The 72,089-nt window shown below is 39.8% G+C and overlaps 1 protein-coding gene across 6 annotated transcripts; it reads left to right on the top strand.

The window, feature by feature from the left end:
• Positions 1–25,422: 25,422 nt before the first annotated feature.
• Positions 25,423–56,008, top strand: GPAM (glycerol-3-phosphate acyltransferase, mitochondrial). Of its 6 annotated transcripts, none has more exons than XM_088059672.1 (22): positions 25,423–25,593; positions 26,299–26,456; positions 27,855–27,985; positions 29,925–30,047; positions 32,955–33,028; positions 35,895–36,008; positions 37,239–37,388; positions 38,115–38,211; positions 39,241–39,377; positions 40,664–40,763; positions 41,491–41,703; positions 42,078–42,191; positions 44,131–44,216; positions 45,169–45,284; positions 45,983–46,053; positions 47,184–47,448; positions 47,952–48,094; positions 49,415–49,492; positions 50,262–50,402; positions 51,137–51,326; positions 51,433–51,491; positions 52,737–56,008. In XM_088059672.1, exons 3-22 carry the CDS (start codon positions 27,884–27,886, stop codon positions 52,851–52,853), a joined length of 2,490 nt encoding a protein of 829 aa, XP_087915798.1. In that variant the 5' UTR covers positions 25,423–25,593; positions 26,299–26,456; positions 27,855–27,883; the 3' UTR covers positions 52,854–56,008. The 6 variants fall into 6 exon arrangements, with proteins under 6 accessions (XP_087915798.1, XP_087915799.1, XP_087915802.1 ...); XM_088059673.1 differs by having other exon boundaries at positions 26,296–26,397; XM_088059676.1 differs by having other exon boundaries at positions 26,296–26,456; positions 50,265–50,402.
• Positions 56,009–72,089: the final 16,081 nt, after the last annotated feature.

Here is a 72,089-nt window from a genome sequence, read left to right as displayed (position 1 = left end):
ATCCTTGGAGACAGTCTCTTTTTCAGTGAAAGGGATCTGTTGTAGAGAGTTATGTGGCTCTGAGAGCTACATGTATCAAACTTAGCTGCATTAATTAGCTGGTGCTGTGCTTGTAAACTGATCATAATAATGCTTATCACAATCTTAGTACCATTATCTCTGCTTTGCAGATAATGGAACTGAGCCACAGAATGGCAAAGCCCAGTGTAGAGCTCTTGAGCTGCCCATCCTGCTCTTACTTCTCCTTTGCCACGGAAAGAGTAAGGAGCTTGGAGCAGGAAGTGTCCAAGCAAACTCTGGATGGGTTTGTCTGTGAATGAGAAAACCTTTCTGGGAAGCTGTGGAATGATTCTTGGGGTGCCAGGCTATGTCTTCTGGAATAGAGGACTCACATCTCAGAGGCTCTTTAGCTACCTAGGGTAGTAAACTCCCCCTTGCTTGTCAGTTTAACATTCCCACTGGCCTTCATGGCTTTTTGACAATGATTTGGTGACTCACAATTGTTACCATTGAGTGCCTCAGTGGATTTGCCTCTTCTGATGCCATAAACAAAGCTTCTCTTCTCACTTTGTCATTCTTTAGCATTCAGCCTCCAAAAAGGTCACTTTCTGAGACTTCCCACAGATAACAGACCAATTTTGAGATCAGTTAAAGCATCTTGTTTTCTTAAAATTGCACCAACACACTACTGATGACATGCACTGAGATGGTTCTTTCCATTCACCATGTTTCATAGTAGCAGAGATGTAGCAGCTTCATGCCATGGAATGGAGCAGAGCAATTGATCTAAAGGTTTCCCACAATCGGTTGAGTTTTCATTTCCTTGTTGCATTATGACTCAACCAATACCAAATAAAATCCAGATCTTATTTTTTTAATTGTCTGGAGATAGTATTTCCTGTGGAATTCACTTAAACACCAAATGCAAGAGGTGGCTGTGGTACTGCCCATGTACAGCTCTTCAGGTATTTTCATGAGCTCCCTCTGATAGTCAGGTTTGAGAAAGCTGACACCTTCATGTTTTCTTTTGCTGAGCTGTAGCTGGTGTTGCATTGATCACTCAAAATCAATTCAGCCATCCTGGGCAAAAGTGCTATTTGCTAGTGTTCAAAATGACAGTTTCTTCTGATGTAGCTTACAGTAAGCAAACCATCTCTTTGATTTAAGCTGGCTGAACAGAGCATTGTAGTCAGCTGAAAAATGTTTGCAATTATGATATACCAATGGCATTCATGTAGTGTTTCCTACAAGCTATTCCAAAAAGCATGATGTGGCAGTTCCCTTTTATGAAAATCCTTCAGGAATACAATAATCTGATTACCTTCCAAGGGATTCATGGAGTTGTTCTCCTCAGTAACCCACTACAGCTCCAAGCACTCAATCCTCCAGGACAGACTGTGCTCAAGACTCCAGATTGATTATGCTGTTAATGATGCAGCAGGCTCTGCTGTTGTTTGTTTATTCTGAGATTAGCTAAAATTAGAAGTTGACCTTATGTTCCTGAATTAATTTAAAGGCAAAAATTCAAGTTACTGATTCTGATGATTTCTTTTCTAGAAATGATCTTGAAAGCCAAAGCTCCTTGAGCTTGAGTCACTTCTTAAGAGATCTTGAAATGAAAAGTGTCTGGCCTAATTGATATATAGGAGCAATAAATCCTGAGCAATCCCCAAGGTAATGCCTTTACATGCTATACTGGACATCTACAGATATGTCAGATTTTGAAAGATCAAGAAGATATCAAATCCCTCTTTTAAATGCTTGGAAACAGATGGATAAATTCAGTAAATAGACAGACTGTTGATCTGTTGACTGCTTGGATATACCAAAAGCACATGAAGTTGGAGAACGACTCTTTGCATCTCTGGATGGTCATGATATCTTAAAAAATAAAAAGAAGAGGGAATACTGAATCTTTTACAGCAATAGGTTGGGAAGATACATTATTGATGTTTCAGAAAGTGTGCAAGAATTAAATTGCTGAGCTTGAAACACTGGGAAAAGGTCTATTTTCACAGGCTTTTTCTTAATATCAGTTTTGGCTTTTCTCAGTGGGCATCAAAACAAAGTGTACCCAAATCAATAGTTCTGAATATGTAAGCTGATTTGAGAGTATTCTGATACATCTTCCTGGAAATCCTTTGGAAAAAAATATGTAGTTGGAATGCCCCCACTCTAATTCTAGGGATGGGTATGGTATTATTTTGGCATAGGTGAAATCAGATATGAATGTAGAGAAGATATGGCAACACTGGTATTTTCTGTGTTTGCAATACCATTCATTTCAGGCTCTCTGAGACCTTTATAAAGATTTTAGTCCAGACACCAAATGGCCAGGAGATGGTGTTAGTGGTGTGCTATAAACAGACACACGTGGCAGAGAACGACAAAGTGACTCATGAAATCTGGTGAAGACATCTCACTCTCCTCTGAATGGTGCCCCATCTTTTGGACCCTTCCTTGGCCTGTTCTGATTATTTTCATTATCTATAACTATTATTATTTAGTGTGTTTGTTTCAATATGGCAAGCAAGCAAGCAGCAATATGAGGGCAAACATACTTTTCTTGTATCTTTGTCAGTACATTAATTAACTAATAATGTAGATAGTTTTTTAACAGATAAGTAAAAATAGAATAGATCAAAGCCTACATCACTCAGGAATAGCAGATATGAGTGAAATAAATTCAATCATCCAGACCTTTTTTACTTGTCTTCCAAGCCTTAATCCTGTGGCTAGTAAAAAGTAGTTTGGAAAGATGTTCCTCTCTAGGACAACAAATGCCATATGTTCCCCTCCTTCTACACCTCCTGTCAGGAGCCAGCTCAGCTGAGATCCCCAGCTGCAGGGTGACCTCAAGCCTTTCAGTCAGCTTTGTGAATTCCTATACCAGCTCACTTCTCCACTTCCCTGTCTTCATTTTCCTCATGTAATTGCACCCCTTATGATCTGTCCAGTATGCCAATGGACATGCCTAAACCCACAATGTCTGAAGGTGTTACTATGTAATGTCACCTGCTGGTATTCTCACCTTCACACCTCCTTCCATGTTTCCTGTCCCACCACCTCTCTGTGCAGTTACCCCTTCCACTGAGCTCAGCAAACACTGCTGCTCTATCAATCTCCTCCATTTCATGGCTTTGCCCATGCTACTTAAAAATGCTTGTGTGTGAAATTTCAGTTGTAAATCTTTCCTTCCAACAGTCCTTCTCTTTGTGCAGGGTTTTCCTGGTGGTTTCCTGCTGGCTTTTTCACCTCTGCTTCTGTCACCAGCAGTATGACATCGGCCAGAAATGGCTCTGCAGGCAGGAGTTGGTGTTGGGCAGACAGTGGTGGTCAGCAAACATGATTCCTTGGCAGCAGGCTGTTGCTGTGATCACGGGTTATACATGCATGGATTTGCACTTATTAAAGCTATTTTAATCATGACTATCCAAAGAGAATAAAATAAAAGCTCTTGTCCTTCGTGCATTACTGGGCAGTCACAGCCAGCCTGGACCCTTTAGTCTCAGTCTAACCACGATCTCTTGAAGTGAGGAGGCCAGGTACAGCCTGGCCCCAGGAGCTCAAAGCACAAAGAAGGAAACTGTACCTTGATATTTCATTTCTCTGCCTTTCTTGGGGAGGTTTCTGAAGCTCACTGTGCAAAGGGAACCTGTCCCTGCCTTCCCTGAGGTGTGGACTGCCCTTGCCTCATTTTGCATACAGGAGGGGCAGTTCCTCTCATTCTCTTATCTCTTATTTGCCTGTCCATGCCAAAGTTGGGGGCATCCTGACTAGTGGGCAGCGTAGCTCAGATGCAGGGATAAGCCTAGTATTTGTATCTAAATTCTGCATATAGCCATGTTATCTACAATGGTTATTATCTTTTAGATGTAACATACTGGACAGAGTGTCCTGGATGGCTTGGGAAAAGAGCCATTGGGATTAAAGGTCACTGAGATCAATCATGCTGATGATTTACTTAAGTGGTTGGCTATTGTGAATTTTCTGCTTGGCCAGTATGCTTCTTTTTTATTTCTTTATTTTTCTTTTTTCTTTTTTTTTTTTCTTATGTGATATTCTTTGCAAAACTCCCTGTTTATGCACAAATATCTTAAACCTAGGAGTCTTGGCATCTAGATATCTTTAAAACACTGGTCTAAGGGATTTAAATGCCTAATTCTTATTTTTTAAAAGAAGTTAGTTAGGAATCTAAATCTAGTTATTTTCAGGATCACAAAACTCATAGACTTTTCCCCACTATTATTAGCACTGAAAAAGTTTATTCCTCTACATTTGCCAAATATATCTACTGAATTTTGAGTTTCACTCACAAAAGCCTTTTAAAAATTAACTCCTATCTTTCACCAAGTACCTTTCCCAATGAAGCTACTTTGTCTGTAGTGACACTACAACAAGGCTGTTGAGCCAACCATGTGTTCTTCAAATTGGTCTTTATCCTGCAAGTACAGGAGCCTCCAGAACTACTGAGGGCAGCTTAGAGTTATTGCCCTGAGAATATTGTCAGAAAGGGCCATTTGGAAAAGCAGTGTTCACTCTGAAAAGGGTCTGTTGCCCTTAAGTTATTTAAAAATGAGAACTTCATTCATTATAAATGAGAACATTCATAAGGAGATAATGTTCCATCCCATCAGGAAAGTATATCTTTAGGATATATCCATATTTCCATAGAGTTCATTATTTCAAATTTTCAACCAAATTCTACATAGAATGAATGTGGAAATACTGTAGTGCTCCTCAGGATTGAAAGTCTGGTATTTGATCAGCTGTGCTTATGAATCTGAAAGCACTTCATGTTTGGGAAAGTTTTCTCTGTCACAGAATTCTCTGAAGCAGAAGCCTTTTCTCCCAAGAGTAATATAGACTGAAATTTTTACTTAGGAAAAACATACTTATTTAGTGTGTTTCTTTTTAAAGGTTGCTCTAAAGGAAATTAAAAATGCCTGAGTGTGTATAAAATTGTGTTTGAATACAAAGGACTGGTTAATACAAAGTGAATACAAAACTGGAAATTTGTGTGTGAGAATGTAAAGAAGCAGAAAGTAGGCAAATGTGGTCAGGGTTCACATATATATGGAATCCTAAGGAAAACAGCAGTAGAATTCAGGAAATATTTGGTCAGTGGTTTGACCATACCTTTGGCTCAAGCTCGGTAAATATGTGACTCCTCAAGGTAAGGATGCCAAAACAAGAACATTTTCAACAGGTCACTGACTCGTAGCTTCATGGCTCTCTTAGATAGAAGGTTAAGAAATTCCTTGTGTGGAATGGAATCCTGTTCTGTTGAAATATTTTATTATTTTTGCCAGGCTGAGAAATCTTTTGATTGCAATTTAATTTAATATAATTTAATTGCTACTAGTAGAATACCCTTCAGGAGCTTACTGAACTTGTTGGAATCACTCTTGCTGAAATTTTTATTGCTATAGTGATAATGTTTTCCAAATATTGTTTTGGAAAAAGAAATCTAGAGTTATCATTAATATATAATTATGATAATGAATTACAATAGCTTCAGTTTGCCTTCCTGTAACACTATGTGCATAGCTACTATAAGACTCTTTAGGTAGCATTTACATTAATTATATTAATTAGAGAGTTGTTAGGGTAGTATTACTACTTTATAGCCTTTGACTATTTTGATAATCCATGTGCAAGGACATTGCTTCCTCTAATTTTGGTGAATAAGGACTATGACAGTTAACTGGGAAGAGGACTGTGAGTGCACCTGTGGCTGTGCAGCAGAGGATCCCATGTCCTGTCATCCAAAATGAGCAGTTTCAGGGCATGGCAGCCTTTGTTTCCTTCTGCAGACATGATGAATGTGAAATATATTTCTGAGAAACTGGAAGAAATTCAAGAAATAAAAAATAATTTTCATTAGACATGAAACTGCATAAAACCCCAAGGAAAGACTTTGCTTGTGCTTTGCAATTGTAACTTTTCTCATTTTGATCTTTTACAGTTTATCTTTTAGTGCTCATACTTATTGGACTTGAGAATGTTAACTGCATCCATTTAGACAGACATTAAAGTCAAGAGTCCTCTTGTTTTTCTATCATATTGATAAGTTCTTTTTGTCACCGTGATGGAGGGTACATATCTCAATGCAGAATACATTATAATTTTGGAAGATGGAATTAGTCCATTTTTCATTCATTTTCTTCTTATTGATAGTGTTACAAAGACTGCAGGATTTACACCAAATGTCCTTGGTGACACTTCAATCGCAGTTAAACAAGATTCTGTTGCATGAAAGGCCAAGGAAGGGAAATTACAGAGCCTGGTTTAGTGAAGGATTTAAGAGTGATACATGGATGCATGAAGAACAAGTGTGCCAGAGCAAGCTGGAGAATTCTGGAGTGGTCTGGCAAGGTTCAAGACAGAACTGAATTCAACAGTTGTGTGCAGATCCTGATAGCTAAAAAAATACCATTTTTAAAATTATACAAAAGAAGTGTGGTTTCCTTTAATCATTGTAGAAGGCTCAGAGAGGCACAGGTAAAGGAGAAAGGGGCAGGCTGATCAGTCCAGGCACTAATTAGGGCTAAGGTCTCTTTTGGAAGTTAATGAGTGTCTAAATAGCTAACGAGCAGCTGATAGGGATCGGAAGAATACTCAGCCTCTGCATCCTGCCTAAAATGAGAGGTATCTTTAGGATACACCGACAGTGTTTTGTGGTCAAAAGTCTTCTATAGAAATATCTGTTTCTCAGATGAAAATCCTTTTCTTACACAATGCAAGGAAAAATTTAAATACATTTTTAGTCTCCTGAGATTTGGAATGATTTACATGAGTATTTCTTGAGCCTTACTGCATTGCTCAGGATAGGACCTGAGTGATTTTAACTGTTCTGGTCTCTCTGACCCTGCCTTTGGCTGGGCTTCCCAAAGTGCCTGACATAACTGCTCTTATTTGCACTGCTCCCTCATCCTTTTATGCCAGATAGCTTTTGTCATCTTCCTGACCCTGCCGAGCAGCCATTGCACTAACACAGCTTTTGCATAGCGTTCATTTGACTTTGAAAAACATCACAAGGCAAATGAAATGCAACCAGACAAGTGAATGAGAAAAAAGTAATAAGATGAGAGGCCAAGTGAGCACAAAGCAGGGGGGGAATCTGCTCTTGGGTCAGACCAGAGAAGGGGGTACGGGCGCTTCTTCAGTGTGTGCGTGGCTGTGTAGACACGTTATCCTGAGCTGAGCCAGAGGTGCAGCCTGGTGTGTGTTGAGCTGTGGGTGATATACCCTTAGCTAAGTACCCACCTGAAAATACAGCAATCAACCATGCAGAGACAGTGGGGATTTACTCACTGCAGCTCTCAGCTTAGAAGGGTCTGGTCTTCCCCAGCCACTTGCACAGCAGATCTGAGTTCATCAATTCTTCCCCCCACAATATTCTCTGCTACTCATGTCTTAATAGGTATTTAATAACATGCATGAGCTAAGTAGAATATTCTTTTATCTGCTTTAAGATTCCCTTTTATTTTCATCACTTTACCACTTGGTGGATCTGCATCAGGAAGGAGCAGTGCGTTTCTTTCCAGTTTGAAATACTTGTCATTCCTGTGGTGGCTCTTTTCTGAGTCACAGCTTTTCTAATGCATATAGAAGTAACATTAATATAGCAACAAGTAATTAAAAAAAAACCTGGAATCTATTTGGCTTACACTACAATTGAGTATGATTCCACAGCTGTAATTAACTAGGCAGTGTCTGGAAGTGTGTTGCATCCATCATCTGCTTCCCCTGTGCTAAATTTCTGCTCCCTGTGGTGTTCTTACAAAGAGTAATGAAAAGCAAGGCTCAGAACAGAGACATTTCTTGATTGAATGTCATGGAGGCCAGGAATCCTCATGTGATGTGTTGGAATGTCTTGTGCTGTTCTTGAAATAACTCGTGGTGGTAGCTTAAGTCTTAGGATCTTAACACTGAGGGCATTCAGCCTTTCCAAAACAAATTGCCTGCCACCTTCTTTTTGGAAAAAAATAATTCTCTCCCACCTGTAAAACAGGTAGCTGTTAATTCACCTAAAGGTTATAGTCTGCTTTTATGTGATGACTGTTTCCATAGATGTGATGGCCTAAAGATATGGTTTTACTTATGCCATGCTCATCCTTCTCTGGTAACTGCTTTTGGTTAATAATCTTTGGCTCAGAACTTTGGCTAGCAGACTATACATCTCACAGCCAACATCTATATAAACTGGTTATCTGAACAGGACGTAGATGTCTGTATGGACAGAATGTGATGAACTTCCATCTCATTCCCTTTAAATCGGCATATGAAAGGGAATTGCCAATGAGTCATGTGCTATTTGCAGATTAGTACTATCCAAAACCTGGTGCCAAGGAAACTGATTTATTCTGTGTTATTACTTTGTTATTCATTACATTGTGCAATACATCAACTGCAAACATAAATACATTGTGTAGTCCATGGATAGGAATAAATCTTGTTATATTCAAGTATGTACATGCTAGGTGCTAGCCCTGGCACAGGGAATCACATATATTGTGCAGTGTCCTTGGATTTTTCATACTCTGTTACTTGTACTTTGATGTTTTGGGTTGGTTTTGGTTTTTTTTTTTTTTTTCTTTTTTTTTCCCATTTGGCTACTTCATTTTTGATCCTAACTTTGAAGAAATGACTTGAACAAAATATTTTGGACTCTTTTCTGAAACTCACAGTGCTCACTGAAGGTGTTTCATGTATTTTCAGCCTCTGGATATCTTTGACAGTTGCAGAAACTTTTGGGAGGATGTAATTTCCCCTTGACTTTCCCACCAAGATTCTTCAGCTAAGGTATGTTTGCTTGTATTGTTTTCTGTATTGGTTAATATTTGTTAGGTGTGGAAGACAGAAAGACTCTGTGATATTATGTAGAACATATTTATGTTTTTTACATCTCCTTGTGTTCAGACAGGAAGCACTTGGGGAACTTTGGGGTACTACAAAGCCCCTTTCCAGACTGTGTGTCCAGTTCAGAAAGGACTGGTGTTTTATCTTGGGTCTCCTAAGGCTCACCCCTGATTTGTGCAATGGTTTCTGTAAAACAGCTTTCTGATCCAATTGGAGACTGCTCCTAATCCACTCCTGCTGCTGGTTCCATCAGTCTGTGGTTGGTGCTGGTGGGATTTAGCAGCATTCTGCCAGCTGTGCCCTTGCACTGATGGTGAGCTTTGGCTTCATGTTAACTTAGGACAGTGAAAGACATCGTTCCATGCAACCTGTTTTTCCTCTACAACCTCTACAGGTTCTTTTCATTTGTACTGTTGCAGTCTGGGATGTATTGAAGCAGTGCTGTGGGGACAGAGAACAGGTCCTGGGCACAGGCCAGCTGTGGGATCACAGACATGGAATATCATCCCGTGCCTTTGGCTGCCCTTCAGCCTCTGCCTTATATTTTTAGCTTTCAGTCTCCTTAATGGGACAATCGTCTCTTCTTACAATATTTGTAGCACACTGGGTAGATTAGCAGTTCTGCTCACTCCTCCTCTATTCTCTAGTGAAAAGCAAATATTTCAAAATTATTCCTTAATTTTGATTAAGGAAGAATTGTATTTCCTAACGCTATGTGACAAAGCATCCTTGTTTAAAGAACTCTGTTTGAACTGGCATCTAAGCTTGGATGTCTCTGTCACACAGTAGGTTCTTCAGATCACTAATCTCCTGCAGTCCAAGCTGGTGTTTATTCCTGTCCACTCTCAGATCCTTTTGCTTGGCGTAGCAAAGCATACCATGCAGCCCACAAATTGTGCTGGTTAGCATAGTTAGTTGTACATCAGCAGATTTCCTATAATTAGCTCCATCACAGTGAGATCCTTGGAGATCCTCAGTGGGAGGATTAATGTCTTCTCCAAGGAGAGAATCAACCATGCAGGGAAGATGAAGATGCAAAGTTCTGCTGGAGGAGATTTGAGCTGGTTAAAGCCCCTGATGATCAATCTGAAGTTGTTTATATTTCAAAGTCCAGGCTCTGACTTCCTTGAGCTGTAGCACTGGGCAACTACAAATATCTCAGGGTCTCCTGTCAGTCCTGTGCATCTAGATAAACTCTTCATTGATTTGCTTTAATACCAGACTGTCAAGGTTGTCATGACTAGAAGTCAATGGTTTGTCTATATTTGGAATAGTCAACTAAAATTTTATATTCAGTGCAAAGAAACTGGGTCCTTCAAAGTCTGTTATGAGCGATGCATCTTGAGGTATCTGCTCTGGGATCAGAAGGACTGTGCCCTAGAAATGAATGCTTCTTCTTAGTGTGAGAGACATATAAGTATCTAGGCTTATCTGGCTGAAGCTCACCCAATGCATTGGTCCTTCAGCTCAGTTCATCTTTTCCTCAGCCTCTCAGTAATCTCCCAGTATTAGCAGGACTCAGCAGGACTTGGGACAATTGTTCTAGGCTGTAGGAGGCACAGACAAAGCAGATGGAAGAGCAAGGTGTGGCAAATAATTGATATAAACTTTTTTTTTTAAGAAAAACCTCCAAATTATCACCCCTTCTGACTGTACTAGAGCTCCTGCTACCTTGCAGAACTTGTAGGTCTCACAGATGCCCAGGGAGGCAGAATCACAGCCTGTGTCAGGCTAGAGCTGGGGCTGCAGTTGTGGTTACATGTGCAATATTGCCCCAGATGGTTAACTCCTGTGGATTAAGAACCCACAATGGTTTTCTGTGTTGCTATTTCAGACTTTCCCACCTGATTAGCACCACATCTGTTTTCACTCATCTGAGTATCTACTAGATATATCAGTATTAGCAGGATCTAATTTCTTACAGAGATACATTTAAGACTAAATAATGAATATTCTGATTTGGAGCGAACTGTGTCTAGCCTTCTATCTTGTCTTTTATTGCCATTGCATCTTCAATCTTATTCTTTCCAAAATGAAGGTGTTGAAATGGAAATTTTGAAGGTGTGTTATGAGCACTTTGGCATGCTGATGTAAAAATGTGAGAACTCCTCATAGCTTTCCTTCTGCCCTGTTCCCTCTCCATGGAAAGTGCTGGTTTGAAGTATGTCACAGCAGCAGCCTGCAGCTCATCCCAGTTTCTGTGGAGAGGTGTCTGCTGCAGTACACTGCTGTTACACTGGTGCTGAATGTGTAGGTTTCTGTTACCCTCACTGCTGTGTAGCTCAAATGTGTGTATCTGTGTGAGCCTGCCATTAGGACAGCTGAAATCACACATGCATAATGAGCTGGAAGTGGATTTCCAGTCTTGCACCATGGCTCCTGTGAGTAATACATATGTCACAGGCTTCTTCAACATCACTGAAATTCCTCTCCTGAGAGAGAACCATTCAGCTCAACAAGTGTTTGAGGATCAGGGCTTTAAATTGTATTAATATTATCTGTTAGAGCTTTTCTGCCTCAAACTGCCCTGCATGTCCAAATTCATTGGAAATATTACTCTCTGTGTGTACAATGCTGTCCATGTAAATGGAACAGAGAAAAGTTAGTCTGTGATCACAGATTCATCCACAGATTTCAGAGAGAAAACTGAAAAGCTTTTCTATTCAGAAATATCACTGCCGAGACCTGGGGAGATGCATTTAAGTGCATGGACTCCTATCTCAGGCAAAATCTCTCAATGGGCATTATACCAGGGCAGATGCTGCAGAACATACAACCTTGAAAAAGATCCTGGCATAGAGAGGAGAATGAAGGCAGGAAGGTGCCTTTGAGCTGCATCTCTCCTGATGAAACACAATTATATTGTTGATATTAAGCTATCATTATTAAACTGTGAGCTCATCCTCTTTCTCCGTAAGTGTTGCAGCGTTTCTGAGCTGACATCTTCATTTTTCAGCAAGTGATTGGGACAAAATTGCTCTTATTTTTAGACTAAATGAGATGTGATTACAACAAAAATTCCCCATAAAGATTAACTTTATGTAATAATTCCATCCATTCCTTCATGAAAAAATATCCAACCAGCTCTAGTGCAAGACACTACTAAAACCAGCTAAAAACATTTTTGATTTGGTTGGCTCCTAAATCTGACTGCACCAGATTAAGATTAAGGCTTTAAATTAGTCTTAAATCATATTGGTTACAGCTTTAATAGAATATGAATAGCCAAGATATTTCAGCATGAAGATATGAAAGGTAGAACCCATAGCTTTCCAAAGTCACCTGAACAGGTGCATTGTGTGAAACTGTAGCACTGTTGAAATCAGTTCCAGTCCAACCCCCCTGATTTTTATTAACTTTGAATTGTAACCAGTAAAAGTTAAAATGTATTAAAAACATGCTGAAAACATCCTTCACTACATTGCTGCAATGGTGCTGCTGCAGAATGTGTCTTTGGACACGCAGGAACTCATGCTCAGGAATTTCATGACATTTGTTCTTGTGTGCTTTTTCCTTGATACCTTTATTGGTTGAAGATTTTCTGTCATGAGGATTTTGTCTAGGTGGCTGCAACATATCCTTGTGGATTTAGAATCAAGAATAAAAAATGTAAGTTGATTTAGTGAAATTATTTTTAAAACATTATCATGAAGTCTGAAGCAAATTACTGCTGCCTAAGCTTATTGAGCATGAACTTAAATTGACATCAGTAAAATCACTGCATCAGAGAATAGTTTGGGTTGGAAGGGACCTTTAGAGGTCATCTAGTCCAGCTTACAAAAGATGGGCAATACAGTAATCCATTGTGTTAGAAAGATGGTACTGGATGAAAAATGTTTAGATGAAACTAAAATCAGGTATTTTAATGGAAAATGTCAACATATGTAACACATTATTTTTCATTGACAGGTGTTATCCAAACCTATTATTAATTGGGCAATCCAGCCTTGCTTGCTTCTTGCTGTGAAGGTTGCAGAGGTGATGACATTGATGTGTGTTAATCAAGTGTCAGTGGATCACATATTTCTCTCTCTCATAGGACTTCACATTCATCAGTCTAAGAGCATGTCCAAATAACAGTTAATTATCCTACCCAACATCCTACCAGGTTGGTAAGTATTCTGCCATTTTACAGATAAAGATAATTACAAAAATACAAAAATTTCTGACTGGCAATCATTAACAATTGCATAAAAAAAATTATTCCTCCACTTGTGTGTGTTAAAGCACATGTATAGAATTTATGGACTACTGTGTTACTCAGACCAGCAGCAATGGGTACCTCTACAGGAGAACATACCAGGTGATATCTAGTCATCAAACTCAGCTTACATCACTCAGAGTAGATGGCAACATGCCTGTGTCCCACGCAGAAATGTCACTGCTGGCTTCAGTAAATTGACAAGATCATATTCATATATTTATAGTTTGGGGGTGACTTCTTCATGCATGTAAACAGGGATGTTTTGCTTTCAAATCAGGTATAATGTTGCCTTAAAGCATGATCTGAAAACTGTGAAAACCTAGAGCCATGAGTAGCTTAACAACATCTTCATCTAATAGAAATTAACCCAATTTTATGACAACATGGACAATGGAGGAAATACACTCTTACTCAGCACTCTATGATTAAAATGATTGACTGAAATAGACACTTAGAAGCCTTGTTATGGAATATATTTATCTTGACAACCATAGCAGAAGAGCAGTTGTTGTGCACTGAAAGAAGTTGTTACAAGTCATTCAGCCATTGGCTCGTGTCCAGTAACACTTCCAAGATGGGACATCTTGACTATTTTAGCATGAATGCTTGAGAAACACTTGGATGCTTTGGGAATGAGGGTAGGTGATGATTTATATAGGAATGGTCAATAAATACCTTCTACCCATCAAGAGCATGTGAAGCTTGTGCAATGATCTTCTTCAAACCTCTGACCCAGGATAACCCATGTAATTTGTCCACCCCATTTGAGTGTTGTAAGAACAGCTGCATGGCCTTATATATTCTGGCATCACAGTAATGGGAGCTGTAAATGCCTCAGCAAGACAGATAAAATAGCAGGGGACAGACATCATCCCTGGCACCTCTCCTGGGCACCTCCTCTCTATGTATGAATCATTGTTTATCCAGGTAGATTTTATTTATGTCCTTTCTCATGACCGCATATGTGGCAGGATTGTCAGGCCATGGTAATGCACTGGTTATTTTGCCATATGTTTTGCACTAAAGAAAATACAATAAAGGTTTCCATACAGTGCTCAGGATACTTGCAGGCTGGAAAATAAATGTTTCTCAGGTGTCTTAGACTGGAGCAATAAGTGAAGCAGAGCAGCTTAATTTCTTTCAGAATCACTGCCTGTTTCACAGTTATCTTTTTATATGTTCCTTTTTTTCTATTTTTCAATTGAGCACAAGAAATCCCTGATTAAAAATAAGTCTGTGGAATGATGTTTGTATGTACCTGTTAGTTAAAACAATACAATTAGGATGTTGTAGTTGACAGACAGTTCTGGAATAACCAGTACAAATAAACATTTAAAGAATTAAGATACAAAGGTCAGAAGATGATACATTAATGCTTCATCACATTTTCCAGATTTTTTCTGTACTCATAGATACTTTAGTGTGTAAGTAGAGGTTTAACTGAGAATAAAGATATAAAATGGCAGTTTGCCAATAGTAGGCAAGGAAAGAAGTCATCCTTTATGGCAGCACACTGGTTTCCAAACTGTAGGTGGTAGAAACCATTTTGGAAACCTATTTCATTAAGGAAAGAATTATATTCCTGTCCAACACAATTACAAGTGTTCTCAAGCATGTCTGAATTGGATGTACCTTGTAGCAATACTTCAGGAAAACACCTTGATCAAGAAAAAAATGCTTTGGTGATTAATCCCATTGACATTACTGCCTAAAGGGCTGTGGCAAATGCAATGTAGTTTTCATTAGGGAATTAATATAAACATATTCTGGTAAATTGAATTGTTGTCATGCAAACAAACTGTTGTTTTTGTTTTTTGGTTTTTCTTTAACTGGGAATTTTAATGAAAGATATGGTATCAGTATTTAAGCTATTTTCCTTTTTTTACTCCCAGAAAAAAAAATTAAGCCCTAACTTGTATAATCATGTAAAAGATGTACTTTTTAAAGCCTCAATTTTACATCATTCTCCATGAAGTCTGTTTTCATCCTGGGGCTCTCCCTCCCCCATGTTTATGCTCTCCTTCAATAACAGGAAGCAATGCTACCCCTCACAAGCAATGGGATGTCTGAGCACAGCTCCACAGACTCTTCTGCTGCTGCTCTGCACAGCTCCTGCCCCTCCCTCAGTTATTCCTCACATCCTTCCACTGCCACTACAGTTGGACCAGTGTGGTGATGGTTGAGTACTTCTTTTTCAGGTGGTTCATTTCTGCTCTCTAGATCACTGCACACTTCCCTGCTGAGGGATATATTTTGCCAGTAGCATGTTTTAACCAAAAAACCCTAAAGGAATGGTGTGTTTTCTTTCTGTTGAGAGCTGGAAATAAAATGGAAAAGGTGAATTAGGAAGGATCAGGTCTTCAGGTGACTCTTAAAACTGGTCTTTGAGCTTTATTGGGTAGGCTTTTCAGAGACTGAATGTACTTATTTCAGCGTTTCCAAGTGATTGTGTTTGGAGAGGGAAGACTAAAACAGGATACTCAACAGGGCAAATAAACTGGTGGGTTAGAAGGAAAACTGGATGGGTGGATTTTTATCAGGCTGTGAAAAAGGTAAACCCCAAACTTATTTCAGCACTCCTATCCCACTTAATGCAGCCCAACCCCACCTGCCTCAGTTATTCAGTATTACTATTTTATTGCTGTTTAAATATATTTGATTCAAAAACATCACCTCTTTATCCATTGTGAACACATCGGTCAAGGAAACAAGCAATGCCATAGACTAAAAAATGCCATCTGTGTCTTATCTGAGGCCTGGTGATGTAAATACTTGAGTGTTTTCTAAAGATGTCACCTAGTTAAACTGATAAACTACTCATCTTTCAAATAGAATTTCTGACCATATAGTTATGTCTTGCCATCCCTGTTCTTCTTGGCTGAGGAGAAAATCTACTTTGTTATACCAGTGGAAATCTGGAGTCATCCCAATCTCTACTGATGTAAAAGCGACCAGAGTCTGTCCCATATAATACTTTGTACAGCACTTCAACTTTTGCACTGTGAAATATCTAAAGTGGGACTTGGAATGAAACATATTTATCAAGAAATTACATTAACTTCAGAAAATATTCTGAAGGTAGTGCAAAGATAACAGATATCATTTCTTCAATTTAGAATAGAGGTGTGGATAGCCATAACTGCCCAACTTTAGGCATACCCTGTAACCTAAATTAACCTCTGAGATTAAAGTATTGCCTGAAGTAACAGTTTTAATTAAAGGACACTAATAAACTTTGTGCACTAAAAAATGGAGTATGTTCTACTCCTGTACTAAATTTGAGAAAGTTGCATCATGAAGACATACTCAGACATCGAACTCTAAGTGTCTGAACAGTGAGTGAAAAATGGGATGACAGAGGGAGAGAGACACAAGTAACCTCAGTGCACAAAAGTACCTGTTTGCTAATGACCTGTTTGTTTTAGACCAAAAGTTTATTATTGCAGTTAGTAAAGATATGAGTTGAATTGCACACACATTTTCTGGCAGTGTTGGTCAAAGCTTATATTATTAACAGATTCTGGAGATTTTGATAAAAACTTCACAACGAAAATCCACTTTGTGGCAGACTATTAAGGCTACCAGCAACAGAAGTACAGAGCATCCCAGGAAATGGATTTAACACAAAAAAAAAAATGGTTTCTGTGGGTAGAATTTGCTTTCTGGCATTGCTTTGATGATTACTCAAGATCCTGCCTGTGCCATGGATTTTCATCTGCCGGTGGTGTTTGCATTAAGTTGTGTAACTGCTTCTTAATGCCTGTTACGTAAGGATGCATAGATTGCAGCTCCGTGAGGTGTCCTGCACAAATCACAACTGATAGTGTCAGCGTGGTTTCAAAGGTTACTCTTGGCTGAATAAATTTTACTTTCATTAAGTCCTCCTTGTGTAAGTTAAGTGCTTGGTTAATACAGAAGTGTGGGGTATAAGCTCAAGTAAGACTCAGATAGTGCCTGTGCTTGTCCTGTAATAGAGTATATAATTTTTGTGATATTTGATACACCACTGTGATGAAGCTTTCCTGGTCAGGGGGGAGAGATTTGCCATTGGCTTTTGCCACACTATGATTTTACCCCAAGGATCTCAGGTTACAAGAGCTGAAATATGAAGAAAATGTAAATAGAAATCAGAAGACATAGTCAACATTCAAAAGAGGGTTTTTAAAATTTATTTTTACTAAGTTTACTGTTTTAGCCCTTTTTCTTGTATTTAATTTTAATTGGGCTAAGTCAGGATCTGTAACGAGGAAAAATAGTCTAAAGAGATCTTGGACACTGCACTAAATACAAAATGTAGTGTAAAATGGAAGAAATTGAAGAGAATGGACATGAGAAAAGAAATCTCAGTTAGCAAAAATGAAAGTTTAAGTCTAAATCAGAAGGATTGTAGACATAGTTGGAAAGGACCTCCTTTCCTTCTCTATCCTTAATTTAACACCTTTCTAAATGATTCATCTGAATTCCCATAATAAACACAAGTTACATATAAGGCACTTTTTCACTGGAGGGCTGTACTAGGATATATTTTGTAGTGTGGTCCTCTGAAAATGCACACCTTACTTTGTATGGAGCCTCTTACAATTATGTATATTAACTGACCACAGGGATATCATATATATATATATGTGTGTGCGTGTGTGTATATATATACACATATACATATACACCCATATATACATATATATATATACACATATATATGGTCAGGAAATATCTTCCATAGAGTACCCAGAGGAATAGAAAAAGCAGAGAAGCAAAGACAGAGTGGATCATGCTACTGACCACAAAGTTGCAAAATGGCACACAGACTCTTTAATTGTGCATTGTTCTCCTTTGAAATATTCTAAAGTCAGACATGCATGACTTTTTCTCTACATCTGTTTTTTAATGAGATTTTAAAAATACCTAGATAAGAAAATAAATAATATTTCAAAATATATTGGCTCTTATTTTGAGGGCTGATCGGAAGCAGATAAGATATCTATGTCAGTCCTTGAAGTATTAGTTAAAATATAGTAACCAAGTTATTTTTAGTAGCAGGTATTGCTTGGGTAAACAAGCTATGAAATTTTGCTCCATGTTTCATCATGCTGGGTAGGATTACTGATGGTACTTCCTGGTCCATACATACTAAAGATCTACCAGAGGAGCTGAAACTGAATGAGGAATGGTCAAAAATGTCAGGTGATGCCATGATGTAAGTTGGACTTGGGGCTGATATTTGCAACATAATTCTCTTGGAAGACTGCTCCAGGAATTACTTGTTTAGTGCACAGAAGCCTTCTCCAGTTTCCGATTTGGCTGATGCTTTCCAAGTATTTTTTATGTATTAACTTAGCACATTCTAAATGTGTGCCACATTTAGTAAGAAATACTAAATACTAAATATCCACAAAAATGTATCTGCGGAATGCCACAGGTGAAAATGCACAGAAAGTTCTTTTGTGAACAAAGCTGAACACAACTGAGCTTGATTGGGGAAGCTCAGTTTGATCTCAGAGACACTGCAGAGCTCAGGATGAGAAGAAAACATTTTGCAGGGAAGAGCCAGAGGCAGATGCTTGCCCAGTATATTCTGACCACTAAAGCAGATTTCTGAATGCACATTCAAAGTGCACTGGTCTGTTCATTAGTTTATGTATTTCATAATATAGATACAATATTTGTCATTCATTATTATTTATCATCATCATCATCATCATCATATTTACAAACTGAAAGAGGGAAACTTTGGCTAGATTTAGCAAGAAAGTTATTCACTGTGATGAGGGTGGTGAGATACTGGAACAGGATGCTGAGGGAGGTTGTGGATACCCCAATCCTGGAAATGTTCAAGGCCAGGTTGGATAAGGCCTTGAGCAGTTTGGTCTACTGGAATGTGTTCCTTCCCATGGCAGGGGGGCTTAGGACTAGATAACCTTTCAGGTTCCTTCCTAACCCTTAAGATTCTATGATAAAATTACACCAGTACAGTCAATCCATAACATTAATTAAAAAGTTCAGTCACAATGTGCAGAGGTGGTTATCTGCAATTTACTAATGTCTTTCCTCAGAAGAAATAAGACACTGTGGCTTCAGGAGGCTCCTCTTCTTGTCTTTCAACCTGAGTTCTACTGCCTGTTAACACCAATTCTAGTTTACCTGAACTACTGTGAGGCTTTCAGTAAATTATGCTGATTAACAAGTGCTCAAATTTGCTCAGTTTTTTATGCTAGATGAAATATTTTTTCTTTGTAACTTTGTGTCTCTGAAAGACAGGGCTTTTAAAGCCAAAATCTGATATAATCTTTGTTTGCACTTCAGGTTAAGTTGATGACAAAGGCACCAATCACTTCTCTCTCTCAAAAGACCTGGGTCAAAACATTCCTGTCCTACAGCCTGGGGTACTTTGCTTCAGGAAATATTTAGTCTCGCTTTGTAGGTAAAGGTAAAATAAACAAGAATCCTCCAGAAATTACTCTTGCTTTATTCATCCTGTGGAAATAATGAAAGGGGAAAGTGTAGCAAGAGTAAAGTAGGCATGTATGACCCTTCATTATCCTAAATTTTAAAGAGCTGTGGGGTGATTTAGCCCACAAGCAGCTTTATGTATCCAGCCATACATCATGCTGTGACCTATGTAGTTTTCCAGAAGCAATGCTGGTCATGTGTGAAATATCAAGTTGGTAATATGTTCTGTTGTTTTATAAAGAGAAAAGACAGGACTTGCAAAAACATCATCTCCTAGAAAGAGATTATACCCTTTTCAAGGCCTCTGCCACTTCAGGTGAATATCCTGCAATAACAAGGCAATTTAAGAGTTTAGGGTATACAAATAAAAAGATTTCTGTTCTCATGAAGGTATAAGCTGCTTAGGAAAGTATTAGGTTATGCTTCAAACAGTGAGAAAAAACCTGTGTAAGATTTTATCATGATATGAGTTGAATATCTGTAATTTAGTAACTGAAAAAGTATGCTTTTGCTGGGTCAGTTGGTATCGTTTTGGTCAAATGATCACCCACAGTTTTTGAAATGTAACATTGCAATACAAGTTCAATGGTTGGCTGGATCTTAGCACTTAAGGACATTTTTCTGCAGTTCCCAGTTGCAAGAGACACATAAGTGGGAGTGGGAAAAATTCCTTTGTTTGGGAAACACACTGTGGGAAAATTGCTCAACATGATTTGAGTGTCAGAATTGGAATGTAACAACTGGTGTAGCCAGATTAGTGCAGAGAGAAGGCTAAAAGCAAAAAAACTGCTTTTTGTCAGGGTTCTCAGTTAATTTTGTTGTGCTGAGACAACATTTATAGTTTACATTTTGTTAATTGTGTTCACAGATAAAATTTCAGCTACATAAAATTAATTATACATATCTATGGTAAACTAAAGCCTGGAGACCATCTGTTTTTTAGTGAGACTGACTTACAGAAAGGAAATATACCTGACATCTATGGGGATTTTTAGTTCCTTTGTGCTTTTTGCAAAACCAAAAGTCAGCAAATCCATTTTGTTTGCTTGGATAAATTGGGGAGTAGCGAGTGTTGCCCTTTGGAGGTGTCTCTCTGGTCATCTGTATAAGAGATAATCACATAAGGGATTAGAAAATACTGGGAGTGTAAAGCCTTCATTGGAATATGGCAGACTGCATCAGGACCATTGCATCAGAGCAGAACTGATGCCCAGACACTTTCATAACCCTCCCAAGTTGTTTCAGAAGATGTCTCCAAAATTCTGTGAAAATTTCCCAACCATCAGGTGTTGTGTCTTTCATGGCAAAGATATTAAGACTCTTCCAGTGTCCCACCCAGCAGTGCCTTGATTATAGTCCCAAATTCCTGAAAATGAGGGGAGCGGTGGGATGTCATGTGATTCAACACCTGGGTCACACAACCTCATGTGCACTGCTGTTGAAGGAGCTGTCTGTGATCCCAGCTTCCAGTATCTACAGTACTTTACAAGATGTGACAAGTCCTTCTAAAGTCAACAGCTGCACAAGAGAGCAAACCTGAGCAGTGAAAAGTGCCTCCTTTTGATGAAAAAACACTTGCTTAGAACCTCATGATAATTAGAGGTTGTGTTATTCTAGGACAATTCACAGTTCTGTGAATCAAGGATGACTTGATAAGATCACGATTTTGTGATTTTTCTATGAGATGCCATTTTTTTCAAAATGGCCCATACTGCCCTTAGCTCTTAGATTTCTCTATTATATTCCTTGGTTTCCTTTTTGGAAGGGTAGAAAGCAGTTCTGGATTCCTGGAGAGGGAACTAGATGAGAAGCAAGTCTTTGCTTTTTGCAGAGAAGTTGACAACAGGTACAAGTTTATTTGGCTTGACAATGAAATTAGTGAAACCTGAAATACCTGCAAATGCAATGTATCCTATAAACACCAGAGGCCCCCACACAAATCAATTTTTGATGATTTACAAATGGATAATAATTTGGAATATCCAACAGTATTTAGGATCTATATGCAGTAAATGAGTTGTTTTTCATCTGTTGTTTTTCACATAAAATCAGCTCTTGGATAGAATGCCAGCTTCGTAAATATCCCCAAGAAACAAAAGTGGAAAAGTAACCATGTTTATGACACATTCCCCTTGTTCACAGCAGGCAGGGGGATGCCTGCATTGTTATGGCAGATAATTGCTCAAGGCACAACTATGGGAGAATCTTGTTCCAAATTCTGCTATTCCGCACAGCTTAATTTAAAATTAGCAATCCCTTTGGATAGTTAGGATTTTCTTATTTGTACAAAACACAAGTATATGTGTAATTTCTTGATTGAAAAATGGTGCTAAATTTGGAAGTGTAAAAGTTAATTATACTGGTTTTAACCCAGTTAGTTATATTGGATCTTTCTATTAGAACAAAAGCCTTTTTGTACTAATGTGAGTAACAAGTTGAAGGGAAAAACTAGGAGCAGCTTGGGCTAAAATGCCCTTATCTTTTCAAAATTACAGAAACACAATATATTACATAGGAGAGAGTCACTGTACTCTTAATGAATTTTGTATTTGTTCTCAAGATAAGGGGGATGAAATAGGAAATAAAAAATCATTTGTCTTGAAAGGAGATATAAAGTATACCCAAACCATTTTTACATACAATCTTATCAGCCCATTTCATGGCCACTTGCCACTCTCAGATGCTCTTAATATATTGTATACCAAAGGCAATACTGCTGACAGTGAGTTCTGCCACTGCCAAACTGCATATTCATTATTGTTCATAGTCATGTGAGGTCAAGTTCGGTCACTGCAAACAAAAATCCTTTGTCTGGATCTTTACTCCCTCCTCACAGTTTTTGTTTCCTAACTTTTGTAACACTCCCCAAGTTGAAAGTTTCTTTTTAAAGAGGATTCTGTGCACTCTTTTGTAAACATGTCTCCATTACTAGAAGTGACATCATGGGAATCGCTGGGAATGAGCTCAGAAAACAGACCCGGGGTAGAGCCAATGTAAAAAGAAGTCCGCTTGTCCCTGCTCCCTCCTCCTCTGCACAGAATTGTCCAGCAAACAGGTACTTTGTTGAACTCCACTGGAAGCTTCATGAGGAATTTCAACATAGGAAGGACTAATCATTATTTTAGAAAGAAAGAGTCCTGCCAGCTCTTTCTCCTCTGCGGGCTGCTATGCACGAATGTGGTCAGCAGCTTATTCACACAAAGCCAGGGTTCTGCTCATTTGCCATCATATGCAAATCACCTCCCTGGACTCATTGGCAAGGCAAACGCTTCAGTTTAAGGACTTTAAAAAGATGGATTGCAAAACTCAGGCACGGACCCGCTCCTACTGAGATCAGTGGCAAGCCTCCCATTGGCTTCAATCGAAACAGGATAGAATCTCCCTTCTCTGGAAGCAAAACCCAGCAGTATTTGGGTTTTTTGGAGCACGTGCAGCTCTGAAAGTCTGTTCCTTCGGGGCATTCCGAAATTTTTCCCATTTGCTTGATTCCATGGCAACACAACATCACCATCAAGCTTTCAATACTGAAATGAGATTTTACTACTAAGCCTGAGGATTTATACAAGTGTAGAAAGATCTTGCTAAGCTGCAATTCCCATTAGACTAATTCAAGATCCTTTTCAAATGAGTGACGAAATTATCTCTGGATTTATTTTACAATAAGCCAAGAATTTTTAAAGGTTAGAAAAATGCGAAAACTGCTCTACAATCATAAAAGAAACATTCTTTCATTATTACACAGAATCACTACGTTTAAGTAAAATATTGTATCAATTTTACTATCCTTTTCAAAACAATCTAAAGAATAGCCTAAGCCGTTTTCTCATAAATGATACTAAAATCAGACTCTAGAGACAGTACAAAATTATGATAAAGCCATTGAGGCTTCTAATTTTTGTGTTACTTACATCACAGAAATAACTCTTTTGCAAGAAAAATATACCAGTTTAAAAGTACAATGAAAAAAATACAAACATGCCAGAAGCTCCATGTTAGGTTTTAAATGTACTATAGTTCATCTTTTATTGAGGGAAGCAAAATAGACAAGCTGGCTTTACACTCAGAGGCTGAGAGTTTGCTCTGAGTTACACCATAGCACGTTGAAAACAAGAACCCTCTCTGATCCCCTATTTTTATGAGTGGAAGGGTAAAAAAATCAGTGTGATACCACACCTAGAGAAGGTTGTGTGTAAGCAGTATTGAGGGTCTTCTCTAAAGTATCTACTAAGAAGTTCCCAAATAACAACACAAATTCAGTGAAACAATTAAATTACTTGACGTTAGTAAGAATTTTAACGGCCTTATGTTTTCTGCATTTTCTTATACTCAATATAGAAGCGTTCATTGCCATCTCTGTTCTATTCAGTTTTCATGTAATCCAGCTCTTGAATCATGTGCTGTGATGTGATTTATAAGATGATTCAAGCTCTGACTCCCCTCACTGCACATAGATTCACTCTGGAAGCAATGATCAGGATGTGGGCTACAGCATTTTATTGGGGCTTTTCTTCTGTTATCTGCTCCTTAAACAGAGAGTTACAAAAACCCAGGATGTAACACTGGATTTTCTGAGTGGAGTTCAGAGCTTCCCCTTTCGATGCTTACAGCACCCCTGAGTCAAACCCCACGCAATCCTGGGTGTGGGATGTGGCCCTGCTCCTGGTCACCAGATCAAAGACAGAGGTTTCCTTCCCTGGCCTCCACTAAGGCAATGAGATGCTCGCTGAGCAAGCAAAGCCGAGGTGAGGGTGTACAGGGAATACAGATGTGACAGTAGCAGTGTGACTGTCGCTGAAACACTTAAAGCCTCCTGGCTCTGCTCTGATTAGCGAAGCAGCTACAAATTTGCTCTCAGCTGCAGCAGAGCCAGCTGAAAGCAGAATCTGTGCCCTCTTTCCCAACACACCTTCAACAAATCACTCCAAGAAAAAGTTGATGTCAAGTCAAAAGCTTTGTTCTAAAGCTGGACAGCTAACGGGCAGGGCTTGTATTTTAGAAGTGGCCAGATATTCTGGGTATGTTCCTTTGCAAGACCAAAACTAGAACGTGGGTGTTTGGCACTACTTCACCAGCTCTTCTTCACCAGAACTGACACATTTGAAATTCCTGGCCCAGATTATGAGAAAACTGGACGAAAACTTTAATATGTGAATGCTCTCAGAAATACAATTACAGATTGTCCTTTCTTTATACAAAAAGTGGTGATTTAGAAAGCAATTTGATATACACAAATACTGGACTGCTTATTGCACAGAAATACAAACTTTATAAGAGTTGTACATTCCACTGGCTCATATTGTATTTTTTAATTTGAAAATTAGGTATCTTTTATTCCAATATCCACGTTGCAACAAAATGTTTTTCCTTGCTAAAGGAAGAAGATTCAGACTCAAATTCCCTTCTGACCCACAAACTGCAGAGTGCTCTTGGTAAACTATCAGCTCTAATACTCCAGCAGTATTCCCTGGAGGCACTCAATTGTGGGAACTAAGGCAGTTCCAATATGCATGCAGCAGTTAAGTTTCCGTCTATCACATCTTAGGCATTTTATGTGTGAAAGGCAGTTGTAATTCTTTACAGTTCGCATTTGTAATAACTTCAAAACAACATCTGGAAAGAAAACCTTAAGGGGAAAACTAACACCTCGTGCCACTTAAATCTCTAAGCAGACTATTTGCATTAGTATAAACGGTATCTTTTGTCACTGTATTCCTGTATTGCACTGCTGTGATTTGGACATTCAAAGAAGACATGTAGGCACGAGCCTTCCTGCTGGGCTGTAACTCAAGCCACAGAGAATCTGTCTTTAAATAGCCCAAGGATGCCAAAGCCAAAAAATACTCTCGCCCTTGTTTGGTTACATGCAGCAATCTCAATCAACATTTACTTTTGCGCTCAGTGAAAGGCAAACTGGCACTGCTGCAAGGCCGGGCAGGCAGATCGATACCTGTCCCGAAATTTCTGCAATTGTTCTCAGCGGCAACTCTGAGTCGCTGCAAACCCATTTAAACACCATTTCACATCACTTTTCCAGCGTTTTCGTGTTTAGCGGCTCAGATCTGAGCTGAACAGCCGTGAGTCGCTGCTCTCTGTGGGCTGGGGGAGGAGGGCGGGGGAAGCGGCTGTTGAACCATGCGGCGGCTGCAGCAGGGCCAGGCCGGCCGGAGGGGCTCCGGGCACGGCTGGGCACGGGCACCGCAGCGCTGTGAGGGCTGTGAGGGCAGCGCCGGGGCCCGGGGCCGGGCAGGGCCGCAGTGCGCACCGGGCGCTCAGGAAGTCGCGTCAGGCGCGGCGCCGCCGCCGCGGGCCCGGCGGGAGGGCCGGGGCAGCAGCGGAGCCCGCGGTGAGCGCGGGCCCGGGCCCGGCGGCGGAGGGGAGCGGAGCGGAGCGGGGCGGACGGGGCCCAGGGGCGGGCGGCAGCCGGGGCGGCGCGGGCGGTGCTGCCCCCGGCGGCGGGGCGGGGCAGCGCAGCGGCTGCCGCGTGGCGGGAGGGGCGGTGCGGCCCCGGCAGAGCGGGGCAGCGCGGAGGAGCAGCAGCGGTGCTGGGTCGCGGGCCTGCTGAGGGGCAGCGCGGGCCGGGCGGCGGGGGCGGGGTCTGGTAAGCGAGGGGAGCCTCGGCCGTCCCCGCGGGGCTCTGGGGGGGGGGCCGGTGGCTGCCCGCGGCCGGCGGCCGCCCCTCGCCGCGGCCGGAGAGGCGCGGGGTGGCCCCTTGGTAGCGGCGGTGCCCGGGGCGCTGCGCGCCCCCACCGCGCTAAGCGCCGCGGTTTTATTTATAGCAGGTCTGGTGAGCGGCGGGGCTGGAGCCCGGAGCGCTGCTGAGGGAGCCCTGGTGAGCCCGGAGCGCTGCTGGAGCCCGCGGGGATGGCGGTGGCCGGCAGGTGAACAGCGCCAGCGCCGCAGCGGGGAGCGGGCGCTCGGGGGGCGGGTTGGCTCACAGGTAGGTATGCGGCTGCTGCTGCTGCTGCTGCTCAAACGGGCTTTTAATTGCGTATTTTTTTAACTTCATCTTTTGTATGTACCGGTGCAACCAAGGTCACCTTGAGCACGAGGGGCACGCATTTCGGTTCCAGCGTTTGAGATTTCCGGGCATTTTTTTGTATTTATTGTGAGGGTTAGATAGTAATTTGACTGAGGACTAATTTAAATAAAAGGCGGATTGAATGTAAGAGCCGGTAAAGATAAAGGGATGGCTTAGGTACTTAGGCTGTGCAAGGATATGCATGGTCTGCATGGTTATACTGGCTCAGACTCCAGTTTGTAGTGGGAGCTCTGTGCGTGCAACTTGGGGAAGGCGCTAAGAAAGGCAAAAAATGTTGGACTAAAGTTTTAGGTCTTGCTGTTGCAGATGTTAGCTTATCGTGCTGGGTGGGAGCAGTCTCATTCCTGATGGCCCACAGCTTGGCCACAGAAGTTTCCTTGCAGTGACAGACGGAAGAAGAGGTATTACCTCTTTACAGTTTCTCTCGGTGAAAGTGCTGGGATTCCTATTTCGGTGGCTTTCAATAACAAAGCAATTTAATTTGTAGTCTTTTGCAAACACATTGTACAACACTAAGTTGTTTTAGTATGTTTGCCCTTCCTTGTTTCTTTGGCCAAGAGAGAATGATTTACTGTGCTTATATGAGCTACAAACTTCAAAATAATAATTCAAGTTTAGATTTCTTTTCTGTTCTTTAATCCCACAAGACCGAAATGTCACTTGTCAACAGCGTGTTCACATTTAGCGGTGAGCTTTTTTTATAGAGCACTCCTTCTTCCCAAGGAATTTGCGAACTGGTTTGACTACAGCTAGACCAGACACATAACATATACTGTGAGGTGGGATTAGGTGAGAACATTAATGACAGTTTTTGTAGATCATAGGTGTCCTTGAGAAGCAAATTATGAAAGAGCAAGGTCACAGAGTGCAAGAGAATAGTAAACTTATGAAAGTGTCTGACATGCGTATCCTTACGGCTGCAGGGTTTAAAGTGTGCAGTAAAGAACAGTGGAAAATTACAAAGGGGCTGTAGTGACCTGTTATGGGAAGAAGAGCAGGGAGAGAAAACCATGCAGGAAGCTGGTTCATATGCTGTGTTTATGGAAGTCAAATGTGCTGGGGTTTTTAGCATATCAAAATGCCAATTTCTAGCTGCAAGGAAGCATCTTTGGAAATGAACTTTTACTGAAAGGTGAAAAAAATATCTGTTTGCTAATTTATTGCTAGATGCCCATTACTGAAATTAGACATGTGTTTCTATGCATGCATGCATATAAATATTGCATGCCTATAAATATATGAATATTCAGATTAAAATTATATATATATATATATGCACATATTATTATTTTGCAGTTTGTGATCTTCAGTTCAATTCCTGTGTCATGGATGAAACTGCTTTGTCCCTTGGAACAATAGATGTTTCCTATTTGTCCACCTCAGCAGACTGCAGCATCAGTAGATGTAAGCATTCCAGTGAAGAGTGGGTAAGTAAAAACTGTTACTGGCCATATTTATCTTATTATTTCTTCAAGTTGAAGGCGGACTTTTTATTGTTACGAAGAACAAAGATAAGGAATTATGCCTCTCATGCATGATACAGCTTGGTTTTAATTTAACTTGAAACGTAAGGAGGAACCAACAGTTCAATTCTGTGCCAAAGAGTAACGTTGCTACAAAGGAAAATTCCTGTCAAAGTCTAGTGATATTCTTACAGTCTTCTGGTGTGAAGCTGCTAGTCATTTTATATATATATAAAGCAGTAGATGCACAGAATCCCATTCTGGAGTAGCCAAAGTCAAACAGCAAGTCAAATAGGAAGCTTGTTGCTCTTCTGGATGATGTAGTTTAAAGTGTACAGGTGAAAAGGAGCTTGGTACTGAAGTTGCACAGTCATATAGACATTGAAGCTGGAGCTTTCTATGCAGTCCAGGAGGCAGAAAAAGATTGGTGGATATAAATAAGGAGCCTATTAAAAGTCTGCGTCCTCCATTGAGTGAGTCTTGGGATTTGGAGGGGACAGTGGAGGCAGTGAGTGGTCTGGGTGGAGCCAAAAGAGCCACATGGGGACTGGGGTGATCGTAGCTGGTTTAGCAGCATGGGTGAGGAGGAATTAGACATGGGTCTGGAAAGGAGGAGTTTGAACTTGATACAGAAGAAGAGTTGGAAAATGGTCAGAGTTGAGGGAAAGGGCAGATGTCTTGGCAGGTGGGATTTCTGTCTAGCTAGATCTAAGTTCCGTGGAACAGCAAGCTGCAATAACCAGGAGGTCTGTGAGAATAAGGGCAGGCAAGTCAGAAGAGATAGAAAGGAGATTTTGTAAGAAAATGCTGGAGAGATACCTCTGGGGTTGGAGGCAAGCAGAAGTTGATGGCATTGTTACAAAGTTGGTTTGTTTTGGAGTTAGCATTAAAGAAGGTGATAGAGGAGGGATTATGGCAGGCTTAGCATCTTGATACTTGTTTATTTCAGATGGAAGAGTTAACCTTGGAATATTTGCCAGCTCATGCTGCTTGCCAAATGTGATACATACACAACTTAGTTTTTAAGTATCTTCAGCATTGCTTTTTACTTTCTGGGAGTTTCTCACTGGGCTGAGTATGTGATGATCTGTGTCTTCCAATCTTGGTTCTACTCTGCTGCTCTGCCACTTAAAAGTTCTATTTTAAACAACATTTTGGGTTTGGTTTGTTTTGTTTCTGTAACTTCTCTTTTAATACTGGAAGTAACTTTCCTCTCAATAAAACACGTGGTTTAAAAGTGGCAACCCAGTTCTCATTCTCAGACAAGCAATAATTCAGTAGACTTCAATGAAAACAATCAAAATCTTTAAAAATATACTTAACTACAATTTTTGCATTATGTCGTAACAGAGAATGAGTTCTGTGAATGCAGTCACTCTGGATTTTTTGTTCTGTAATCTTCAGATAGTGTAACTTTGGAGAAGGCACAGGGGTTCCTTTTTCATATCACTCTGCATGAAACTGCTGAAAGTGCCTACAGAGTCCATGGCGTTAATATTTTGGATACATTGAGTCTTCTTGCAATTTTACAGGGTGATAATCAGTTGAACCTTAAAATACATTGCTCATATTGCAAGCATTTTTATATTATTGAGAATGTAGTGTACTGTTAATTTCTTTTGTTTTCTCAGCTGGCAGTTTCTTCGGTGTTTCTTAATTACAGTTATCATTCCTTTTAAACTTTTGTGTCAGCCCATGCAGCAATGCTTAGATACATAAGTACAACGCTGAGATTTTCCTTCTATTTTTTTTTAAATTTCAAAAAATCACTGGGAAAAATTGTCCTTTATGTAACTGAGTGGTATTTTTTTGTGTGTCTGGCAGCTCCCCTTCCTCAAAGCTTTTTCATACACAGTAGGACGCATATTTCTGCATATTTACACAGTGGTCTTTTGTTCTGCAGGGGGAGTGTAACTCTCGTCCCACTCTGTTCCGATCTGCCACTTCAAGATGGAAGGAGGCTCTGCTGAGCAGGAAAAGGCCATTTGTGGGACGATGCTGCTATGCATGCACTCCCCAGAGCAGGGTAAGAAGATTATGGAATGGATTATGTTTGACAATAATGCATAGTTGCAGCATAATGAAGTTGCAGTAGTTTCCTTACTTTTAGAATTAAGGTCACAATGTTTTTACTTCATAAAGTGCTATAGTTTTTCACTGTTGTTTGTGGTTATGTTTTATTGGTCATGGAATTAAAAGATGGCACACACTTCTCAATGTGGACTCACTCCTTGCACAAAACTCTCCAGCTCGTCAGAATTATTACTAGGAAGTGGGATAGCAAAATTACCTGGTGTGTTAGGTTAATAATGGGAATTTGGAGCATATCAAAGTGTGAAAGCTTGCTTTTTGGACACTTTAATTCTCTATCCACAGGATAAATACTGTTTGGAAGCTAAGCAGTATGCTTCCTTTCCAACTTGCTCAGTCTTGTACTTGAGAGAACAAGTTAATTTTCTACACCTGACTGTTTGCTTGCCTCTCTGCCCAGCCTGAAACAAGGAAACAAGGACTGCCAGTTGTGATAGTGGGGATATTTGTCTGCTGGGAACAGTATCAAGATGGTGGCTCTAGAGAGGTTGCACAAGCTGAATTAAAATGTGAACTTTATTGAACTGCATTGGGCAGGCTTTCTCTAAGCTCAAGATGCAAAATGCTGATAAATGGCACAGTACCATTTGCAACCAATTCATCGTGTAATTTGGCTGTGTGTACACGCCAGGCTTTAGATTGCACTCAGTTATACCTTCATTGGCTGAGCCAGAGGGAACATTTGCTGCTCTCTTTTACCAAAGAGAAGTTATTTCACTATTCCTCTGCCAGAACAGAAAATTGCAGCAATGACATACAGATGTGGTATAGAAATCCAAATGTACTGTGAAGGCTGTGTATGATATGAGCAATAAGACAAACAATTAGATAAACTGAGATTACTTCAAACAGACAAGCGTTTTGACTTAAAAAAAAGGTGTGTGTGAATCCTCAGCTTAGGGCTTCATATATTTAGTAATTAGCCTGTTAGTAATTAGGCTGTTCCCCTCAAACTGGGAATTATGTTTTAAAAATAAAAGTCTTGTTCTGTATTTTGTCCATTTAATAAAATACTAATTAAACTGTACTGAGATCCCACTTAAGAAAGGGGTGTGACCTATTAAGCCCTTTGTTGCCTTCTGCTGTAAGGAAAAAAATACCATCCTTGCACAGACAGTAACAAGGATAATCCTCTCATTAGATTCCAAATACTTTTTTTGGAGCTGCCTTTTCATTATTTTTGTTAAGGAAAAGGAATGAGCGAGGCAAATTTCCTTAAGTGTGTTGACCAGACTAACAACTTGCATTGGCTTAGAGTGGAAAATGTTGCTTCTCCCTCTCATTTTCCTTCCTGCTCTCCTGAGGGCTGATCAAGTAGAAAATTACCTGCTTTATTAATTTAGTTTTTTGTCTTGTCTGCATGAAGCTGGGACATTAAAGTGTGTAATGAATGCTAGAGGTGCTGTAAGTTAAGAGGTGAGGTGTAGAGATCATCAGGAAAGGCCAGGATATGGTGGTGGGAGCTGGGCTTCTTTGTGCCAGCAGGGACATCCTATACTGGCTCAGTTGATCTCATAGAATCACGTGCTCTGCCTGATGCAGGGTTGGAGAAGAGTTAAATAAGGAAAAGCTAAAGTATGACAGGACCACTGCAGGATGAGTTTCATAGTGAGGTTTAACCTGACACTGAGAGCACTGGTATAGACAGGTATGGACTGGCATTCAGTGGTACTTAACTTTGTTGCTGGCTGTTTGGGAGACCAAGAACAAGTCACTTTGCTTCTCCTAGCCAGAACATGTCATCAGCTTATAAGATCCACAGAAAATCACCAGTGTTGTCAAAGAAATTAGCATAACATTGAAGTTTCCTCTTAAGACCTTAGAGCAGGACTTGGTTGATTGTACAGCACAGTTGTGCTTTAGCAGGGAGCAGAAGACTCTGCTCTCACTGTAGCACATAATTTCTACCTGATTTGCAAATAACATAGGACAGTCATATATTTTAATTTTGTGGCAAATGGTGTGTCCTAAACAAAATACAGACAAATGACTCTTACCTGACTCCCATTGCAGAGTTGGTGGTGAGGCTGTTTTGCAGTTTTGCTGTTGCTGGTGACCATCTTTCTCTTTTGCTGTCCTTTTTTTGTCTTCTTTGACAAGTACAGTTCAGTAGTTTTGGCTGTAGTCCACTGCTGGCAAGGTACCAATTTTATAATTGTGTATCATTTGGGTAGAAAGAAATCAGCTTCTTGGTCAAGGTATTGACTTGGACTATGGAAGAGTAGAATTTAGGTCTTCCTGCTAAGGAATATTTGTTGTGGAAGTGCTCCTAAACTCATCTCAGTTAATAATACCTTGGCATGTGGAGTCTGTAACAAGGTTCTACAAGGATGGACTGAGTTTGTTGTTCAGGCAGAGCAGGAATGTAGAGATTTGCCACCATGGATGGATATCCTGACCCTTGGGCTGTTGTTCCATGATGCTTGATCTGCTGGCAAACTGGATGCTACAGGCTGAGCGTCAAATGCTCGTGGTTACACTAATGCCCAGTATGGCTTAACAAAGTTCTGTCTCAAAGATGAGTTCTGCATTATGACAAGTCCTGGTTTATATTACATCAGAATCTGATGAAATGTTGTGGCTTGAAGAGTGTAACCAGTACAACCACATGGTAAATCCTAGAAAATGCTGTGAAAGTATTGGACTTGAGAATAGTGATTTGAATTCCATTTTCATTTTAGAAGTTTTTGTGCTTTATAGGCAGGTTCAATCATTCTGATTTTGGCTTTGCTTATGGTACAAATGAAAAACATTGTAGTATCTTAAATGTTATGAGTGTAACAGACAAAGCTATTTTTGTGTAATGAAATAGTCCATCAATCTTTTTTTCTTGGTTTTACAGGATAACTTCTTCAATTCTAGTATTCCCTCTCTGGGTCTACGTAATGTCATATACATCAACGAAACACATACAAGGTAATGTAGCAAGTGTTTCTTTTGCTTTTAAAATTCAAGGTGTTATGCTTTTATGACAGGGAAATCTCTTTTGTGGTCTGGACTGAGTTGATATATATATTGTGGTCCTAAAATGCAGAAATTTGATGCTGACTTCAGTAATGTGCTTGTTAAATCTGGCTGTGTTTATTTGGGAACTGGGCAAAGTCCTTTGGGGTTATAGACAAGGAGTGTAGGGGTCAAACCTATTCCACAAAAAAAATTCTTCCTCCTTCTGTGCAAATGGCAGCATCTGTAGCATAATATTGAGGGGACCCAGTTTATTCCCTTATGCAGAATGACTTCAGGCTGCACTTTAAGTAAGCAGATCTGGCTCACAATTTAGGTGTTCACTATTACCACTTATGGCAGTTAAACCTGAATATGTCTTATGAATCTGTCTCTTCTCTGCTTCAGTGGCAGAGTGCAGCTTCTGAAAAGTGTGGTATAAATGAAATAAAAAATCTAAAAAATGAAGATGTGACTTTGTGCTGTTAGAATCATATCTTGTGTTCTGGGATGAAGATACTGGAATTGCACAAAAATATTCTGTTCTTTGGAAAGTTAATGCTTGCTAAGTTTTTTTTTTTACAGTAATGATTAGCATAAGCAGATCCTGCAGTGTAGAGTCAGAGCAAACAAAGAGAGGCCAGCAGCCTGAAAGAACTGAGCCAGAGTGTCTGAGAGAAAGAAAGGCAGCATTGTGTGTGCTTGAGAGGGAGAAAGCTAATGTTAGAGGCTGTTCTTTATTAAATTTGAATTAATTGTGGGGTTTTTTTAAGAGTTGAGCTTATAGTTTGAAATACAGAAAAGTAACAAGAAATACCGTTTAACTTTTTAAAAATTAATTTAGAAAGTCTAATGCTTGAATGGTTTCAAATGGTCAACGTTACTTGAATTGGAAATATAAGGAGAAAAAAATAGGGGTTAATGAATTATTCTGAAATAAACACATCTAGCTCAGAATAGTGAGAAATGTAGTGTCATTATAGTGTGAAAATGTACAATTTTAATGAAATTCTGAGGTCTCATGTGGCTACACAGTCACAGTTTCCTGGCCTTAGGAAGCAAGAGGGGTTCTCTTTAACTGCCAGCATCCTGTAACTGTATTGACAGCCTTTATCTGAGGTACAACTGCCCGTTTTCAGTGTCTACTGACTGGTCGATTCTGTGTTGTTTTTGTCTTTCATTGCTACATGATCAGAAAACACATTTTTCCAATTAAACTACATTATGTCTAAGCTGTAAAATGAATGTAGAAGCCTTCATACCTTGACAGATCTCTTCAATAGCTGTGTGCTGTTCTGATATGTTCACAGTTACCAAAAAATACTGTTGTCAGAAAGAAGCATATCCTTATCTTTGCTGTCTAGAATAATCAGTAAGGCTCTCAAACTCCAAAGAGAAGGGGAATAAAGGGAAAAAAGCAGTTAAAACAGAGTCACTAGTCTTCTTCTCTGACAGCGTGATTAGCTGGTCTGAATATTTGTGTAATCATTCTGTAACACTCTGTGTCCATGGCTCATGCATGTGCACTCATCTTAATTACAGTGCACTCAAGGACTTTGGCCTTTTGCAGTGTAAAAGTTCTGTCTCATCTTTCCTTGCTGTTTTTAACACATGTATAAATTTACTGAAATGTGGTAGGGAGGTTTAACAGCCAAGATCAGTAACTCGAGTGATGACAATGGGTGAGACGTTGGCAGCGCTCCAGCATGGAAACCACCATGAGGTTTGACACCCACGGTTCAGTTTGGGACACTCACTGGAGCAGCAGCCAGGCATTGCACCAGCAGACCTCAGGACTGGGGTTTTGCATAATTCCTGCTCTGGGCTTAGGAATTGCCAGAATTGAATTTTTCATCCAGCTGTTAATTCTGCCCCATCTCATCAGCTCTGCTGTTTGGGGGTCCCAGGTGTTTGGTTTGTGGAAGTGGTGGCTTGTCCACTGCTGGCCTGGTAAATGAGGGAGGTGGGGAGAGGAATAGTGATGAATATCCACTGTGGGGAATGAAGTGTAAGCCATTCCTGTATCACATGCATCTTCTGTGACGTTTTATATTCCATATTGCTTTTTTCTCACGTGATTTCTGCTTGTATGATTGAGAGAGTAGAGGACAGGGTTAACTTAAAAATAAGAGACTATCTTCATAAGTTACCTTAAACACTTGAATTTGTAGTGAGATTTACTGATTATTTTGCGGTTATACTCTTGCTAAAACTTTGCTAGGAGAAGGTATGGAGAAGACACATAGGACTGGGTGTTTGAAAACACTGTAAAGGAAGAAAAGCTAACTAAAAAAGCAGGTTTAGTTTTCATGGCTAATGCAAACATATTTTCAGAAGTGTTAGTGAGAGTTTACCCTGCACTTATGTGAGCAGCTTTACCAAGAGGACTTGGTGTTCCTTGAAGTTGACAGACCTCTTAGCTGGGCATTTACTTTTCTCAGTGGAAAGGGACGCCAAATTGGAAATCAACCCTATCACTTCTTTTGGCCTCACTGAGCTGGCGAGTTGGTTCCAGGGGACAGACAAAATGTATATGCTGGTTTTTTGTTTGCTGTGTTCCTGTGATTCTGTGGGTGTTTGTTTTAAGGCCAGTGTCACCCTGAATTGAATGGATGCAGACCCCAGTTGGCTCAGGTGTTTTGTACTATGCATCAGTTGTTTCATCCGTAACACGAAGATATTGGCAATTTACTAGAAGACACAGAAGCTTTTAGACAACCATTTATAAAAGTTTACTTACTTTTGCTTCTTAATTGTATTTTTAGTTGTTTTTAATGCTATTTTTTTTGCAGAAAAATATTTTGAGGATCACACTGAAATACTCTTTGCATTTTTTTAGGTACAGAGGGTGGCTTGCGAGACGCTTTTGTTATGTTCTTTTTGTGCAAGAGAGGGATGTTCATAAGGGTATGTTTGCCAAGAATCTCACAGAAAATGTACTGAATAGCAGCAGGTAAGATGATGCAAAATTAACTGTTTTTTAAATTACTAGTACATTAAAATATGCCTTAATTTAGAAACTGCAAGTTTTGAAAATGAGACTGTTTAAAATACTAGAAGGTGCAGTATCTTTAGCACAGCCTTTCAGGAATGTAGCTTGCAATTTCTGTTGGAATAGTAAAGAGGGGAGTTTAAGGATTACAAGTCTCTAAATGAATGGTGTGTAGTGGGGGAATAGCAGACAGTACACAGAAAAATAAATTGGTACATGAGAGCTCTTTAAACTCCTGTTTATCTAACTCATGCAAATCGTCACCACTGAAGTCATACTGCAGTCATCAGAAATTGTCAGTGTTTCAGAAATAATAGGAAAGCAGCGTTTTGGAGTACCCTGAGTTCACACCTGGAGAGTGCAGCAAAAAATGGAAAAAGGCTGTAGAATGGAGTACCCAGCCTTAATTTTGTGGAGCTTGTTTTCTGTTTCATATACCTCATTTTGAATGGCATCTTGAACCCCTGATCAGCTGTTCGGGTATCAGTTTTCCTTGGACACAAAGAAATTCAACCCTTGCCTGCTCCTTGAGGCTACTTTTGTCAGAGTGCACACACTGCCTACTTTAACATTCCTAATTCTCCTGAATTTTTAAAGCTTGAGTCCCATTTGAAGATGATAGTGTTGCTTTTTAAAAGTAAACCAGACCATGTTGTGCTACAGTCATGGTGTGTTAACTTACTGTCTCTTGGGTATGTTTTAAAGGGGGAAAATAGCCCTTAGAAAATTTTGTTAGACTTGGTAAAACTGAGAACTAAAGGGCAAAAGTAATCTAGAAGTTCAAAATAGTAACTGCATAAATCTGTCTAATAAGGTGAGTGAAACTGCCATGGCACGAAAAAGAAAACATTAACAAAAATGAGTTTGTACCTGTTCCTCCTGAATTTTTAACTTTATTAACTGTTTCAGAAAATTTGCAGTCACTTAATATTAGTACCTGTGAACTGTGTGCATATTGTTTCATGTAGTCACCTTTGAGCCCATTCAGTCATCACCTGCCTCTTAAATTAGAGCTTATAAAATTGAATTCAATTTAATGCATTTGGAGTACACAATAGTTCATTGTGGATGCTTTTTATGTTTGCAAGTTACTCCTATAGTAATACATAACTCATTCCAAGCTGTTGCTGTCTGTGTCTTGGACTCTTCTGTTGTGGGGCTGTCTCATAAACTTTACTTTTTAATATTTAGAGTCCAGAAGGCCATTGTAGATGAAGCTTCTGAACCAAGTACTCCAGGTAGTTTTGTTCAGACGGATCCTAAAGCTATCAACAAAGTGAAGAAAAAAGCTAGGAAAATTCTCCAGGAAATGGTAGCAAATGTGTCACCTGCTTTAATCAGGTAAGAAAAATGTCTCATTGATATTGTCAGTGAGTGGAAGAATGGACAAGCTCCTTCTGCATAATACCAACAGAGCTTGTAACACATGACGCAAAAATAGTAATTATTCTAAAAATATATTATTCATAAAAATCCCCTTTTTAATGTTAGCTAATAAAATAGTAGTTATTCTTCATTTTCAGATGCAGCAGAAATCCTCTGCCTTTCCAAGGAATATATCTTATGATAAGATTAAATACAGACTTTTCCTTTTCTCCCAAAACTAGTTTTGGTGCTAATGCTTCGACCAATATTGTCATAATTTTTTGTTTCAGGCTCATATGGGCAAGAACAGCTATCTGCAGCATCATAGACTGAAAGAAAATTTTTCCATTAGCCTATTTAATATTATAATTTGTAGATATAAATATCTCGGGGAGAGTCTTATTTTAGATAAAATCCTCTCCTGTGATGTCTGCATTTACTACTAAGGATAATTTTGTCTCTGTCATGTTCCTAGTTCACAGCCTTTACTGAGGTTGATACAAGATTTGTGTCATAACTGCAGGAAGCTGAAATGTGGCTACTAACCATAGGCAAAACCTTGTTTAGCAGTTGGATTTTATAGTAATTTTGTTTGAATATAAATGATCAGATTAAATGGCTTTGCCTTTAGTCACACAGAAGCAATATAGAACAGAGGCAGAAATAAATGAAGCTTTTTGAGTTGTGTTTGTTTTCCCTTAGGTTGACTGGCTGGGTGTTACTGAAGTTGTTCAACAGCTTCTTCTGGAATATCCAGATCCACAGAGGTCAAATAGAAATGGTCAAAGCAGCAACAGAGGTAAGGGAGGGTGGGAAAATCCAGTAAGGTAGATTTCTGAAGTAGTTTCTAATGATGTTTGCAGCACTTCTCTTTTTGTGAGAGTTCTGCTAAGTCTGTATGAAGTGCAATTGTAGGTAGAACCATTTTGTATCTGAAACATAATAAGAACACTACAAAAGAGTGTTCTTATTAAATATATGCTCCTAGAGTTGTGTAACCTAAAATACTATGTGAACTCTGATCCTTTGATTCAGGATGAAATTTTAACTATCAGGTTGAATGATTATCTCAGAAATGTTGCATCCAACATAATTTCCGTTTTTTTGAGCTGAGGCAGACAGCAGTAAATTAGTAGATCTAGTCAGGATTTTTCACTTTTACTTTGATTTGGAATGAAAACTTAAGAAAAAACTTTCCCTATTTCTTACTAGCTATCTGTTTCCATTTTTTGTATATTTATTGAAATTAGTCAAACTCCTAAATACTACCATTTTCTTTACACTTAAATGAATTAACTCTTCTTGCAGGATTTACCCTAGAAATATTGATTAGATAAATGAAACAAAGAAGTTCCTGTTCTTTGCTGGGTTTTTTTGAATACTGTGTTTGGGAAACCCACTACTCATAAATCCTTGCTAATATCTAATAGAAGTACTAGTACTTTGGTGATAGTGAGGATTTTTCCTCATCCCTTTAATTGTTTGATTAGTGTTTTGACACTGTAAGTCTGAAGAAACTGGGAGTGTTAATCATTGTTAATGTAATGGATACAATTGAAAACTGATTCTGAAGAAACTGGGAATATTAATCATTGTTAATATAATGGATACAATTGAAAACTAAGACTAGAGACAAGTAGACTAAAATGTTCTCATTGTCCCAGCTGAAGGAAGACCAGGAGTAAGCAAACTCAATTATGGTAACTGGAAAACACCATCAGTTCAGATATGATGCTAGCAATCTCAACAGTTGATTAAAGAAAAGGAGTAATATTCCATGTTTTTTACCAGCTGACTCGTTTCTTTTTTCCTTCTCTCCCCACCATAGATGAATTTGCCTCTTATATTTTTGCCTGTTCACAAATCCCACATTGATTACCTGCTTCTTACATTCATTCTTTTCTGCCATAACATCAAAGCACCCTACATAGCTGCAGGGAACAATCTCAACATCCCCATCTTCAGGTAATAACCTCTTCTTATTTGAAAAAAGTCTGAGATGGTGAGATCTGACCTATTGCACAAAATGTTCAAGTGTAAAATTATCTGACTCTTATTGGGTCATCATGTAAAACTTCTTTGTTTCCTATGACGTGTTCAGAGATAGAGCATCGCAACATCCTGGTGAGGAGCCCTGTTGCAACCTTAGGAGGGTAAGGAGAAAGGATATTCCTTTTCTCCAAGTCTCAAAGTGGTTAGGTGACTAAGGATAAAGATGTTATGGGAGAAAGAGTTGTGCATGGACAGCTCTTCATGGATTTAATGAGCTAGCTAATGAGCAGCAACAGTAGTGGGTGAATAATACTTTGTGGGTATTCCTCTTGAGTCTGTGTTTAAATTATATTTTTGGTAGCTGAAGAACCTGAGGTTTTAGGTAATATTTTGCCATTGAGACAGAATTTGGGCATATTTGATATCTAAAAATCCACTGGATATTACAGCAAATGATGAGGAAAGAAAGGGATTACCTTGACTTTAATGGTATCTTACACCAGTAGGTACTGGTCTGTAATAATCCCAGTGAAAGAGGCATTCATATAAATTATCAATTAAAATTCTATTTCCTGGGGCCAGCAGAATAAAGAAAGTTTAGCATAGATAATCTAACATTATCTCAGGCACTGGGCACCCTGATTTTGACAGTATTCAGCAGGCCCACGATCCACACATAGCACCCTGTCTGCAGAAAGGGGTACTCCTGTTTGCTCTTTTGAACCAGTAAAGGATTTTCTTGCAAGCAAACAACCCTATTCATCATTGCTTATATCAAGCAGAAGGGATGTCCTTGTGAGAACTTCTTGCTAGACTGAGATAAATCCAGGAAGATGCAGATGTTGTCAAGTGGGAGCTGCCTGCAGATTGCTCTGTTAAAATCAGCTGGCTGAGCTGATTCTGCAGCTGAGGGGAGTGTGCAGCACATCAAAGTCATGCAGTCTGTGCAGCCCAGCATGGACTGGGGCCACCTTAGGTTAACTCTTATATGGGTCACCAGCATCTCAGTGAGCAAAAATCTCCTGGTACAGTGGCTTTTCAAGGCAGTGAAATGGAACAAGACTGTGTAAAGAAGCCTGTTCGTAAGGGAAATAGAGAAGTATTTGTGTAGTCCCATCATGTGCAAGTAGTGTAGTACAGTTTAGTCTTTAAGAATTTCAGTTATTTGCATCCCTGGTTGTGCAAGGAATTATTTGTTGGAGGTGTAGTAGTTTCCTGCAAACTGAAATCAATGAGCATAATCCTTCTTTGGTGTGCAGCACATTGATCCGTAAGCTGGGAGGATTTTTCATTCGTCGGAAGTTGGATCAGAACCCTGACGGTCGTAAGGATTTCCTCTACAGAGCTTTGCTCTATGTGGTGTGTATTTCTTGTCTTCCTTTCTGTAGGTAGTGTTCCACTTGGGTGGCAAGTGGGAGGGTTCCATCATTCTGGAGATGAATTTATTGCTTTGAATTTGTCTTAAGTTTCATACTGCAAAAAGAGGGTTCATTTTTGTATGAGGGTTTGAATTTATAGAATAAAGAAAATTGCATGCTCAGCCCCTTTGAGGATGAGCAGATACCCACCTTGCATAATCCTTATTAAGGAATGTGGATTTAATGCTCTCTGAGTTAACTTATACTTGTTTCACTGATGTCTTTTGTTGTGAGGCATCTCTACACTGATTCACTTAACACAATGGAAATCTCTGTTCATGAAGGGTTGATGTAATCCTTTGTGCCATTCAGTATAGTAGCTGTATTTGCATCTTGGAAGATGGGATGTGCTGGGGATCCAGAAGGAAAGATGAATGGGAATCAACTGCATCAACCATTGCTGGAGATACTTTTTGAACAAATGTCATTATACTGCTTGTATATTCATGCAAATGCAGTTGCATATAGCTCTGGGCTTGTGTCAGGCATTAATTAATTACTGGGTTTTTTTTCCACAAGTACTCATGCCAAGTTGTGATCTTCCAATGCTTTTAAAAGGCAATGGTTGCCAACAATATATTTGAAATATAATTGTATGTTATTACACATATCTATGCCAATATAATTAGATACTTATTTTTTCTTTTTTCCAATCTTTTTGTATTCAGCACATAGAAGAATTGTTGAGACAGCAGCAGTTTCTAGAAATATTCTTGGAAGGCACACGTTCTCGAAGTGGAAAGACATCTGGAGCTAGAGCAGGTCTTCTGTCTGTGGTGGTGGATGCTCTCTTCTCCAATGCTACTCCCGATGTCCTAATTATACCTGTGGGAATCTCCTATGATCGCATAATTGAAGGTCACTATAACAGTGAACAGCTGGTAAGAGCAATCAAACAACTTGTTTTGCCTAGGGGATTTTCTGCTTATGTGAAGGAAAACGTGTTGCATAGTTAAAGGTTGTGCTGGTCCTCTGTGCCATGCACTCAGGGTTGAGCCATGAATCACAAAATGCCTCTGACGGGGAGTGCTCAGGTACAAGTGACACGCTTCTAAATGCAAATTCATGACATGACAAGTAATATGTTCAAGGGGATATCTCTGGAGAAAAATAGTTCTCTTGATTTACTTGAAGTTACAAGGTGTGTCAAAAGCTTTGGCCTTGCTTCGTCTGCTGTCGCATGCATTTTAATTTTAAACATAACCTTCTAATTGCAAAGTAGAAGAAAAGCAAAACAACCACCTATGTTTTCTAGGGCAAGCCTAAGAAGAATGAAAGTCTATGGAGTATAGCTAGAGGAGTCTTCAGAATGCTGCGGAAGAATTATGGGTGTGTCAGAGTAGATTTTGCACAACCATTTTCCTTAAAAGTAAGTTTGGTATCTTGAAGGTGTTTTTGAAGGTTTGCCATTTTTGGTGTTTCAATAGTGGCACACATTTATTTCAATTTTCTTTGTGAGTTATCATCACTAGCATTATCTGCTGCAGTCCATTCTGGCAGGACAAAAGTATCCTTGTTTTTGATGAGTGTGTGAGTCTTTGGACACATTTGCATCAAGCTGAAATAGTTTCAGAGTTGATACATTATTTTTGAAACAGTCTAAGTATTCTTACTGGTGGGGTTCTTTGTTTAACAAGCAATCTTTAAAATTGTTCTTATACTGTCTGGTAATTCTTTACATTGTAGAGACATTTGGAGTTGAAAGAAGCTGAATACTGTTTTCAATTTTAATTTAATGAAATCTACAGTGATTGAGGAAGGGCATTTATCTCACTGGATTTTTAAAATTGCTAAGCAAATTAGCAGCTATAAAAGTGTCATGGGTAATACATTATAGAAATCTGTATATTCTTTGAAAGTCATCATTCATTATTAGTTCACAACTGTTACCTACAGCACAGAACAGTATACACTGTTCTGTATTTTCTCAGAGAATGGGGTAGTGTGGCATTATCTGCCTTTCCTCTAAATTCAGAATCTGCTGGTACTAATCTATGTTTCACTAATCTGTATTCTGTCACAGTATACCTTATTTTTAGTGTGACTTTAATAAGATTAAACACTGAACAGCAATTTAGTAGAACATTATTCAAATTAATTAGGTGTTCTTCTTTCTGCCCTACTTCTCTCAGAAAAAGCAGTAGGGTTGGAGAGCTTTGGAGGGTTCAGTTACCACAGCATGAAATTACTGTGACCAGCTGCACTGCATTATAATTAGTGTAGTAGGGAAAGATACTAATTCACTTCCAAAAGAGAAGGCTTGGGCTATTCTGGGTAGGGAGTTAACAACTCTTGTTGGATCAGTGTGTAAGGAAAAGAGGGTTATCTGCCCTCTTAATCTAGTGAAATGCTAATCACTCTGTACCTTCCCAGCAGCCTCTGTCAGGTCTCATTTGTACCTGTGTTCCTTGTTGTGCTTCAGAATAGTGATAAATGACATAAATCGTTAAACTGTGCCTTCACTCAGATTTGCACAAGTGTAACTGTAGTTGTGTTACTGCAGGTTTTTTAAAGCTGATGAACTTTGAGGGTTAATTTTTGGCATTTGCAGTTCTATGAGCACAGGCTTAGAAGCAGAAGAGTGTGAAAGAGGCTGTGGAAGTCTTTTAAGCAGCTTTCCTGGGAGGGAACTGTTTTCCTGACCAGCAGGTTAAGTGGCTCTTGAGTTTCCCATTCTTTGCAGAAGCTGAGGGAACACAGTGTCCTGAAAACAGAATAGGGTAAATTTTAACCTATAAGGAGAGGAGTTTGGCTTTTGAGAAATTTGGGATTCAGGAATTCCAAGCATGCAGTACCCTGCCTGCTTCCTGGGGGCTTTAATTTGTTTCTTCCAACTGGAGTTTTGTACACTAGTGTTTCCTGTTGGAGAAGTTCTCTATCCTGGCATTCGAGGAAGGCAGGAGTAAGCAATAATTACAGTCTCCATGCTGGTTCTGAATGGGTGCTAGGCTTTGCTCTCACTCATGTTAATGAGGCAGTTCTCATTAATTTAATCGTGGAACTCATCTCAAAGGAGTTGTTCACAGCAGGTTGCTGACAGAGAGTTATGTGTTGTTTTCATTGCAAGTTTTTTTTTATGAAATACAGATCCCTTGCTGTGGGAAGTCTGCTTTTTTGCATAAAATAAAGTCAAAAGTGAATAACCTGTTGAAAACTTTTGATATCTGACCTTATTACCACTTTTTCAGTATGAGCTATTTTTAATCAGTTGCATTTTCAAATAATTGCCTTTTTTCTGTAAGTGTTATCAGTTGAATGCAAGAATAAGGTGGAAAAATTACAAAAGATAATGAGTCTTTTTTTAACAGGAGTATGTAAACAGCCAAAGCCAAAAACCTGTGCCTGCTCCTCTTTCTTTGGAACAAGCTTTGCTACCAGCTATACTTCCATCAAGGTAGAGATTTTTTTGGGGTGTTGTTGAAAGGGAGGACAGGTTGGGATTTGGTTGTTTGTTTATCTTTTTAGTGTTCTGCATTAGATTCAAAGCAGTGCTTGAACTCCCCATGGATAATCTAATTGTTCAGAGAAAAATGCAAAACTTAGGCAATTATAACTGTGCAATTTATTATAAGAGTTACATTCTCCCTGATGAGCTCTATTCAAATCAATTCAAGTAGACTTTTTTCCTTTTTTTTTTAATTTTAGTAACCTCTGTTGGTTTGTTTATACATTTTGTGGAATAATTTAGGAGGAAATATTACATGCTTAGGGAAAAAAAGGATTTGTTTTTAAACCTCACAAACATTTCACAAGGTTTTTGGAATAATTCCAAAGCAAATAGGGCCTGTGAGTGAGTCCTCACTCAATTGTTTTCAAGGAGGAGATTATCAGAACTGCAAAACTGCTTAAGGATTACTTCTGTATTTGTTACATAGATACACATTTTAGTTGATTTTTTCAGGAGTTACACAAACCTGTGTGGTCCTGGTGGGGACAAAGTCAGTCCTGTACCTTTAGAAAGTTGTAAGTCCACATAAAAAGGCCATTTCTACTTTGTAGAGAGATTGGGCTCTGTGTTTTATGCAAATTTGCTTTTTCTACTTTTGTCCATACTCATTGAAGGAAAAAGAGCAATTGATGTTACAAAAGTCATGAGTAATCATAGCAAAATCTTGCATTTTTTCTTTTGGTAGTCTGATCTGGATTGTTGTGCAGTGCAAAGAAATAATCAGGAAAAGTTGGCAGAGCTTTGGCTGATTGTATTTTCTGCCCTTGCCAGACTGTAATGGCATTTTGTGCTGTGGTTCAGTTAGTATATATATAAAAAAAAAATAAATCAGTTTATATTATTTTACATTTTGATCAGAATCTAAATGTCATCATGTTAATTTTTATTCTGTATTCAGACCTAACGATACTGTGGATGAAGGTACAGAGGCCTCACTGCCCAACTCCAGGGATATTACCAGTGAACCCTTCAGAAGAGAGCTGATAGCCAACTTGGCTGAGCACATTATGTTCAGTAAGTGTTGAAGAGTATCACTACCACAGAATCATAGAGTGGTGTGGATAGGAAGGGACCTTAAAAGTCATCTCATTTCCCAACCCCCCTGGCATGGGCAGGGACACCTTCCACTGGAGCAGGTTGTTTGGTTTTGATGGCAGCATGAATTTTCTGTGTGCTAATGTCACACTTCCCAGTTGTCTCCATTCAGATGATCATTTCATTTCTTACGTAATCTTGACAATTCTCCATCCTTTGTCTCCCTCCTTCCTCTTCAAAGTTTAATAAACTCTTTTTCTGATCAAGTAGAAGATTTTTGTTCAGTTTGTTGAACTGGTACACTAAACTTTCTGTAATCTGAAGTGCTGATTGTCACATTGATACACTCATTGCTTGTCTCTTCATGTAAGGAGCTATTGGAGTGTCTTAATGGCATTATTTAAGATCATACATGAACTCATATAGCTGCATGGACCAGTGTTGCCAGGTTTTATAGGTTATGTGGTGTTTGCTTCAGTCAGTAGATCTGTGGTTTGTGGTACCAGAGATACACAGAAAACAGTACTTATCTTAGTAAATATTTAAGATTTATTCGGCCTTTATGGTCCAAATGACTTTGATTACTTCAATATTTTTTCAATAGTGGATACTGTTTCATTTGTAATGTTGTTCTGAATGTCTCAGGTGCTTAACAAGTTTATCTTGTTCATCTCTAGCTGCTGACAAGTCCTGTGCTGTGATGTCTACCCACATTGTTGCCTGTTTGTTGCTGTACAGACACAGGCAGGTAAGGCTTCTGTACTGCTTAAATAGCTAAACATTGCTTTGGCCTTGCTAACTTAATAATAAAAAAAAAAAAGAAGTATGTACTTTACTATTGCATGATACTGATAAAAAAAAGATACATTTAAATTAAAGTGGATTTCAGATAGTCTTGATGCTGATACTGTAGTTAGCAAGCAGTGGATGCTTGAACACAAGTCATTGATGGGATTATAAATGCTTATGTGGAAATAGATCTTTGTCATTCAAAAATGTTACGCTTTTTTAAATATCTCTTGGGTTTAATTTATTGTATTAGGGTTGTTTTTTAGATCTCAAAACATATTCACTATTACTCTATGAATACTCTAGAGACTGTTCCATTAATTTTCAAATTGATTTTACTTTCCTCAGTACTAAAATACTATATCACAATGGCAGAATGATACTAATGTTTACCTGAACTCTTGTGCATAAGAGTTTGAAGAATTTTTTTTCCTCCTCCAAGTTTGTTTTGTTTTTTTTCTAAAATTTCTTTAAATCTAAAGCTTTTATTGCAAGTAAATTGAGAACAAACGGAAAAATATTGGGCAGTTGTGTAATCTTGCTTGTAGAGGAAGTGTTACCATTCTCATCAGTCCAGTCTTTTCAATTTCCTGAAATAGTGGAATCAAAGAAGCATTTTACAGTGTAATCTGGCTCCATTTTGACAGAAAACAAGAAAAGGCGGTTCCTGAGGAAAGGCTTTTCCTCATGTTCCAAACCAATTGTTCAGTCCTGTTAAGTGCAATACTCCCAGCTAACTGATCATTCACTTTATAGCAGAGGTAATGGAAATATGATACCTTTGACATGGTCTTGAGGGATCTTGAGGTATTTAGGTCTCTTCAGGCTGTGAAATAAACCAAGAAGCAAAGAAAAACCTTGCATTCCCAAATAGTTACATGGCTCTAAAATATAATTGCATGTAATTCAAAACATCTGGAACTACTGCATCAAAACCTTAGTGAAAATCAGGTTTTCTGATACAACTGTTGTGCTTTGGATTATTGGCAGTTAGTGTATTGTGTTTGATATATATCAGCTTATGTGGTTTACTGATAGACTCCTGTGCAGAAGAATTGTTCAACTGTGTCATTCCATGTTTATTTCTAGGGAACCGATCTTTCTAGACTGGTAGAAGATTTTTTCTCCATGAAGGAGGAGGTCCTAGCCCGTGACTTTGACTTGGGATTTTCAGGGAACTCAGATGATGTTGTCATGCATGCCATCCACTTGTTGGGGAACTGTGTGAATATCACAAACACAAGCAGAAACAATGAGTTCTTCGTCACTCCCAGCATTACAATACCTGCTGTCTTTGAACTCAACTTCTACAGCAATGGAATGCTTCATGTATTCATTAAAGAGGCTGTTATTGGTATGTTTTGGGGTTTGTCAAGGAAAGGCTTTCTTGTAACCCTTGAAGTCAAAGCATGTGCACAAAAATCCCCATTAGTTTCTCTTTAATATATCTTTTCGCTTCCTGTTTCAAGCCAAACAAACAGTTTTAAAGCAAACTTTTATTTTGTTTGAGGATCATTTCCATTCTTTTTTCCCCTCATTCTTTATCTTTCTTGGAAGTATTTGTGTATTGATCACTGCCGTAAGTAAGGCACTATCAAAGTTCTGAGCCAACATGGCAAAACCTGTGCTTTGGTGAGCAGTATTTTAATGAAATTTTGTTTTGATCTGACATTACTGGATACAAAATAGTGGTTAAGTCTGTCTTGATTCTTGAATGGCAAGTGTAGTATTTAGTATGTAGTACTAATGTAGTATTTGCTTTTAGCCCCAGAGGTGGACAGAACAGAAGTTTGATGTTTCCTTTGCCATAAAGCTCTTTGGGAAATTAAACTTTGCCTGTGTTTGTTTCTGCTCCAGCCTGCAGTCTCCATGCCATTCAGAGCAGGAGGTACAGAAATGGTACCAGTGGTGCATCTCCTAGTTTAATCAGTCAAGAACACCTGGTCCGAAAAGCTGCCAGCTTGTGCTATTTGCTTTCTAATGAATTCACTGTATCTTTGGTGAGTAATTGCATTAATTGTCCAGTTTTTTCTTCCGCTTGTTACTTCAAAATTACAGGATGTTTCTACAAGTGTCACAGCTCTGATCTGTTCACTGTCAGTGCAGTGTGATGGTGGTGGGTGTCAGTGGCTGTCACACACTGAGTGCCACCTGCTGCTCTTGCAAGTGATGAACTGGGTGATGCTGGGCTGGGGACATTTCTGCTGTGCTTTAGGCCTTTTCTGAGAAAGGCAGCATTAAAAAGCCCACCTCAAGTTGTGGGAAGCTGAGAGAGCAGCTTCTCTAACATATTTTGTGTCATTCCTGTCATGAGATCATCACAGCTGTACTTGCATTCTGCCCAAACTATTTATTTATTTTTTTACCTAAAGAAGCAAAAGTTTTTGTGGGTACCCAGCTCCTATGAGTTTGCACAGGTGATTGAAATTATGTTGGGAATTAAGGCTCCATATTCTAAAGATATCCCTTATTTGCATAGGAGTGCAGTACTCAAGTTGTGCCACACCTAGTACTTAGTGGCAATTTTAAACATGGCCTGACTTCAGTTTTTGTTGTTACGAAACACTGACGAGAGCTGATGATATCTCACTTTTCAGACACTACATACTTTCAATTTTCAGTGCTAGATGTTCTTTTTTCTTATGTGTAGAAGTTACTTAAAATTCTAGAGATTCTTGAATTAGTTCTTGCATTTGTACTCATATTTGTGTTATTCATTTTTACAGAAGCATAAGCCAAATTTAGTTTTTTTTGTCTGGGTAGTAATGTTAGCTCATATACTGAAGTTCTTTAGTAATACTATCCTTCTGCTTTCAGAATTAATTTATTATTTTTTTTAACTAAGAAAATATTTCATAGATGATTATGAATAATGTGAAAGAGGTTCAGGTTTTTTTATTCAGTTTCAAAGCATGTAACAGAATTTCTTGAAAGTGTTGTTTCCTTTAAATTCCAAATAGATCACCATTATGAGTTTCAATAATTTTAATTTTATGATTATTTTATTCCAGAATTGTTAACAAACTAAAATTTGGTTAGAGGCTATTGAAAAGGGAGAATATTTAATGAGGCTTCCTAGCAGTAGTAATGCATTTCAGGAAAATCTTGCACATGTTTTAAATACCCTATTTCACTATAATTTTTTTTAATGTCTGCCAGGATAAACACAAGAGTGGTGCAATGGGATTATGCTGATAAAAATTTAACAGCTTACATAAAAGAAATGATACTGCTGTATCTAAAACATTCATGCTGAACAGGGAATGATGTTGCTGTAATGGATGTGACTTTTTCACTGCATTCCTTTTTATGTTGTGCAGCCTTGCCAGGTGATCTATCAAGTTTGCCATGAGTCTGTGGAAAGGCTGATCCAGTATGGCATTCTCCTGGTGGCTGAGGTAAAGTGGCAGAGATGCTGTGGGCATAGTGTACTGTGCTATAGATGGTTTGTGCTCCTTAGTTGTGAGACTTGTTCTGAGTATGTGTTGTTACTGAAAGCTCATAACAACATGTCCAGGACTGAGGCTGCTTCATTCCTCTGTTCATAAGCATCAGACAGTACAGTCAGCCTGTGAAGCTTCATGACTCTGTGTGTAATTTCATTTTACCAGTAAGGCTACTAAGGAAGACATCTGCTTTTGTGCTGTCTTGAAACTTGGGATTTATTTTATTATTGGAGCCCTTTCAAATGTAGCATAGCTACATGGATTTTTACTTTCTACTTGACCGGAGTCAGGAGTCCAGACCTTTTGTCATTCTTTAATTCCTTTGTATTGATCTCAGAATTACTGTAAAACTCCTCAGCTTGCAGTTTCAGGGCTGTAGGGCAGTCACTGTGTGGGGCAGTTAGCCAGAGGTGCACAATGCAAAAAAACCCTTAGGAGTAGAGGCAGCTGATTCAGCATATGTTTGCTTCATAAACTTCTTTTTGTGCACAGTAAACAAATCTTGGCACCCAGAAGGAAGCAAGGAAAAAACCCAGTCTTTTTCACCAAATGTCTCTTCTCTCTCCTTTTCTCAATGCTGCCTATAATTGAGTCTCACCTGCTTCCATTAAATCCTGGTTAATAAATGCATTGATTCAGTCAGATGAGATTATAAAATAAACCTATTGCTTGCCTAGATTTGGAGGTTTACCTATTTACCACCTTGTTTTTGAAATTTAAGCAGGATGATCAGGAGGATGTTAGCCCCAGTCTTACAGAACAGCAGTGGAATAAGAAACTGCCTGAGCCATTATCTTGGAGAAGTGACGAGGAAGATGAAGACAGTGATTTTGGAGAGGAGCAGAGAGATTGCTACCTGAAGGTAGTATTTACTTTAGGCTACTAATGTTGAACCCTCTTATGAGAGATAGAAGTTACTTTGCTTATTTAGGACAGGTACTGATAAATTTTTTTTTTTGGTTTGGAGGGGTGGTGATTGTTGGTTTGCAATGTTAGTATTTTTGTATAGTCCCTTTGTCTCCTTTGCATGAGGAAAACAGCTGAAGAAACAATAATGACAGAGCAATGCTTAGAGTCCTGAAAACTGACAAAGACTCAAGTATCTTGGTTTTATTCTTTACATGCAGTCTAAAAGGGGCACATCCAACTGGTATTTATATTCAGCCTATATTTCACTTAATAGATTGCTTATGTTGATTTTAGATATATTACTAGTTTTCTCAGAGCTGACACAGACACTCCTTAGAATATTTTGTTAACACTTGAAAACTTCTGTCCATCTCTGTGAATGGAGGGCAGCCCTTCTGTTGGCTGCAGAACAGCATGATGTCTTTAATTTTATCTCGGGAAAATAGTAATACCCTGGAGGAGAAAAAAATAGCATTGGTCTGTGATGTTCAGTGCCTGTTTTTTCCCTCTTGATAAACCTCTTTTTTTGCTATGCTCCCATATTGTGCTGTGTCCCCACACTTGTTTTTGTACAAGTTTTTGTGATTTTGTTTTTATTTTTGTTGCTGTTTTGCCATACTATGCCTTGCAGGTAGTTTCTGGTTTCCACTGGTCTCTGTTACTGAAGCTTTTGTTGCCTTCTCTTAGGTGAGCCAGTCTCAAGAGCACCAGCAGTACATCACTTTCCTGCAGAGATTATTGGGACCATTACTGGAGGCATACAGCTCTGCTGTCATCTTTGTGCACAATTTTAGTGGTCCTGTTTTAGAGTCTGAATATATTCAGAAGCTACACAGGCACTTAATAAGCAGGACGGAGAGGAATGTTGCTGTGTATGGTATGTTAAACTGGTTTTGGAACTGGGTTTGATTCATTCTCTTCTTTCTACCACAAGGGTAGCCCAAATTGACCTTCAGTTTATCTCTGGGTTTTCTGTCTTGCAGCTGAGAGTGCTACCTACAGTCACGTGAAAAATGCAGTGAAAGTCTTCAAGGAAATTGGAGTAAGTGCTTGGTGCTTAGAGCTGGTGACTGTTAAGTTTTGTTTCAATAATGAGCACAATTTGGACATTACAAGGAATCTGTTTACAGATTGTAAACAGATCTGTTTACAAATTTACAATTTGGACATTACAAGGAAGTGTCAGTTTAAAATCAGTGAATGTACCTGTGGAAATGTATTGTGGGTTTGGAGCATTTAGGTTTCCTTGAGGCTGAAGGCTGTTACAGAGAGCACAAGCTGCAGAACAGGGCACTTGTTGCCCCTGGGAAGGCCTGTCTGGATGGCTGGGTGACTAGACATTTTTATTCACAGCAGATGAAGTTCCTCTGTTCTACTCCGTGTCCCTGTTGAACAATATTGAAAGGCTGAGAGCATGTTCTGTGCTCAGTAACAACTAAATTTAATTTTGAAGTCTACTTAAATCTTTAAAAAAGCATTAGTTACTGTATTTTGGCTTAGAGGTGACTGATGCCCTGGAAGAACCATCCTTATACACTTTCAGTGTTCACCACGAGGGTACAAATGTTCATTGAGATAATCATTCAGTTTTGTACTTTACCACTAGTACTTTAAATTATAAATCACCCATCTGGATTTTGCAAGTGTTTTTCTTTCATCAAACTGGCATGGCTTCCTGAATGCCAGACTTATCTGTCATAATAATGAATACAGCATTATAATTTTGAAAGTATTGAAATTTAGGCAAAATGTTGCTGGGTATGAGTTTTGAAGTCTTTGCCTTTAAATTCTGATATATTGAATAATCCAACAGTAGTTGGCCTAGTAAAGGTATCTTCCTGTAGACTCTGAATAGATGTGAGGAAATCACATTGAATCCATCATTTACCAACAGCAGGATAAACTATAATGAAAAGTGGAATTAGATAATGTTTACTGAGCATCTATTATAGCATGGCATCCACATTCTTGTTTTTAAAGTGCTTACATTTTCAATTGGTGCCTTTGCTTGTTTTGTCCTTCACTATTAAGATTTGGTTATTTATCATGCATTGTACTACTGTACTTATTTCTCAATTTCTTTTTTTCCATAATCCCTGAGGGGCTTCAGTATTGAGTGAATTCTAATAACACCTAAAGGCATTGCCATGTAAGCCTTCAAGAAATAAAAAGAAAAAAAGTCTTGTAAATGAGGGAGAATTTAGTATAGACCATAACATTTTAATCTCAGAAAAAAGGAGATTCCTTTAATATGGTGATACTTACATGTGTTCATGCTGTGCTTCAGGTTTTCAAGCAGACTCAGCAAAAGAAAGACATCATTTTGGAACTCGGCACTACGTTCCTACCTCAGCGCAACAGGCAGAAGCTACTGGAATTTGTCATGAGCTTCATGGTGTTATAGACCACACACAGCACCTTTGTCCAGGGACACAAGGACAGATTTTGAGACTGTGGCAAAGCCTGGGGACATTTGCTAATCCTTCAAAGTGTAAGGTGCCACTGTCTGGGTAAGGCCTTCTCTGACTTGAACTACTGGAAGACAAGTGCCTTCTTACGTGTGCATTTATGGGTTTCTTACAGTCCCAGTCCTGCTGTAATACAGCGATACTCAGATGACACTTTCGATACAAGTAATTAAACATATTGCAAAAAACAAGATAAACTATTAGAATTAGACATAAAAAAAAGTTTTATCAGTGTTACATTTTAAATGAACTTTTAAAGACTGTAACAGATGCACAAGTACACATATTGGTGTTCTGTAGCTAACCCTGAGATCTTGAGTTTAGTGGCAACACAGCTTATGGCTTAACCTAGTAACTTTCCTTCCAATTCAGTTTTATTGTTTTAATAAATGGTTTAAAAATTTTGCTTAGGTAGACTATATACTTCATGGATAAAGCCATAGTTTTTCATATGTGTTAGCATAAATGCCAAAATTCTAATGAAAATTACAGGTACAGGCATCTGAGAATAACGATCATGTAGCAGATGATTGTGAGAAATGTCAGCAGGCACACCTTGCACTATTAAAACTGTAGTGCAGTGGTAAATTGCACTAATCACTGCTGTCAGGAAGAATGTGAGAGTAGTGTTTTTATTATGGCATCTGTCATTCAGCCAGATGAGTTAGGAGACAGTTGCCTGAATGTGAATATCTTGTAAAATCTTAGATTATTATTTAATTGAAAAAAATCCTAATAAGTTCGTGGGGGGGCTTTTGGTTTTGTTTTGTTTTTTTAATTAATAGGATGTCAGATTTTTTTAAAGTGGTGTAAAGACTTGATTTGGTGAAATAAGTTTTAATTTTGGCCCTAAAAATTTCTGCAATAATTTTGTCAGTTCTTTGGAAACAAGTGTTCATATTATATTCTGTTGTTGAGCAAACCTAAATTGGCATGAAGTAGTACCTCTAGAAACAAGGAAAAATAAACAATGTACTTTTGACTGTAATCTGATTTACAAAAGAATTAATTCATAGGCAAACTGAATGATGAATAAAATCTGTCCTATGAAACAGGGCTCTGGTGTTGCAATTTGATCCTTTTTCATGGAGGACTTGCACTGTAGATTTCATCTTCTCTTCATGTGAGGGCAGATTAGATTGCAACCTCTAGTCCTGTATTTTAGTACAGCTGATTTAGCTGAAGCAATAACTTGCTGGTACATGAAGCTGGTTTGCTTGTGAAACGTGTTTTTCCTCCTTTATGCCTTCTAGATGAGGGAAATTAAACATTTCCTTTGCTGCACTGCTTTGCTTGATTCTCACATCCTGGCCTTGTGAGCAGAAAATCCCCCAAACTTCATCATGTAATCTCTGTTGCTTAACACAAACATGGAAAAGCATACTTGAATCCCAGCACTTGCACTGTTATGCCAGCACAAAACTGATGCACACAATTAAGAGTTTGTGGCCAAGGAGCTTGCATTTGTACTGCACATTTGTCAACAAGAATATTTCTGTAAATTTTTTTATTAAATGCTATTAATATTTGAAAGCTGCAGTTTATAGTTTATTAGCATTATACTGTTAGCACTGTGAAATGCATGTGTTTTGTCACTAAACCAGGTGCTCTACAACACTTAAAGAATTTCTGAACCAAAGCTACATTAATATGGATAAACACTGACCCTTGAGTTGCCTGTGTTCGTATGTCCTTCTGCTGTCTCAGCAGGACTGACTACATCACACATAATTTGTTTTGTGAAGGCTACCAGCTGTTTGGAAAACATTTTCATCTCATACTCACTGATGTGCACTGTTCATTCACCTGATGAATTCTCCATACAATGTTTGTTGCTGATGGCTTCCATTTAATATCAAAAGTCTAGGTGCTTCTGAATAACGAGCTCTCATAGTTTACTGCACTTCAGCAAATCTGAAGTGTACTAACAGCAAAGATTGTATATAAAAAAATTTAAAAAATGAAGCAATATGAAGCAAACAAAACTTGAGTCATTTTATTAAGAATGTTTTGCCAACGGAGGTATTAGTTACCATAAAACCCAGGAGTACTGCGGTCCCTTGAGTGTTCTGGCTAGGTGTTGCAACTAAAATAATTTATGGCTTACATTAAAAAAAATTTAAAAAAATAAATCTGGTTAACATAAATCAATGAGTGGGTAATAATGCATGTGAATACACATTAATGGATACTTATATATGCAGGGGGAGGGGCACCTCTAAATCTGTTTTGGTTTTGTACAAAAAAAACCCTGCATGTGATAGATTGGTACTGTGAATCATATGCCACTGGAAGCCCTTGCATTCTGCAGCAAGTGTGTATGTATATGTGTATATATGCTAGTGTGTACATTCTGACACACAACATCTCTGCTTTTCCCTGAAATTAAAGCACAGAATGTAAAATTATCAGGCTGTAACAGTCAAAAAGACTAAAACCAACACTTGCACTGTATTTACACCTTCAGTGTCTTCTGATTTTGTTAACTTCTCATGTTTGCTTTGCTGTTAGAATTCCAGGTCGAGTTGATTTCAGTAAAGTTAACCAGTAAAAGACAAAGGACTGGCCCTGAATTCCCACAACTGTATTTTAAGACTTTATAAAGACTTACACGGGTCTCGTAATTCTTATGAGCATAATACTCAGGTGTGCAGATCTTTTTGGGCCAGTGTTTTTCACGCTGTGAGAAAGTTAACCTCTCCACACAGATGCTGTAGGTGTCCTGTTTTTAGAGTGATGGAAATGTAGACTTTGCACTCCCCGTGCGGCCGCAGCAATCCACGTGTTCCCTGCCGGAGTCTGGGCAGCACAGGGCTGCACTCGCCACCTCTGATCAGGGAGCACACACACACACTTTTGTTCAGCTGCCTGCCTGCTCCTCAGAGAAGTGCCCCAAGCACCGGGTGGAAGAAGGTTGAGCTGGGAGGTGATGTAAGATACTGTTGTTTTTGTGTTTCTGTGCTGATGAGCCAGGAACTGCTGACTGGAGAATGTTACTGTGTTTTACCTGTTATGTGTAATGCCTGTCTGTTGCAGAAGCACAGAGGTGTTCTGGAATCATTTTAATAAATTAAACTGTTTGCTAATACGACATTTAACAAGCTCTTCTAGTGTTATTTTGATTTTTTTGTTGTTGTGGATTTTTTTAAACAACTCACTGAGATAATTCATTCAATAACTTTGTCCCACTGCAGGTAGTTTCTGAAATTAAACCATTAAAATCTCTGATTGCAGATGTATCTCTACCAGTGTATGAGCTGGAGCAGAGACACTTAAAAAGCAGGTTGAGGTGACATCCCAACTCTTGAGCCACTGTTTTGTTGCAAGTAGAGGTGCCATTTTTCCTCTCTTTTCCCCCATCCCCACAAGGTTCTTGTACATGGAGTTCTTTTGCAGTTCCTCTGTCCTAATTGGGGGTGTTTGTGTGTCATTCAGGAGCCTGAGACGGTTCTGATGCTTCAGACTTCCCTTCTTATGGTGATTTCAAGCTGGGCTGGAGTGTGATAAACACCTGTCAGCAATTGTGACAGCATCTGGAAAATGTGAATTAATTGGAATGGGGCTTTAACATAATAAAACCTGCATAGATGATCATTACCTAAATTGAGAAGGAGGGTTGCTGCTTTACTCTTCAGGAAAAAAAAAGTTATAATCAGCTGGTTCTCTGAGAGGCCTCTAGCAATGTTCACATGCAAGCAAGGCTCAATTAATTGACAACTCTAGGCTGAAGCAGGAAACTTAGAATTCAATTATTGTCAGTAGCTTGAATTAAACCAAATTCTTGTTGGTAATGACCTTATATGTTATTTCTGTGTCTTCCTATTTCTAAGTCTTTTGAAATCCCAAATGTCAGATAAACACTTACCTCTAGTTTTTGCTTAATTCAGTTTTTCTATAATAAAAGCTTGTCGGGCTTATTTAGAAGGATCATTGCTTTGAGCTCTCTGCTTTGTTCTCTTATGGTACATCGTGTTTTCAGTAGTCCTGTTTTCAAGGTAAGATCACATTGATCCGAGTTGCTGCTTGAAACATTTTCTTTTCACTCTTTATTTATAGATATTCCTTGTGTTTTGCAGTGCTGGGCAAGAATTATTGTCATTTATTCTCCTGTAAGTTGGCCAAGCTGTTAATGTAATTACCCCAAAGGTATTATCATAGTTGGTGCTATCTTTAGAATTAGGGACTTTCTGTCTTTTCTGAAGAAACATGTAGGAAATGTTCATCACTGTGTGTTGTGCCAGAGTTCAGGCCTGAGAGACCATAAACCCCAAAAAGATTTTCAGCTTTCATTTGTCATAAGGCATTGGCAGTTAGAGAAAGAAAAGCTATTTAATTAATTGCTGAGTAACTATTAGATATACAAATCTGTGTGCATGCAGGGAAAAATTTCAGTAAAAGACACATAGCATAATTGCTATGAATAATTTGCATGAAAAGGTTCTTCTCCAGCACAGTAATAATGTTGGTTGTTAAGCTCACAGTATTTACATCTTGGTTTCAAATGTTTTCCAGAGAGACAGTCCCTGAGAGGTGAGGAAACCCAGGTATGGAGATCAGATGATGTAAATTAAGTTCAAAGATTCACTGAACCCATGCATGGCCTTAGTCACATCACTTCTGATGCTGTTTTCATTTTCATTAGGAAATAATTAGAGGAACTGCATGTGTACAGGTATGAAGTTAATCTTTTCCTCTCCTTGAAACACAAGTCACAGCCAGAATGAAAGAATTTTGGAGTTGAAGGTTACTATTAGGAGTGGACATGACTTTAGATCTGCTCTGAGTCTTGTCTGTTATGTATCTTCATTAGAAACCTTGGGAATGGAAGAGAATTTGCTCTTTAAATTTGTAGGTAACAGCTGGGAGAGCCAGGTGGTCCAGTGGAGGACATCGTGATCCTGGGGTAATGATACATTTTGGAAAGATCTGAAGGTAAAAAGAAGAAAGCCATTCCAACCAGGGAAGTAAAGTGCATTACATCTGAGAGAAAAACAACTGATATACAGGCACAGGAGAGGAAATAAACCAGCTGTGCAGCAATTCTTTGGAGAAAACGCCAATTTAGTGTCAGACCACGACCAGAATGTGACTTAGAAGGGTCCTGCTGCCATGGAAGGGGCAGATGTCATGTAATGATAGCCTTACTCCTGCACATGAATGACAAACACAGGGCAAAACTTTGCAGTCCATAAGGTCTCAGCTGGGATACCAGGTTCTGTTTGAGGAGTTCAGTTTGAAGGATGCTGCAGGCAAGATGGAAGGGGAGTAAAAAGTCTTCCCCTCAGCCCCCTGTATGGAGAAGAAAAGAATCTGGATTATCCCCTGGATATGGAAGTACCCAGACTGGATAAAAGCAGTGAATTTAGTCTTCAGTTGCACTGAAAAGAACCAGGATAGATAATGTAAAAGTCTTTTACTGTGAGCAAAGAGAAGTGCTGACACAGATGGCCTAGGAGGGCTGATGTTTCCTTTTCCTGGGAAACACTAGGTCCCTGTCCCTGTTGGTTGGACCTTGCTGTGTGGTGGTGAGCAGAAAAGACAGGTGAAGCTGTCTTCTTGGTCTGGGCATCTTTCCTGGGCAAAGGGCAAATGGGCTTGTACAGAAACAACTTGGGCTAGCTGCTTTGGCTGGTGGTCTGGCTTATTCTTTATGTTTGAGATCAGGAGAAGCTGTAGTATGAATTATATTTCTTGCCCCTGTAATCATTGAGGAGTAAAATATATGAGGGTTTTATTAAGGTTGTTCTGTAAAAATGTTTTCTTAGTGTTTCTGCTGGTCAAAAAACAGATGGAGTGCCAGCAGGGAGCAGGGAAGGACTGGGGAAGAAATCAGACATCCCATTATCTTACTGTGTTGTGTGAGCCTTTTCATAGAGAGAGGTGTAGGAGTCTCCTACCTCTGTCAGTAGTAAAATCCCTGGTGACTGGAAAAGGGGTGAGGAATCCTGCCCCTGGCATTTTCATTTTCCAGAGTGTGTCTGGCAGATAACAATAATAAATTACAAATTAACCCTGTAATCTGTTAACAGTTTACAGTTTAACTCTGGCACTGCTTTGGAAATACTGAAAGCCAAGTGATATTTCTTGAGCTTTGGGTTTACTGCTGGCCTGACTATTGCATTATCTCAGGAGTTCAGGCTCTAGTGATTGTTACTACATAAAGAAAACGACATTTATAAATGCCACAGAATTGACAGTGGCACTCTTAATGCATTTTCTTTGGAAGAGTTTCCAGAATCCCCCCAAAAGTACTTAAGCAGCCTCTTCCAGAGAGCTCTGTGCAGTGTGAGGGCTGCTGTGTAATTGGTACCTGGGATGGTTTGTTAAGTGCTCATGTGGCCTGTATGTAAAACCAGTGTCACACCTTTGGTTTGGTGTCCCTCTTCAGATGAGGCTGAGGAAGGGCTGAGGTTTTGTACCCAGTTAAATATTTTGTGTATCTGTGGAAAGTTTCAGGGGCTCACCTTATGGCAGTGTTAATGTACCTTTTTTTTTTTTTTTAATTTAGCTGAAGCCTAATTTTAACCATGGTGTTCATTTCTTTTTAAATCAGTCTTCCTCCTGTCTCTGCAGGATGGAGAAGGCTAATTAAACTACTACCTGTCGGAAGGCAGTAAAAGCCTTTTACTGTGTTTATATTTCCCCTTCATTAAACTAAATTATCATAATTCAGAACCTTTTCCTGCAAATCTCTCCCTTTGTCTCGCTGGCTGGCTGATAGCCTCCAGTTTCCTTAGTTTTTCCTTGAAAAAATGTTTTTAATCCCCCAAAAGAAATCATTGAATATAATAAAATGAATGTTCCCTTTTCTAGGAGATGAGGAAGTTTAAACATGTTTTGTGTTTACATTTTTTTAGTAGTTAGATATAATGTGAATTAATTCTAGTACTGAGCTTTAAAACTCCTGCATTCTTCCCTCAAACCTGCAGATTCTGTCCCTTTTACCCCAAAATGTTTCTTCTTGTCCAAGAGTGTATGAAAACTGTTTCAGATATTAGGAGAATTCCATCCCTTTACCAGCTGTAATCATTAACCCAAGCTGTAGCTTACAGAAGTCTGAAGCAAAGAAGCATAGAAATATTAGAAGCTGGTGTTGCTGGATATACTCCCAAGAGCTGGGAGAGCAAACCAGGGCTGGAGGTTGGGTGTGTGTGTTTTTGTCTTTTAATTGGTTTATATGAAGTTACCCCTTTGTCCATGCAAAAGGCAGTAAAAATGAAAAATGTTGCAATCAGTGTCACATGTAGTTAATTTTCTGAACTAAGTAAATTAAGTACAAATTGGTTATTAATAATTCAAAGGAAAATGCTAGATAAGAAATCAGAGCAGCTTTTCTATCACTGTGAACCATTAAAAGATTAGTCTGAGCACAGCAGTCCAAAGCTCCCTTATCTTTTATTAAAGCCTCAATTCTTCATCTAGTAAAGAATCAGATCTAAATGATGCAGCAGGCCCGAGATGTTGCTGCTGCAGTAGCCTGGCGTGTTGTGCTGGGCTGCAGGTTCAGCTAAGCTGCAAGGTGGGTTTGTGCAGGAAATTTTGGGTATGCAGGACCTCCTGGAGGTAACTGACACACAGTGATGAGACTCCTGGTCTAACCAGCTCAGGGTGAATTTCTTCTTCAATTCTTCTCTTCAGTTCTCCCTGTTGCTGCTGTGTGGCTACAGAAATATCCTCTGCTACACTGATTTCTTCCTCCCAACACTTTCCCACACAAGGGGTTAGCCCAGAGTCTGGATGTTCACTGCTGTGTAAACAGCATAAGGGAGTTCTCTTCAAATTGCCTAAGAAAACACCTTTCCCTGCTGTTTGCTTTAACATTCAGGCTGTACTACAAATTGTGTCTCAGATCTACCACAGCTACCATAAAATTAAATGAAACCAGACTTTCCAAAGGAGATACATAGTTGCCACTTATGTCCATGGGTAGAAAAATTCCTGATGGCTGTAAAACGGGATTGGGGACTTTGCATTTTAAATGTTTTTTCTATAGAGAAGTATTGTCATTTTGCTCATAGCAAAACACAGATGAGCCCAGCTCCATCCCCAGTGTGTCCAGCAGATGGTGGTGGAGCTTCATCTACAGCTGCAGTTCCCTCTGAGAGACCGGGCACCACCATTCCTAAACCTCAGTCCCCAGACTGTCCCTTAGAAGCAAAACAAAATTTCCTTGGCAGCCAGCTGCAGTATTTGCTAGACATAGGAAGCACTTCATTTGGAGTTGGTGTTACCTGTCACTGTGATTGATGTTTATGGTTGCAGGAGTCAGGCTGTGTTTGACACCTGACACAAACACCACCTTGAAAGACCATGTGGAGTTTACTTGTCTTCAAGTGAAAATATGTGTTAGGAGAGAAGCTCTTCACCCATCTTCCTGCACCCTCTGGAGCAGACAGGCATTTTAAAGTTTGAAACCATCACTCCAAGACCACACCTGGGCATGGCTCAAGTTTGGAAGTATCCCAAATGCAAGACCAGAGTTCTGACTGGGTTGAAGACCAGGATTGAAGATCTGTATTAGACCCCCCTCCCTTTGCACTGTGTAAACAAACACCCCTTGCAGCTGTGGGAGGCAGAGAACTGGATCTTCTGCAAGGTAGGTGGAAAGGGACTGGCAGGGCTGCCAGCTCAGCTTATCCCCTTCAGATACAAACCTTCCTCTGATGCTGCAGGGCAAATCCAAGACTTTGTCTGAGTATGGGTACAAGGTGTTATCACAGTAACACATCGTCTTCATAAATATTCTGCAAAGCATTGCAAGCACTAATTTAATTTTAAAGTATTCTGCAGGCTTTTCCTTGTGAAGATAACCTTCTTGATCTCAAGCATCCCAGAAAGAAGTCATTAAAACAGCAGTGAGCATGCTAATTCATCAGCACACAGAGGTTTTCTACTTAAGACCTCCTGATGGCCCCTCTAGTGCAAAGTAGATTTGAACCTGCCCTCAATAAAAACTGAGGAGTCCATTGAGTTTAAGAAATCCTTCAGGTAGGGGGGAGAGTGCTGCTCACTCCTGCACAGCCCGTGAGGGTGTGGGGCTGGACAGGGAGGTGGCTGGGGCCCTGCTGAGCATCTTTGTCCCAGTGTCCTGGTGCATCTCAGGAGATGTCACTTGTGTGACAAGGCTGTTGATCCCAACAAATACTGCTCTTTCCCCTTCCCTCTTCCTCCTTAGTTCCTCCCCAGTGCTGTGTCCCCTGTTCCTAGGCTTGAGGCTTTGCTGGGAGCACAGCTGAATGAAATTCTGCACCTTCACCCCCTCCATCTTTTTCTCATGGATTATTTTTCAGGCACATCCAAGTCCCAAGTCAGCTCTCTGCAAAGCACCACTGATCACTATCAGCATGTTTCTGGACCAGAAGCATGCTGGAGCTGGCACCAGGGGAGGAAAGTGAAGGCAAGATGGGCCCACATGTCCCACACTTCAATCACAATGTGCTGCCAAGGCACCGTGGTTTGGGAGCTCGGTCCAGCGATCCCTTGACTTGATACAGAGCAGGGACAAGATCATTTGAATGCCTGGAGGAAGCAGCTGTAGGCATTGCATGTGAAGAAACAAACCAACTTCCACCTTTCTGTCTTGGAAGCAGCTCATGCCACCCCTCACCTCCTCACAAGGGGTGGGAGCAGCACTTGGATCAAGCAGGTGGCTGTGAGGACAGGCAGCCACATCCCTGAGAGCCCTGAGAAGCCTTGGAAAGCCTTTCCTGAGGGGCTGGAGGATGTCAGCACAGGCTGCCTATGGGGGCAGAGAGCCTCAGGTTACTTGCTGAATTATGCCACATGCCATTAAATCATCCCACATTAGGCAAATCCATGGGCTTGATGATTTCCCTTTTTCAGCACAGCTGAGTGGAGATGCAAACACACACACAACACACTCTATAATTTTCTCTATAATTTTTCTCTGCGTGGTAGATGCAACCTGAAAAACAAACACGTTTCCCTGTGGGCTGTGATGTTTCTCTGACTGGTGCTTGTGTTTGCCAGCTGTAACACATCCCTTCCAGTCCGGTGCCTTTGCTGTTGTCACTGTGATGCCCACTGCACCTCTTTGGTAGTGCCCTGCAGCAGGATGGGACTGTTTCCACCCTGCTCCAGCCTCAGTTAAACAGTGATTTATTTCTCTGCCAGCACCAAGAGCTGTTTGTAAGTGAGGCAGAGATAGAAGCCTGACATCATTGAGAAGCCTGAAGAGCCTCAGTCTGGTCTGATCTGCTCGTGGCTGTGCTTGGCAATTTTGAGAAATGAGGTTCTTCAGCCAGCTGCGATGTCTGTCTTCTTTTCCAGACAATTTTCAACCACCTTGCACAAGCCATGGTGATTGCAGATGTTCTCACTGCCATCACCATGCAGTTCAGCTCAGTTTTCCTCTCCGGATGCAGCCGTCAGTGGCTGAGCTGCCCACGCTGACCAGCCCCTTGGTGCCCTTGGATCCTGCCTGAACCACCCTGTGCCTGTGGCAGACGTCAGAGGGCTGTGGGAAGATGTCTGATGAGGTTGTGGTTAGGGAAGACAGAACATGGATTCACAGGAAACAACATTTCATTGGTTTTGCTGTTCGTGCCCTGCCATCCTTTACAAGTATAAATAGTTATCCACTCTTTTTAGATTCCCTGTGTTACTGGCTTCTGGGCATTGAGTGTTTCCACACAACCCATAGGGGACACAATTGCTGCTGGAAAATGAAGGGGAAAAACGAGTCTTTAATTTGACCTGCAACATCAGAGAATTTGAAAAATTGTGAGTGTTTTTATAGAGCTTTTATATCATCACCCTTTTCAACTGAGCATCCTGACTGCTTTATAAATATTAATTAAGTCTCATGTGGCTCCTCTGAATTACGTAAAGACAGAATTGCCTCATCCATCAGAACAGTGGATTCAGAAACTGCTTAACAATTTGAGACACCATTAAATGACACCAGTTCAGTGAATAAGAACCTAACACCCACTTGAAACTTCTGGGTAGGAGGGAAAACGAGGCAACTGGACTATATCTTTCCACTCTTGCAAAAAACTAGTGCTGGGGTATGAAGGACTATGTGAAGACTTCCTCACTTTTCTCCTCTCCTCTCCTCTCCTCTCCTCTCCTCTCCTCTCCTCTCCTCTCCTCTCCTCTCCTCTCCTCTCCTCTCCTCTCCTCTCCTCTCCTCTCCTCTCCTCTCCTCTCCTCTCCTCTCCTCTCCTCTCCTCTCCTCTCCTCTCCTCTCCTCTCCTCTCCTCTCCTCTCCTCTCCTCTCCTCTCCTCTCCTCTCCTCTCCTCTCCTCTCCTCTCCTCTCCTCTCCTCTCCTCTCCTCTCCCCTCCTCTCCTCCCGTCTCCTCTCCTCGCCTCTCCTCTCCTCCCGTCTCCTCCCCTCCCCTCTCCTCTCCTCGAGTCTCCTCTCCTCGAGTCTCCTCTCCTCGAGTCTCCTCTCCTCGAGTCTCCTCTCCTCTCCTCGAGTCTCCTCCCCTCCCCTTCCCTCCCCTCCCCTCCCCTCCCCCTCCCTCCCCTCCCCTCCCCTCCCCTCCCCTCCCCTCCCCTCCCCTCCCCTCCCCTCCCCTCCCCTCCCCTCCCCTCCCCTCCCCTCCCCTCCTCTCTTTTTTTTTCTATTTCTTCTCCTCTTGCTTTGTGGGAAGACCTTGTCTCCCTGGGTAAACTTCATCTAAGAGTGGGGTTTCAGAAAGGAATGAACCCAAAGGGAAAATGCTCATGAAATCCTCCTCCCTTGTCTCTCTCCTAGGATGTTGCTGATGGCTGACACCAGGAGCTGCTGGAAGAGAGGGCTGGAGGAGGGTGGAGATGCTGGGGTAGTGCAGGAGTTAAGGGAACTCCATGGAGCAGTGTGGAGTTGGGAGCAGGATGGTGAGGCCAGGCATGATGCGTGAACCTCCCCAGGCAGCAGAACAGAGGGGTTTAAAGGACTACCTTCATCAGTATGCAGGGAATGCTGCTTCTTTGGGAAGGAATTTCAAGATTATTCCTCAGAATCACAGAGGGTCACCCAAAGAGATGAGCTAAGAGCAAACTGCAGGCCAATTACATACCATGTGTTAGATAAATCACTTACCACAGCCAGCTGAAGAATTTGAGCTTGAACTTTGAGTAATTAAAACACTTAACTCACAGTACAGACTGGCATTTAATGAATTCAGAGAGGCATCAGATATTTACTCAAATTTCTCATATCCTACTGCAATTATTCTCGCTTTCTTTCTCAAATCCAGAAAGGTACTGATTGTTTCCTCAGCTGGACTTCTCCAGCTGTGTCTTCTAAAGCCACTCTGGACAAATGGCTTCCAAGAAGATAACGATAGACCAGGATAAAAGTGCAGAGTAAATATTGTATTGGAAAATCTGGGGAACTTTTTGTTTGTAATATTCCAGATATATACAAAGGCAATCTTGAAACGTTTTAAAATTTCGGTGAGTACAGAGGCAACACACAGAAGCTGCAACAAGGGAAATTCCTGTCAGAGACCAGGGAAAACATCCCCAGTGATGGCAGTGAAATCCTGCAGCAAGGTCACAGAGAGGCTGGTGAATCTCTGCCTGTGCAGGGGTCAAACCCCAGACTGGACAAGGGCTGAGCAGCCTGTACTAAGCTGGCCCTGTGCCGAGGCAGCTGGGGCTTGTTGGACCTGACTTCCAGTGGTCCCTCTCAAACTAAATGATTCCATTATTTTGCCCCTGTTGGGAGCTGGAGCAGACTTGTGGAATCTCTGTTTTAGATCTCCAGGCCATCCTTAGACAAATTAAGAGACACAGGCAGCCTTTAAGATGCTTAATTTTGTGTTGCTGTGAGAATTATGATCACTGTAAGGTCGTGATTGCTCTGTGTTTTTAAAAATGTAAAAGTGAAATAAATTTTCTTATTGTATTTCCTTTTTTCACCACATACGAATTCACCCCTGCTGAGTTTTAATCTACTGTGAATTTTCTGGCTTTTTTTCCTGCAGATCTTCTTTTGAAGAGCCCTTGTAAAGAATTGCTTGGACTTTGAATGAAAATGAGAAGTAATTCAAGGCATAGATCTGTTAATCCTGAGAGCCTCAGTGCTACTTCTTCATACACATCAGGAAAATATGCAAAGTGACAGCAGTCAATTACAGCATGGCTGCAATGAATCTGTTATTAGCTCATGAAAGACACAATACAAGAAGACTGATGCAAGAGGAAGGAGGTGAAAGTGATTTTTTTTTATTTTATTTAAATGGTCCCAGTTCAATCAATTCTCTGTATTCTTGGCATAACAACCCAATCATGATTGTCTCTGTGAAACAAGAGGATCGGCACCAGTTTAATGTATTTCATTTTACAGCAGTTGTTTTCCTACACATAATATTTGTAAAGGAAAACTAACAAAACTTGACTAAATAAATGAAAATAAAGTTAATTATTAGGTAGATTTCTCTGTTTACCTCCTCTATAGAATCTGTATGCTTTTTTTTTGGTGTTTGCATTTTGTTTTTTAATTTTTATTTTTTAAAGAGATGCTACATAAATAATATCTAATAAACACCAATCTCTTGCCTTTCCAGTCAGGAAAAAAAGGAGTATATCAGTTGCAAAGAAGCATTGCAAAGAAACAAATGGTAACAACCAAGTGCTGGGAGCAGCTCAGTTGGGTTATGACTCTGTCCTCATCCAAAGGAGTTTGTGAAGAGCGCTATAAATTTCCAGTGACGTGAAGGAGGATTTCAGCAGTGACTTGCCATCTGTCTTTGTTTCAATTAATGGTTTGGCTGCAAGGTAAAACAACAGAAAACATAGATTTACTCAGAGTACCCCAGAAATTCTTTCATTTCTTTCCCCTCTTTATATTTTCATATTTCAAGTGTCATGTATAGTTAACAATGTGTCAATACTGCCATTAAAAACCTCTGGTTCTGTTTTTATATATGTGAAGCGTAAAAAAATTTGCTTCATGCCCCAAATTTTCAGGGTCTTGCTCAAGAGATCCTGTAAAACATTTTATGAATTCATAAAAATGTGTTAGATTCTGCTCCAGCTCTTGGATTCAGTCTCTTGAATCTCTATACAAAACTTTAATAATGTGTTTTCAATACACTTTTACTAATTAATTTCTTCAGAACTTATTATAAAATTGTGATCAGAGTTACCTTATAGCTTTGTTTCTTATCACAAAAGCAAACTTGCTGTTTCTGCTGTGTTAGAAATTGATTCTTGACTCAGGTAATCACCACACTCTTTTTCTCTCGGAAAGGTTATCACATACTTGCTCCTGCACAACTCTCACATTTCCCTCACTTCAGCCTCTCCACTCCACTTGTTTTAAATAGTTCAGGAAGGATTTTGGATGGCATGGACAGCCTGGCAGCAATCTTTAACCAGTGTTACTGTACTTACAAAATATCCCTGGGAAGGATTTTAATTCAGCAGAGTACCTCTCCAAAATGGTTGAGGGAATTAGGTTTCCAGAAGGGAAGAACCCAGGCTTTTCATTTGCTCAGCAGAGTTAAAATAAAGTGAATTATCCATGATATTTTAGAGTTAATAAACACAACCCTTAACACAACTCTTTAGTTTCTGTGGAGTGTCAAAATGCAGGATTTGTCCTGCTGTGAGAAAACCACATCTGTGTCATCCTGTCCCTGACAGCAGCTTGGGGCAGGGGCTTAGACATAAGTCAAAAAACCCTCACAGTTAAATCATTTGCCTTAAAAATTAATTTCCAGATCTCCAAATTCATGCCTGAGAGCACAAGCTGAAATGTAGGATAGCTGTTATTGTGTGATCTCCTGTATCCCTCAGTGGTGCAGCATCAATGAGTTTCAAAGGCTCATTAGTGTTTGCATGAATTGCTCCTGCACATGGACAGGCATTTCCTCTGATCAGCTTGCAAAGGTTATTAAAAAGCTTGCATTAACTAGATTATCTCTTCCCTTTCATAAAAATTTGTGCAGGAGAGCTCTATTTCTATACCCACTTGATATTTTACAGCTGTATCTCTCCCTCTTTTAACTGCTATTCCTGCTCTGAAGCTGATGGTTTGGATTAGATGTTGGGGTGTCCATCAGTGTATGTGAAAGAGATATTTAGTATGGACCAGGCCTTTTGGTGGTCTATATAGATGTGAAATTTATTGTTTATTGTTTCTGATACCAAATTATGTTGTAAAGGTTATTTTTCTGATTATCAGTTCTGCTCACAGGCTGCCTTTTAGTTGGGAGCCACTGCATCACACTCTGTGTCAGGATCATTTTTCCTGCTGTGGGATAATTTTTAAGCAAATGTCAGTGTTATCCCTCACTTCTACGACAGAGAAGGATATAGGCAGTGGCAGGCAGTGAGACTCAGCCAATCAAAGAAAAGATAACAGGAGTCAGCTCCTGCTCCAGGGTGAGATTTGGGCAGTGTGCCCTGCACATAGTATCTGTGTGTGCAGGAACAGAGTCCCTCCTAATCCCTCCTTGGCAGGGTGTACTCTGACCCTGTGAACCTGGGCTATGTTGCACTTTTGTTTCATAAAGCTGCTGCAAGATTTGGGGAAAAAATTAGGACTTTAAAAAAAAACTATGACTTTCAAAACTAGGACTTTTCCTTCAAAAATTAAAGTCAAAACTCAGAAACAGGTTGTTGTTTCATCCTTTTATTTCCCTCTGTCCTAACAGGCAGCAGCAGTGCCTGTCCTCCTCCCCAAGAGCAGATTGTCAGTGTGGGCTGCAGGGTCCTGTCTCTGCCCAGTGCCAGGACACAGCACTGTGAGTGCATCCCTCCTGCTGATCTTTAACACTGTCCTAAAAGCCTAGCAGAGATTTTTCTCCCTATTCATTCAGGAATTAGGCTCTTGGGTTACTTCATGGCTTGACCACTGGACTGACATGTTCAATTACTGTAATTTTTCACGTAGAGAACTCTGAAAACCACCCAGGACACTGAAGGTACCTTGAACCCTTTTTCCTGAGAAAGAGCTTGTGTGGCAGAAAGATGGAATTTTCTTGTTGCTTTGTTCTGTAGTAAATCCCCATTTGGATGTTTTAAGAAAAGATTTATACATCTTTTTTCTTTCAATATTGCTCATGTATGAAATTGTCTGAAAGCAGCAAGGGAAATGACCCTGAGAGGAAAGACATGGGAGCAGATTTTTTGTCAACTGGATAAGGAAGGTGACAGGAGGAGGTTACTGCCCTTTCAATACCTGTCTGCTAAGGTTAACAAATGCTTCAAACCACATCCCAAGTTTGGTGTCCTGTAGAATATTCCAGGACACATATTACAATGGTATTAAAAACCACTTAACTGAATCCTGTGGAAGCTGTTCTTTAGCAAGGGCCTGTGATTGCTGGCACCAAAAATGTGCTGTATCCCTGCAGGCAGATTGAAGATTACCCTGGAGAGGGACCACAGGTTTGAAGGGAAGGCACAGCACTGCTGAACAGAGCTTTGTACTTCAGAATTATTTGTGCAGAGTTGTAGTGCAGGAGGCCTCAAGTGAGTCTCTGTAGTGTGCCTGACCACACAGCAATTCAGAAAGACCTACTTTATGTAGGAGTCGTCTCTCTGCATCTGCAGTGGGAGCAACAGAAGTATCACAGTCTGACAAAATTCCTGTGAAATCTCCTATGACTGACCTGGCAAACGATGCTTACCTGGCTAATCCCCATCTTTAGAACAAGCTGAAATAAGATCTGAGGCTTGAATGTTTGTGCTCCTTGAATCATCAGGATAAACATCTGAAGGCTGTCGTAGTGCCTTGGGTCCATCAGTAGTAAAATATGTGTGTGAGCTTGTGCTGTCATTTGTTTCATTTCTAGTAGCACTTTACCTGGGAGAAGCAAGCAGAGAGACAGAATGGCCAGGAGTGATAAACTGCTGTGTCAGAGAGTCAGTAAACCTTAGCCACAGAGTCCTTCTGTTTGTCATAAGCAAGTGATTTAAAACTTTTATACGTTAGCTTCTGCCAGCACATTTTGCACAGATGGTCTTTCTTTACCCCACCTTGCAGCTGTCACCTCCAACGGAGAGCTTGGAAGTGATAAAAAAATCACCTCCACTAACAGGACTAAGAAACCACAAAGAAAACTCATTAACTCATGGCTTGTTGTAATCAGTTCAGCAAGAGCTGCAAACCAGTGCTTTCCCCATGGCATCTCTTACCAAAAGCTTTCCTTTAAAGGAAATCTTAGACATGAAAATGAGGGTAAAATGCTTGATGGTCCCTAAGGCTTTTGAGCATTCAGTTCCTTCTACAATTAATGGAATTTGGGCCTGTAAATGCCTTATGTGGCTTTGAACATCCTGCTTGACTAATATTGTAGCTGCCAGAGCTCATTGCCAGCTCCCAGGGGTGAGCACTGGCAGAGCTCCCAGAGGGAAAGGAGAACTCCAGCACCAGCAAGGAGGAAGATGTGCTCCTTCATATGGACGTGAAGTGCTTTGCTTTCATTGCTGCGAAGCCACAGCGGTTACAGATCTTCAATGGCACCTTCAAGTCTTCAATTTCATGTCTTCATATGTTCCAGAAGATTTCAATTAATTAATTAGGCAATTATATTTTAATAGCTCTTTTCTGCTGCTCTGGGCTGTGCATGTCCCTCTGGTTGGCTGCTACATGACTTTATCCAAGGACCAAACATACTATTTCTAATTTTAGCAGTGCTCAGACACCTCTTCCAGCCCAAGACCACCTTGTCTGCACTGCTGGCTGTGTCTACACAGAGCAAAAGGTGGTGTTTGTGGTGGTAACTGTGATCTGCAAGGTCTGGCCCCATCTGGGGGAACCCATGGGCACCACTGCCATAAAAAGCAGCTGGGCAATTATCAGGGTCGTATTTCAGGCAAGCTTTGGAATGAGGACTCTTATTGGGGGTATTTAGGTACCTATTGGCAACTCTCTTGTAGCTTTTGTGAAATCTTCTTAAATGCCCTCAATAATGGTTAATAGAAATGCTCCAGCTCATTCCATGTGAAATGGGAATGTTGTGTGTTTGTTGTGACTCCTGCTTTGAAGATGTGACTGAACAGATTGTGTCTGGTGTGGCTCCCACTGCTGGAGGCTGCTGCAATGAGAAATGTGATGCTCAGAATCACTCATTGCACAATGCAAACTGCAGAATAAATCCCAGGAAAACTTGGCAAAAATCATGGACTTTAATCTCAGGGCTGAAATGTCTTTGTTTTAATAGCTGGCCTGGGAGGCGCACTTTGAACTCCTTCTTAAAAAAGGCTTGTTTTAAATTTGTGAAAGATTGTACTTCTGCAGATTTCATATTGATCTTCTGTCATTTGAGGGTTTAAAATTAGAATTGGTTCATTCTGCTAGCTCTAAAAAATAAATATTTTTCTACTTCCAGAAAATCCAGGAGCAGAAAAATTCAACAGCCCTAGGATGGATCATGCCACCAATGGCAGTCTCAAAATAAGACATTTAAAAAAAGTGAGTTGGTTGAATGCATGAAATTTATCTGCTCATACCAGAGAGAATTTTCTTCGGTGCAGCTCTCTTTTAGGAAATCTTACAGTATTAATCCCACAGTGATGGACAGGAATTTTCTCCATCCAAACACTGATGAACAATTTGAATAAAGCAAACAGACTGTGATGAACTGTACAAAATTGTCCCTGTAGCTGACAGCTTTGTGTTCTGCAGAAGAATAGGACAATTAGAACTGAATAGTAATATTTTCCCTTTTATTTGTATATCTTATGTTAGGTTTGAAAAATGTTCTATAGGATTGTCATGTCTTTGCAAAATGTTTCTAAATATCTTTTTCCCATGTGATAGGAAATGAATGTAAATGGCAAATGGTACCCCATGTGACTGGTAAATGAATTCAGTGATTTGAGAGATGCTAGAGAGGCCTGAGGATGCCTGGAAAAGAGTCAAAGAATGAAATCCAGCTTCTAACCCCTGGCTCATACAGGTCTGCCAGCTCTCAGGAAATCTTTGTAAATCTTAAAGAAGTTTTTTGGCTAAGAACCCTAATGTAGGAAAAGGAAAAAGAAAATCAACATTTTTTGGATTGACCTTCCAGTTCTGAGATAAAACTTTAAGGGTGTCAGGGATCTAATTGTGCCTTAATTACCTGTGTAATGGCACACAGTTACTTTGGAATATGCATTTCAGTCCAGCTAAGGATTGTAAGAAGTCATCTAAATTATGCAAACAGTATAAAATAGGGTAGAATAAAGCATTTATGTGGGTCCAATTCTCTGATGTTTTACAATT

Source organism: Pseudopodoces humilis, chromosome 9 (genome assembly GCF_049639895.1).
Source record: "Pseudopodoces humilis isolate 2021_Gansu_Grassland_sample_001 chromosome 9, ASM4963989v1, whole genome shotgun sequence".
NCBI lineage: Eukaryota > Metazoa > Chordata > Aves > Passeriformes > Paridae > Pseudopodoces > Pseudopodoces humilis.
This window is presented reverse-complemented; position numbering and strand designations above follow the sequence as displayed.

Coding starts and splice junctions, on each gene's coding strand:
- GPAM (XM_088059672.1), top strand. CDS start 27,884: ATGGATGAAACTGCTTTGTCCCTTGGAACAATAGATGTTTCCTATTTG. Junction 30,048..32,954: donor CATGCACTCCCCAGAGCAGG/GTAAGAAGATTA, acceptor TTGGTTTTACAG/GATAACTTCTTCAATTCTAG. Junction 45,285..45,982: donor GGCTGAGCACATTATGTTCA/GTAAGTGTTGAA, acceptor GTTCATCTCTAG/CTGCTGACAAGTCCTGTGCT.